Below are 72,089 nucleotides of genomic sequence, written 5' to 3' on the forward strand. Positions count from 1 at the left end.
TGAACGAAATTTCGCCTGTACTTTCCCTTGTGATGTTTTCCACGTTGTCACCCTGGTTGTTGTGTTTTTAACAGTGCAGCCTAACTTCCACTTTACAATAAATCTGCTGCTTTTTAGTTTATCTACATCATTTTTACAAGTTCATAACACTGTTGTAATATTTTACAGTGCATCCCCTGGTTGTAAGTTAGTCCAGAGCTCATCTATGACCATCATTTTATTGGATATATCCTGTGTCACCTTTGTTGCCATTTTACACAGTGCGCAGCCTCCATTAAATTCTTTTACAGCGTATTTCCTGATAATCAATGTTAGAATTTTTTACAGTGCATCTCCTATTTATCATTTTACAGTGATCCTTTTAGTTGTCACATTTTTTACAGTGTATCTGCTTGTACTGAAAACATGGATGGAATAATACATGGAACATTATTCAAATTATGACCAGTCCTCATCTTCCTGCTGATGTCATCAATACTGATTGGTACATATTGATCCTAATAATCAGTGTGAGTCCTGTTGGACACTTGTCAGTGTGACCACTGGAGGGCAGTAAACTCTCTGATTATTTGTCAGTCAGACATCAGTATTTATAGCAGTGTAATAATATGTGTGTTCACATACAGAGAGTCATTATCAGACTGATGAACATTAGAGCTAAAATAAATCAGTAAATGTGGAATAATGTCAGTGTGAACATCAGTATCATTGTCAGTACTGTGTGCAGAGTTGTAGTTACTGACAGTGACCACTGGAGGACAGAAGACTCCTGTTCAGTCAACACTAAAGACTGAGAAGCAACAATAAATAAACAAAACTAATCAGATCAGACAATCAGTCAATAAACATGTTTTATGTGTTGATGGAAAAATGTGGAGGGTTGAAGAACTGCATGAGGAGAAGGAGACTCAGGGGAACTGATGTGACTCTGGAGGATTCTCACTATTTCATTTGTGTTTAGGTGAATTGGATGAATAATGTAAAGAGATCAGTGGGGTGTGTTGCATTGTAGACTCTGAGCTGGACCACAGAGGAGCATCTGAATTTCATCTGTGAATCCAAACATTGTGGTTGAAGAGGTTATAAAGTCACTTTGAGAGAGCCTGTCACAAAGTGGGGGCATTGGAGCATTGTGTGCCCCCATTACACCCCTACACCTCCCAAAATGACTTTTCAAGTAAAAGAAGAAAATGAGATACATTAACAGTCTGTGTGTTCACTGCAGAATGTGAAAAACCTTCAGGAGCACTGAGGAAAGTTTTCACTGTTTGTTGATGCACGTCAGACACAGCTGCTCCTCAGCCTGAGCAGAGGCCAAAAGTAGAGGTGGTGAGGCTGCAACTACCCCCCCTCCAGGTGGCTGAGGTGTATTATATTCACACAAATGTGGGATTTCTTTTTGGCTTAGGAAAAATGATGGCTGGAGTCCAAATAGCATTTTAGCGGTGCATTTATTTACAGGCAAAAAAAAAATTCTACCAGAAAGCAAAGCAAAATTAATGGAAATCAAATCCACAATTTACTGGGTGTTACATCCCTCACTCGCTCCTCAAGCGCTTTGTTGGCCGGAGCATTATAAACCCTAAGCTCCTCCCAAGACCAACTAATTTACAATCAATGCATTAAATGAGATCTCTGGTCACCACATCTTCATAATCAGGTCCCACATTAAACCCACAACAAAACACAAATCATCATTTCAATAATTAACACATACATGAACCTGCTTCATCATATCATCCATTATATTAATGCCAAACCAAAATCCCACCTCCCACTCAGTGGGACCTGGTATGGCAATGAAGCAGCTGTACAGGTTCCTCCTACCACTATATAAGGCAGCCTTCTTCAGCTGCTCTGGTTCAGCCCCCAGGCACAGAGAAAGAGAGGACCAAGATGGCAGCAGCTCTGGTAAAAGCATATGAGTGAATAAACCATCTTGAAATAACAGAGCTGGTGTGTAGTGTGTTTCTTATGTTTTACTGTGAGGGTTGGGTATATGGTGTATGAACCTGTGTCCAATGTGGTGCGTGCACTCACCAGGAAAACAGTGGGGAATTATTTGTTATGAACCATGAATGGGTACAGGGCTGAGTGTCTGTCCTACCATGTGCTACCAGTGAGCAGTGACGCGGTCTTCATCACAGAGGGAAAAAGGAAAAAGACAAGAAGTAGACAGAGGACAGATACACAAGGGCTAGGGCAGGAAAAAACAGGAATCCTCCAGAGTCCAAAAGGCGATAGAATTTTGATATAAACTCTTCTCCAGTGTTGACACCTCACACTCAAAATGTCTTTTATTTACACTTTTTAGAGTTAAAATTTATTATTATTTAGTTTTATGGGAAAATGACGACCAAACACCATCCTGTTGATTTTCTTTGCTTTTATTTGTGCAAATACATTTAAAAATTCAATACATGACACTTTGAATTAATTGCTGCCTTAAAACTGTAAAACTGAACAGCACACAGGCAGCAAATAATGCCAATGAAATACACTGTAAACAACACATTACTGCATAATAAAATGTCTGCAAATGTATAAAAAACTGACACATTTCTCTGTGGTGCATTGTGTAACTTGAGGTAGACTACTACTCACTTTACAGTTCAAGTATAAAACAGTAAGAGAACTCATTAAATTGAGATTAGAAATCAGATTATGCAACTGTCTGATACAACATAACATTATGAATCACAACCATATGACATCTGAGCATCAAACCATTAGAAATATCTTAATCTCTCCCTTTCTAGAATCAGTTCACTCTGTGTAGTGTCACTCACTTGGAAAGCATGGAAGTGATCATGGAAACAAGTTTCATGCTCAATCAAAACAAAAAACACTTTGTGCAAAATGATTGATGTTATTTTGCTGAACAGTGGCATGTTTTCATCAGTACCAGTGCACACAAAGAGTCCAACACGATACTCAGCTCCACAGCATTTCACCCACTGTGTGACACAGACGATGGCATCACAATCAAGGTGAAGAGATTAAATTTCTACAATTTTCAATTGTATCTATTTTGGCTAAATAAGCTACTTATGGTTTGTTTAACAGCTTTGCTCTGAGCTCTTTTACTCTGGGAGATTCTTCAGTTGTATCAATATTGTACAGAGCTGTCTGCAAAAATGTGTACAGGCTGGAGAGAGCGTCATCATACTTCACACCGAAAACAAAATGTAACTTGAACAGCTCATCAAAAGCACCAAAGGATGTACATGACTGACATGACAGAAGCTTTTTGTCCAAGACAATATAAAAAGTGAAAACCTGGGTCTTTGAAGTTTCTGTGGCAAGAAGATATGGCTGATGGGTTACTTCAGTGGTCAGGAGATGATCCTCAAGGCTTTGGGATGACTGAAACAAGAGAAATATGTTTACAAAAATGTGTTTATAAAACTCAGCAACATCTACAGTATTTGGAAGTTTTGACAAACCTTCTGAAATTTTACCAGATGATCCGTTGCCTCTCTGACGCTGATCTTTGTGGGACGCTTTCTTCCAGCTGGTTGTGGAGTGAGAAGATGAAGCAGCACCAGAAGAGAAGCCATGTTGCTGTCCCACTCTGGGGACAGAGTGAAAAGTACCTTTACACTCATTATATATATTAAGTAGTGTGTTTATGATATTGCTCTGTGCATTGTTCTAATGGTTTTACTATGATCTTAAACATATACACATATAACAACTATTAATGGCCCAGTCATTATAAATCTGTGCTGGAGAGCAAAGCAATGTTCAGCCCTCACACTGTATCTTAACTGCAGACTTAAGTGGCCTATTTAGACTCAGAGATGCTTTTGTAAAATAAATCAATAAAAACACAATAAACTGATGACTGTTGGACGACTCACATAACTGCATTACTGTTCTGATGATAACTGTACCTGCTTCATCAGCAGTGTCAGATCCTTCATTCAGAGCAGCTTTCAGTTGTTGTTTTAAGAGAGACGTCTCTTTCAGGTTCCTGCCTCCTTGATAACTTTATCTTTAAAACTGCTGTTCCATTTTTCAAGGAACCTTGAAGCAACCTCTGCTCCAAACATCAGTGAGACGTCTTGCAAAATCTAAATAAAAAGAGAAAAACAACATTTTCAAATGTTTAAAATGAACCAATATTTTTACTTAAAAATATATTTAATACTAACCAGTCACTTGACATCCAAGAAACGTGGAAACGTGTGTAATACATCAGCTGACCACTGTGGGTCATGAAGAATCTGCTGATGGTAGTAGAAGGTTTCTCTCATCCTCTGGGACACTAAATCAGGATCAGCTGTGTGATGAAGGAGAGATATGGCTTCCATGCATTCATCTCTCTGATTGGCTGATCATCATATGTTCTGGATGATGTGGGACCTCCTTTTAGCTCCACTCTACTCTGGGATGAAGAGGTGGTTCTGGATTTGTCTTCATGTGCCACTCAAGAAAGGGTTAGGGCCTTTGTTGCTTTGAATATCATAGAAGTGTTGCTGAAAGAAAAAAAGCTGTCTCAAGAACAAATACTGTATGTTGCTTATATGCGAACAAGGGAGTTAAACTTACATATCATTTTTGGAGTATGGGTCTTTCAAAGATGGGAAAAGTGAAACAATCTCGAGGGCAAGGAACTCTTTTGTTGCTTTACTAACAGCTCTCCTGCAAGTGAGAAAAACAATCTCTTACCATTTTTGTCTGTTTTTATAAAAGGATACAGGATTAAGTTGAAGCCTCGTACCCTTCTTTTCCATGCATGTGAGCGACAATAATATTAACCAGTAACCGTGTGGTGGAAAATTTCAAACTTCCAGTCTCTTCATACTCTTTTATCACAGTCATCACTGCTGGTTTTGAAGTAAGAATTTGCTCCACATTCAAAAAAAGAAAACATTATAAACATATTTACAACTACACTTAGATCTATGTTGTAAGCAAATACATTCATCTAATACCTGTACATATTACTTGTATTTTTTAGGAATTATGCCTAATAAATAATGATTAAAATCTAGTTGTATACAAGCTGCAAGCACACTGTCCATCAAAGGCTGGCATCCAGAATCACTTGTGTCTCTGCTTAAAGTGCTTGAGACTGACAGTGTATCTGTCAGACTTGGAGAGGAGGAGCCTTCACACCCTTGCTGCAGGACACTTAGATCTGAAGATCACACACACACAAGTATAAGGCAAATAAAATCTAAAGTCCAGCACATTAAAACTATATCACATACCTGGCTGGATATTACCTGTCTCAAGACAAAACATTACCATTACCTATAACTCTGCTTACCACAAGTAGTGAGGGTCACATATTCTGTCAGGTCTGAACGATCAGCCAGGTTCATAGATGCTTCAGTAGATGGGAGGTCTGAAATGCAGACAACACATACAGCTTAATATGAGCTGATAAAATACTGTACTTTGGAATTCTTATCATCCACTTCTCACAATCACATATTTTTGTCTGTGTCAAGATACAAATCTCTCAAAATATAAGTGCAGCAAAATATGAATTTTTAAATGTCCTACCATCATCACTGTAGATGAAAAAACACAGATCTTTGAAACATCCTCATCCACCTCTGCTCCCTGTTGATCTGTGACTTTCAGTGTTGTAGTCTCTGAGATAAGACACTTCTGCTGGACTATACCATAACAACTCCACGTTACAACATGTTTACATCTTTATTCATTTAATACTAAACATCTGACTGACCTGCACTGAGAAAATCTGAGAAGCAAGCCTCTTCGAGTTTAATGTACTTCTTCTTCCCTCCATGTTGTACTTTGATCAACATGTTGGTTTGACATAAAGGAAGAAAATGTCATATGTCTGAGAATAACATGTTCAAGTTAAAATTTATCCCAACTACACACTGTTAAAATACACGTTTCTCACCGCTGTTCAAAACAGCAAGGCTACAGTTTATAAGCTCAACTGTTAGCATGCTAGCCAAAACTGACTTTTCAGCTGCGTCTGCGCCGTTGAGCCGGAAATTATACTCTTAAAACACCGACATGCGGTTGCATTGTTGGATGGTTATTTCCAAAACAGTATTAATTACCTTCAAGATGCGCGTCGTCATTAATTTGTGAAGCTTATCAAACAGTTTGTCATTACCGTCATACAGACACATCACACGCCACAGACAGTATGGCCGACATTAACGTTTGAGTGAAAGCTAACAGCTCCACAATGGCAGCTAAGGACAGTTAGCTAACTAATGCTGCGGGAGCTACTTGCTCTAAATAATGGAGTAAAAGCAATGGGGTTACGTTTAACATCAAGTTCGCAGTCATTAGCGGTACTATGTAAGTAGATAAAGTGAGAACAATGACAAAATATCATGCATTTAAAGTACTTTTTGATAAAAACCATGCTCTTACCAGCCTTGTGACGACGTTCCTTGTGCTGCTCATGCCGCGATAAAATGCGTCGTGAACTCCAGGGACAGAGTTAAAACCAGACCCTGAACACCAGGGAATAAACTCCAAAATTCAACTCGGCCTGGGTGTACACCTTAACACAAACTGTAGTCAGAGTTATAAAATAAACTCCAGAAATGTAACTCTTTCACACTTTTTTTTTTTTTGCCTGACTCCAGATTTTAGTACTTTGTGAATTTGCTGTGTGTTAGTACATGTAGTTGTGTACAGTTCAGCTGCTGCTGTCCTTGGTGCTGAATTCACCAACCCAGCTGAATGGTCCTGAGTGCTTATTGTTGTAATTCATTTGGTATTTTTGAGAAGATTGAATATCATTAGTATGGGTTATGTTTTGGTTAGTGTTAGGCTTTCAGTTATGATGTGTCCTCATAACTATATTAAGACAACAATGTGTGTGTGTGTGTGTGTGTGAGAGAGAGAGAGAGAGAGAGAGAGAGAGAGAGTTTGTCCTTTGATGCATTTGATGTATCAACATTCTACAGTCTGATGTCACAGGCTGCAGTATATGGACACACAGCCAGAGACAAGTTCAGAAGTCAAACAGGAGCAGAAACAGTTGGACTGGACAGGACTTGCTCATGATTTAGGAAGAAAGAAGCACTCAGATATTTCTGCACAATTATTGACAAGGAAGGGAGGAGCTACTGCTGTTACAAGGACAAGAGGAAACTACGGGAAAGTCCAGATCAGCTCCAAGGTTTTCAGTAAGTCAAAACCTTTTTTAGTTGATGTCAGTGTTTCAGTTCAGTGGGATGTGTTTGTTAAATTGGCATGATGTCTAATCACACAAGAACTTCAGCCCAAAGGTTTCAGTACATGTTCAATTTATGCTGATTGTATCTGTGAGATTTTTCTATTGTCAACTTAGGTTTCCATTTTTTTGCTTCAAAGCATTATGGTTTGTGTTAAAGGAAAGGTGCCTATTTTTTTTTCAAGTTTGTCTTTTAAACTTCAAATGTTCAAAAACATTCACATGCTTTAATGTAAATTGAAATCATTTGTGGTTGTTGCTTTGGATCCTCCTAAATGATGGAGTATAAAATCCACAGTCCATGTCCTGTGTAAAAGGGACTTCCAAAGTTCACAAGAAGCATGAGGCTTCAGCAGTCTGACTTATATTGTTGAAACAGGCGTCCTCCAAGTCTTTTTTATCATTTATGTTGAAGATCAACCACCAGTGCTTTGCATGTGGAACAGTAGTTTGCCTGCAGCCACAGATCCAGACTCTGCAGTTAGTAACATACATTAATGGGAGATGAATGTGTACAGATGGAGAGGGAGAGGAGGAGAGAGGAAATCAGTGCATCATGTGAAGTCTTCCAGCAGTGTAGACCTATAGCAGCATAACTAGTGGCTCATTCAGGAAAGCCTTACTCAGCCCTGACTATAAGGTTCATCAAAAGGGAAAGTTTTAAGCCTCCTCTTAAACATGGAGAGGGCGTCTGCCTCCAAGACCCAAACTAGTAGATGGTTCCACAGTAGAGGAGCCTGATATCTGAGGACTTTGCCTCCCATTATCTCTATTGGAGACTTTAGGAACCACAAGTAAACCTGCATTTTGGGAACACAATGTTCCAGGGTAGTAGGGGATGGTTGCACTGCTGCTGTGACCCTGCTTGGTAACACAGCCGGCCATTGCCAACTCTTAACATTCTCCTCTCCTTAGCTGTGTCTTCAGTAGCTAAACTTGTGTATCTATGCTGAAGATTAGAGAGAAAGCTCTGTTCTAAAACGTCTCTCTGTTTTCAGCTCTCAGGACTTTTGCAGCTTCTACCTCAGTCTCTACAGTTTGGAGTTTAGTCTCACTCCTGTGCTCTTGTTTGTACTTTGGGATATCAGCCTTATGTCACTGTTTACTGATCAATTACAGCCATATCAGAGCTGTGTTATGTTACTGATAATGCAAACCAAACTTTTCCTGCTTTACTGGGAAAAGTTGTAGGAATATTGATTGTAGTTATCAGTGCTTTAGTAGAAGCTCAGATCAACAACTTCATTTGCTGTGCAGTAAAGTGGAAAAACACTTTTTTCACTGTTCCAGCACAGTTTGAGTGTTAGTGACCATTCATATCATGACTTGATGTGACTACAACCAACACAATGGAAAATCCTGTTTCTATCTCTAACACTGAAATATCACATTCAGTGTGCAGCTCACACTGTTGGTGGTTGGCGTCTTCAGACTCCCTGAAAGCTGACATACAGTATTAGTTGAAGAAGGTAGTATTTTTATTTAGGATGAAACACATCCAGGTGTATCACTGTCCCTGTATAATGTGCTGACTTCAAAAAATTGAATTCCTAAACCATCACTGAAGTTCATTGTGCAGAAGTGACTGTTACATGTCCAGGCTCCACAGTATACCATGGACCTTCTGCACCCCCACACCATGAGCTGATCTCTTAGGTCAGGACTTTCTAAATGTACCTCGGACATGTTTTAAGAATCAGGAAGATTGTGCTTTCCAGTTTGCAGCCTCTAAACTTTGGAATAATCTCCCAGTAAGTCTGAGGTGTGTGGACTCTGTGGACTCTTTCACAAAGCAGATACAAATCCATCTGTTCAGACAGGTTTTTAGGTAACGTAGTATTTTATGTTTACACTTGTGTTCTATATCTGCTCCTCTCTTGTATTTTATCTGCTGTTCTTATTGTTTTATTTATTTGTTTCTCTCTCTTTGACTGTGAAGCAGTGTGTGACTAGATTAGAGCCTTTGTGGAGGCAGAGTGATGAGTCTGTGCTTTAAATGACAACTGGGATTGTGGCCAAAAACTTCTTACCTAAAAATACAAAACGCTGCTTCATCCTGTGCCCTCGACAGACTTGATAATGAGCTCACGATGAAACTAATCTCACTTAAGGTCTCAATCATTGTTCTCCTTCAAATCTTATACCAACAGCCTGTAAAAGAAACAGTGTTCTCCTGTTGGCTTTTTAATTAGCTGTTGAATTGAATGTTTTATCAGTGATATGATTGTCAGTTGTTAATGTGAATCACAGTATGTTGCCTCTTAAATACAGTCACAGCAGTGTTTGTCCTTCAGAGCTGTGCAGAGGCTGAACTGGGCTGTGTCTCTTTTGTCACAGTGAGATGTAAAGGTGCTCTCATGAGTGTTTGTCTGCTGACTGCTGGTAGAAATTAGTGTAAAGTGTCTTTCTGTTTCCTGTCAGTCCATAATAAGTCCTCCTTCAAGGACTCCAGGACTGGTTTCAGAGGGTTCTTCATCTCTCTCTGCTCTCTGTGCTTTGCACCACCTACATTCCAACTTTGAGAAGAGTTTTTGTCCATCAGATCTTTGTTTTTTCATCAATACAGTAATGTGCTCTTTCCTCACACTCTGGTTTTCCTGTGACTTTGCAGTAGACATTATTTTCTGTGTTCACCTCTTTATTGAAAGTGAGGAGTGATATTCACTATCTCTCCATTGCCACAGACAGTTTTAGTTGTTGATTCTACAACAGAGCAGCTGCTGCACAGAGAATCATTTTGACTCATGTTTCTTTTATATCTGCTGATGGTGAAAGTTAAAGCTGACACTATATCATCGTGTTCTGGGAGTAGAAGCTGTAAAATAACCAGGCTGGATGGAAGGAGGAAGCATTTTTTTCATCATTATAATCAGTTACTGGTATTTTCTCAGTCTGGATCCAGAAACAAAACTTTCTTTGTTTACTACAATGACTTTAAGGTGATTCTTCATCTGTTTGTAAGTTTGTGTTTTAATTGTATTTCTTTTATTTCTCTCTCTTCTGTTGTGGGGCTCCTGTCTCCTGATCTCCTTCATCCTGGATCTTCTTCTTCAGATCCTAAAACAATGACTTATTTTTATGCTGGTGTGAGAGTTTACACGCAAGTGTGTTTGTTAACTGTGAATCACATTGTGGTTAAGTTTGTGTTTGGGAGATTTCCTCCATGTGTTTATGGATACAGATGAAGGTATCAGGTCATTCCATTATCTGATGATCTCTACCTGTTAAACCATCCAAAGCAGCTCTGCAGTGTTTCCATCTGTGTTCATGTTGCTGTTTGAGGGTTAAGACTTGGTTTCAGGGTTAGAATTGGGTTTTGGTTAGAGTTAGGGTAAGGGCTAGGGAATGCATTATGTCAGCAAGTGTCCTCACAAAGATATAAGTGCAAGTATGTGTGTGTGAGTGTGTGAGTGTGTGAGTGTGTGTGTTTGTCCTTTGATGCCTTTGATGTATCAACATTCTACAGTCTGATGTCACAGGCTGCAGTAAGTGAACACACAGCCAGAGACAAGTTCAGAAGTCAAACAGGAGCAGAAACAGTTGGACTGGACAGGACTTGCTTATGATTTAGGAAGAAAGAAGCACTCAGATATTTCTGCACAATTATTGACAAGGAAGGGAGGAGCTACTGCTGTTACAAGGACAAGAGGAAACTACAGGAAAGTCCAGATCAGCTCCAAGGTTTTCAGTAAGTCAGTACATGTTAATTGTTTTTAATGCTGATCATGATTGTGAGATATTCTCATGGTTGCTTAACTTCTTAACTTTGTTTTGGTGTGATGCACTGTAGTTTGTGTTAAAGGAAAGGATTTCTAGGAAGTCTGTACTGTCTGCAACAAGATCCTTTCTAAAGAAATTCTAATGGAAATGATGGAGCATAAAACCCACAGTCCCTGTCCTGTGGAAAAGTTGACTTCCAGAGTTGAAAAGAAGCAAACATGAGACTTCAACAGTCTGAGTAGATCAAGTTTCTATCTTCCAGGTATTTTTAGTCCAAAATTCCCCTCTTTGTGTTTCTACACCTAATGTTTCATTGCAAAGCGGTGGTGGAGAGATGGAAACACAGAGAGGAAATTCTGCACTAAAAGACAAACATTTGAAGATACACACTTGATTTTGTTTAACAATGCTGATGAATTTTGGAATTACTATTTGCACAGAAATAGGACTGTGGATTTTGTGGCCTATCATTTCCACAGAACTTGTTTAAAGTAGGGATCTCCTGGCAGCCAGTATGGACAGCAGGAAGAATTAGATCAAACACCAGTGCTTTGAATGTGGAAATGGGAATGTGAGTATATCTTTAAGTGATTTGGGTTTTTTTATGCCTTTATTATGGACAGTAGAGAGATGACAGGAAATCAGGTGGAGGCAGAGGCATCAATGTTTCCAGTGGAAAGTGAATTAGGGATGTTGTGGTAGATGTTCAGAAGCTTAAGGTTGTTACAGAGGTGCCCTGAAAAGTAGCATATTATGGGCTTTTTCCATTAGCACATAAGCTGTGATGGCATGCATTTCCATTACAGCCTCACAGGAGTTAGCAGGGTAGCTGTGCCAAATTGCACTGTGTTGGTCCTGCTTGGTAGCAGAGCTGACCATTGCCAACCTATGACATTCTCCTCCCTTTAGCTGTGTCTGCAGTTGCTACCCTCCTGTGTGTCTGTGCTGTAGACTAGAGAGAAAGCTCTATTCTTAATTCTCTCTGTTTTCAGCTCTCAAGACTTTTGCAGCTTCTACCTGAACCTCTGTGATCTGGGGTTTACTTTCACTCCTCTGTTCCAGTTTGGACTTTCAGATATCAGCCTTATTTCACTGTTTACTGATCATTTTCAGCCACATCACAGCTGTTATGTTACTACTAATGCAGAGCAAACTTTTTGCTGTTTCTTTTAAACTAGGAAAAGGTTGTAAGAAAATGAAATGTGTTTCTCAGTGAGTTAGCATCACTTTATTAGTGGTTCAGATGAACAAATCAGTTTGCTGTGCAGTAAAGTGGAAGAAACACTTGCAGCGTTTCAGCACAGCTTTAGTGATAGTGGCTGTTCACAGCATGGCTTAATGTGAGTACACCTCCACAATGGAAAACATTATTGATGTATATTGATTTTAGACGTCACATTTCCAGCCCACTCACCTTCTGCCATATTTGTTTAGAAAGCTTGCACTATGGTTTTGGAAGCCACGCCTCCTTGTGTCTTGTGGCCCCAGTCAAGTTCACTACATCCCAAACAACATGCTCCCTTTTGAAACCAGATTGAAAGTTTTGTGTTCATGGTGATATATACCTCTGATTCTTGGGAATTTGGATAAAACTGGTTTTAATTCTGAAAATAAAAAGTTACTTGAATATTCACTTTATACAAATTTTTAAACTGTTGTACATATACTCTTCTAAAAGATCTAACATCATACATCATCTACTTTAAGCAAATTAGGAAAAGTAATGTTTTTTTTATTTAACAAACATATTTTTGTATTAAAAGAGACGAGTACTTTAATAATTCAACAGCAATGAAGAAAAATTGTAAGCATATTCATTTAAAACAAATTAAAACTGCCTCTGACGGTGGTGACACTAATCTGACGGTGGTGACAGTGGCCTCATTACAACATACAATTCCAAAATTTATACCACTGCGGTCAATGCCTTCTTGTTTAAGTACTTTATTTAACTATTTACTCCAAAAACAAACAAAAAAAAAACAACAACAACAAAAAAAAAAAAAACGGTGTAAGGTACATTTAGGCAATATATTTTTAACCCCACTCCCATAACATAAAATATCAAATCATCATAATAAAATATAAAGTCATTACATCAGCAGATATATCTGTCACAGTCCCGTCAGGACCACTCTTGGTCAGTGGCTTTTGCACCATTGGCTCTTGCTCACTTTCCTCCCGTTCCATTTTCTCTTTGCTCACTTTCCTCCCATTCCATTTTCTCTTTGCTCACTTTCCTCCCATTCCATTTTCTCTTTGCTCTCTTCCCTCTTGTTCCATTTCCTCCATCAACATTGCCAAAGGACCTTTCCTCTTTTGCATCGGTATAGGACCATCATCCTCAACCTGTATCCTGGGTGTGTTGGCAGTCAACTGGAATATGGTTGGGCTGAAACACTCACACGTCTGTGGCTCACTGCAGAAACAGGACAGTGACCTGCAATGGATCTCAAAGTCGTTTTGGTGTGTCGGTATGACCTGATGGAGTTTCCTTGTTGCAGGTACAGATTTTAGTGGTAGAGAAAGGAGTGCATCATATGGCTGCATGTCAGCTTCAGTAATGATATAGAGCTTAGTGCTGGAGAGGCTTCTGCCAACCATCTCATGGAAAATATTCCCATTCACAATGTCATTCCCCCGCAGTATAAGGATGTCTGCAGTCCTTTTCACAGTACCTCCTATGCCATCTGGTGCTCCCTTCCCATGTGGGGTGGGAGGAAGTTTCAGGTTGTTCTCTTGAAACCTAGAGTTGGAGGGACACTGCAGAGGAGAGAGAAGTTATTCTTGTTTTTGTATTGCTTGCTGGGGCCATCTGACTAAAAGTGAATTGTATCAACTTTTGGAAACTTTCAACAAATATCTTTCAGGACTGGTTCCATGCGAGTCCAAATGACAGATGCATCTTGTCACTTGGATTCTGATACTGTGCAAAAGCCTGTCTTCTGTTCTTTTGTATAGTACATGCCAGTGTGCAGGTTGAGCTGTGGGAGGTTCTGACCAAAGTGGCATGACTGCACCTCAGAACTATACTTGCATCTTCACGCCTCAGAAAAGTCCACATGCACAATTACTGTGCTATCATTGCACTCCTCGATCATGCTCCTATACTCTCTGGTCTGGTTCTGAACTAAGCACACGTGTGTTGTTGTTTCTGTCTTTAGTTTATCTTCATATTGTTTTAGAAGCTCTCCCAGCATGCCACTTTGTATCACAAGTCTTGTGTTGAAGTGCATGGTTCACCTCTGTGATAGAACATGGATCAGGAGGAAACCTCAGACCACACAAGGACTGAACGACAGTGAGCTTCTCATTCAGTGGAGTCAAGTTAATTCATTATTTCTAAACAGCAGAAATTCACCTGCCCTTTGATTTATAACAGGTTAAATAGATTTGTATCAGGGAAACTAATGGACGGCATCATTATCTCTGAGAGGACACAATGTGGTGGGATAGAACAGGACTAAGTAAATAGAATAGAATAGAATAGAAATACTTAATTCATCCCAAGTTGGGAAATTTCGCTATCACAGCAGCAATACACAGGCACTCAGCCTCCAAATATAAACCTCTAATGGTAAAAATAAACAATATAGACATTATTTACAGAAATAGGAATTTAAAATAAGAGTACAAAAGGAAGTGTGCCATTTGAATAGAAATATAAAATCAAAAACAAGTACCAGTACAAAAACAAATTGTGCAGTTGAAGCTGAACCTTGTGTCAGATCTGTCGTATACAGCAGTGTTATCTGTGACACAGTGATGAGGTGTTAAACAGTCTTATGGCATGAGGCAGGAAAGATTTCCTGTAACGGTCCTTTTGACAACGAAGCTGTCTGAGCCTTTTGGAAAAGGCGCTCCGTTGTCTGTCCAGTACAGGGTGGAGAGGGTGATCAGGGTTATCCATGATGGATAACAGTTTGTTCAGTGTCCTCCTCTCCACCACTGCTTCAATGCCAATGACAGAGCCAGCCTTCCTGATCAGTTTGTTCAGTCTGTTGGCGTCACTGGCTGCAATGCTGCCCCCCCAGCAGACCACAGAGGAGAACAGAGTGCTGGCTACCACAGACTGGTAAAAGATCTCCAGCATCTTACTGCACACATTGAAGGACCTCAGCTTCCTCAGGAAGTAGAGTCTGCTGCAGGCCTTCTTGTACACAGCTGTGCTGTTGGTCTTCCAGCTCAGTCTGCTGTCGATGGTCACTCCCAGGTACTTGTACTCCTCAACCACCTCCACATCCTTACCCAGGATGCAAAGGGGCTGTGAGGCTGTCCCCTTCCTCCTGAAGTCAATCACCAACTCTCTGGTCTTGTCCACATTAAGCAGCAGGTGATTTCCTCCAGCCCACTCCACAAATCTGTCCACCAGCCCCCTGTACTCCTCCTCCCGTCCCCCGCTTATACACCCCACAACTGCAGAGTCATCAGAAAATTTCTGTAAGTGACATGACTCTGAGTTGTACTGAAAGTCAGAGGTGTATAAGGTGAACAGGAACGGAGAGAGCACAGTGCCCTGTGGGGCTCCTACACCACTCATCACCACATCAGACAGGACACTACCCAGCCGGACGAACTGTGGCTGTCAGGTAATCAGTGATCCAGGAGACAGTGGACCCACCAGCACCCATCAGCCGCAGCTTATCACCCAGTAATGGAGGCTGGATGGTGTTGAAGGCACTGGAGAAATCAAAGAATGTGATTCTCACCGTGCCTCCACCACCATCCAGGTGTGAGTGAGCTCGCTGCAGCAGATAGATGACGGCATCATCCACCCCCAGACATGGCTGGTAGGCAAACTGCAGAGGGTCCAGAGAAGACCTCACCTGTGGCCTCAGGTGAGCCAACACCAACCTCTCCAGCACCTTCATCACATGGGATGTGAGGACAACTGGACGGTAATCACTGAGGCCAGATGGAGATGACTTCTTGGGTACAGGAACCAGGCAGGAGGTCTTCCAGAGAAGCGGTACCCTCTCCAGGCTGAGGCTCAGGTTGAAGAGATGCTGGAGAACAGCAGACAGCTGGCTGGCACAGGTCCTAAGAGTCCTGGGGCTGATGCCATCAGGGCCTGCAGCCTTGTGTTGTTTGAGCTTCTCCAGCTCTCTCCTCACCTGGCAGGTCGTCACAGTCAGACAAAGGGGGAGGGGGGAGGGGGGACACCAAATATAGTTTGGTGTCAGAGAAGTACGGAGCCCCTAAAGGGACATGGGAAAAAAAGAAAATGAAATGTTTCACACCAGAAAGTATTGCATGTGCGCATGGTCTCTGGGAGATCATCCACTGCATTTTGGTTTGTGCTTCTGTGTGAAAATGACAGTACAAGAGTTATTTCAGCTATATTTTAACCTGGGACTTCATTATAAGGACATTGCCGCTTTACTTGCAAGTCGTCACAGTCATATTGTGTCTGAAATTTATTTAAAACGAATTTTGAAGTCTTGTAGTCTGTTTCAGCACAAGGGATACATCACTTTGGATCGCATGATTAATTTCATTCATGAAAAGTTACAAACATCTGGCCAACTCTGTGGGTAGAGGTGGATGTACACAAAATGCAAGAATAATGGATTACATGTCAAGAAAGAAGAGGTACACTTCATTCTAAAAGAGTTGAACTTATTTTTATTTTAAAATCTGAAATACATGTTAGTCCCAATCCCACTTGACACCCACCCCCCCGGCCCCCCCCAGACTTCATCCTTCATCAATCATATTCAGTATGTACAGAATATGAATGTATTGATAACAGAAATATGGCAGAAGATAAGTTGTCTTCATTGGCCTCTCATCTGTGGGTTCAAAGTCCAATGATGCATCAGAGAGAAGGATTACGTCTTTAGCCTTGTAGGGTGGGCTGGCTCACTGTGACTTCAGGGGATATTGCATTGTGACTGTAATCACGAATATTAAACTCGAAGTCTTCCACTGGCCTTTTGGATGAATATCCATTTAGAAAAAACAAGCCCTTGCCCGTCTTCAGCAGTTCACCCATAGTTACTGATTTCTGGACTGACAGGTGCCGTGTTCCACCTCCATTTCTTCTTTTGATCTGGTGATAAGTGCCGTTATCAAAGTGGAGCCATCCCATTTCAACCCGCCGGGTGGCTTTGACTGCATGTTTATTGCCAACAATACCAGAGCCCTGTGCGTCTCTGTTGGCAGGAGTTTTCCATTGTTCCCTGAGCCTGTCTCTAACTCTCTGCATGAGAGCAGACTTCACTGTCTCCACTCCTCCTGACTTTTCATTTGTCACAGTTCTTTAAGGACAAAATGCTCTAACTGCAAGTCTGTCCCCATATCGTTTGATGTACTGTCCTAACTCCTCATCTGTCATAACACCTATGATGTTGATATCGATCTGTAATAAGCAAGACACGTCAAAAATGTTTGGAAAATTACATTAACATAGCAGGTAGAGAAAGCCAGCATCATTAGGCTAGACATGTATTGCTTACCTTATGTCACTAAAGTTAACATTTATCTTTACCTTATCATCTTTTAGTTGGTTGATGACACTATCAGGTATATTTGGCGTTTTCAGTAAAGAGTATAAGTCCACTTCTGCAGCCATTCTTTGTGGTTAATGATCTTAATGAGCCTAGAGGCAGACGCACAGGAAGCACAACTGCCTGTGCTTAACCTAAGGTTTCTTGTATGCACAAGATACTTTGTCGTGTGCACCAGAAAGTATTTCATGCTCACTAGAAACGTTTCATTTTTTCCCCCATGTCACTCTAGGGGCTCTGTAGAGAAGTGAGACAGCTGATTCTCAGAGACAAGTCAGGTCTGTTTCATGTTGGTCAAACTGGTCAGGTGGAGGAAATGGAAATGATTTCTGCACTCACACTGAAAGCTTTCATACATTATTACTGTCCACATGATACCAGATGTGTGTGTGTGTGTTGTGACACAATTATTGTTATATTATTTGGTTTCTTCAAAGTCTAAAAACAGACTTTAACCTGAGAAACCTCCTCTGTCAGAACATGTCCTCCACATTGCATTTTCTCATTAGAAAGAAAAAATTCAGATTCATTTTACAGAGTTCAGTCCACTCATGTCTGCTGCTGAGTTCAAAGCTCCTGACCTCTAAGAGCCTATTTTCATAATTCATTTCCAGCCCACAGTGTTTCTGTCCTCCAGCAAACCTTTGGATGTCAGTGTGTCAAGCTAATGTTGGTGAATCTGAGGCTGTGTTGACTGAGAGAAGAAGCTGTGAGATCTTTTAGACCGTGAGGACTCACTCTGGACTGATTTGATAGATGCTCCACAAATAAAAGTGCTTCTCCACTCAACTAACTACTACTCCTCATAGGGACTGTCTGCAGGAACTGAAGCTGCTTTTGGTCAAAGAGATATTCATGTGTTCACTGTTCACTCAGGACCATTCAGCTGGGTTGGTGAATTCAGCACCAAGGACAGCAGCAGCTGTTACAGTGTGAAGTGCAGCAGCTTCAGAGTCCTTCTCACCTCACTATGGCAGCAGAGAAGCAGCTAAAGGAGACGCAGCAGCCACAGATTTGTTCCATGCTGCTTACACACTAATTGTTCTCACACTTGTATGAACTAATTACTTCACTTTTTTTCCTTGTAATTAATGTGACTGACTCTCAGAGACTAATCCTCCATCAGTATAGAGTCTCATTATTCAGTCTTGTAACAGGACTGATTCAGACACACTCAGCAGCAGAGGACAGTGGAATCATCTTCCCTGATCCATCCTGTCTGTCTCATCCACATCCTGTAAGACTTTCTGCTTGTCAATAATCCAACCATCGTAAATGATTGTCCCTCAGTGCTTTCACTGTAAAAACAGCCTGTGTGACACCATGAACCTCAGTGAGATCTGGACATAATGTCAAGTTGTTGCTGTTTAATGTGATAACAAGTTGTTCTGATGGTGAAAGTGGATTAAATAATATAACAGCAATAAGAGACAGAGGACCACCTGACAGCATTAATGGACATGGACAGATATGTGCTCACACACTGACGAGCTGCACACACTGTTAAACACTGTCACAGCTCATTAGCATCACATTCTACCAGCAATTCAAGATCCACGAGTTGGTTCAGGATGGTGCAAAACACGAGACAACAAACAATCAGACACCAGACATGAACTGCATCATGTTAAAATCAGAGCAAAGCAGCAACAATTACAAAAAGACAGAAAGTCAAACATGTGAGAGCACAATTGAATGTGGAGGAAGAGACAGAGATGATGGTTCTACTTCAGTCCAGCTGCTGAAAACTGTTTCCACTGCAGTTCTACTCCAAGGTGAAAAAATACAGAATATTACCTGACACTTCTAACAGACAGGAGCTGAAAACTTCACACAGAAAATACAAGTGTCCCTGAATAACAAAGAGAGGAACGAGAGGAAGAGAAAGTGGGTGGACAAAGAGAAAAGAAGGAGCTGAGAGAGAGCAATGGAGGAGAGAAACTTTAAAGTCCAACAGTGATTCATCATAGTTTGTGAAAACTACCTGATTCTTGTCCTGAGTGTTCAGTCAGTGAAAGAAACCATGAAAACAAAGCTGATTCTTCATTTTACATTTATCATGAATGACTAAGGGACTTTTTGTTGGATCACTTGATTATTCATCTGAGAAAAGCAGTAAGTTCTTTGAGTTACTGAGTCACTGCAGTGTGTTCAAAACAACTATACTTATAGAAATGAAGGCACTGATCACAAAGTCTAAAACATAAGCTTCAGAAAAAAATGAATACATTTCATGTGCTGAAGGAAATGTTAGATTTGTGTCATGTCCGACAGTCGACAATCAACCAAATACCCAACAAATCTAAGTCATTTAGCTTTGTAGCTCTGCACACATCCTTCTTCAAACACTGTGGTTTATGACACAGCCAGTTAAGTCTGGACTTCAAACCAGTTCAAACACAGTCATGCAGCATGTAGATGCAGAATGTAAATCATTTTCTCAAACAGCTGCACCAGCACTGAGGAATAAACATCAATGATAATTCATCATGATTTATGTAATAAAATCACCACGTCAGCACGATCCTTTGACGTGCTGACGTGGTGGTAACGTATTGTGTCACTTCCTGTTTGCTGCTTCTGCACTGTGGTGTTACGAGTGTTATCCTAGCTTATTAATCAACTCTTACTTTGCCGTGTTCTGTGGTCAATCTCTGAATTCCTGTACACGTATATTGCTTTAGTTAAACAACTGTGGTGCACGTGTCCCTCGGAATCTAACACTACACTCTAATCACTCTAACTCTGGTCCGCTAGCTTAGCTGTTAGCAATGGCTTCTCTCTCTCCTGCTGTCCCTCCTCTCTCTTGCACGGTGTGTGAGATGTTTAGTTACTCCTCTGCCTCCTTTAGCGATAATGGTATGTGTAATAAATGTAGCATTTTTGTAGCATTGGAGGCGAGACTTAGGGAAGTAGAGGCTCGGCTCCGCACCATAGATAATCGCCCCGCAGCAGCGCTAGCTAGTCAGTCCCCTGTAGCTGATGCGGACCAGCCTAAATTAGCTACAGCTAGCCGTCCTACGTTAGCTCCTGTCAGCCGTTCCCCGGCAGCTCCCGAGCAGCCGGGAAGCCAGGGCGGCTGGGTGGCAGTCCGAAGGAAACATAGCATGAAACAACGGCCCGTGGTTCACCATCAACCGCTTCATGTTTCAAACAGATTTTCCCCAATCAGCGACACACCCGCTGAGGAAAAAACTCTGGTTATTGGCAGCTCCATTTTGCGAAATGTGAAGTTAGAGACTCCAGCGACCATAGTTAAATGCATCCCTGGGGCCAGAGCGGGCGACGTTGAATCGTATTTAAAACTGCTGGCTAAGGATAAACGTAGATTTGGTAAGATCGTTATTCACGTCGGCGGTAATGACACCCGATTACGCCAATCGGAGGTCACTAAAATTAATGTGGAGTCGGTGTGTAACTTTGCCAAAACAATGTCGGACTCTGTAGTGTTCTCTGGACCCCTGCCCGATTTGACCAGTGATGACATGTTTAGCCGTATGTCTTCATTCCGTCGCTGGCTGTCTAGGTGGTGTCCAGCAAACGACGTGGCCTTCATTGATAACTGGAAAACATTTTGGGGAAAACCTGGTCTGATTAGGAGAGACGGCATCCATCCAACTTTGGATGGTGCAGCTCTCATATCTAGAAATATGACAGATTTCATTAGAAAACCAAAGTCATGACAACCCAGAGTTGAGACCAGGATGCAGAGTTGCAGTCCTACACGCTTCTCTGCAGTTTCTCTAGAGCTGTCACCCACCCATGATTCTCATGATTCTTATTATTCCTACCATTCTAACGATTCCCTTTATCCTATAGAGACTGTGTCTGCTCCCCGTCAACAAAAAGTGCATAAATTAAAAAATGCAAGAGGTGTTACTCATAAAAACCTCAAAAAAATTTATACTACAAAAGCATCTGAACCTAAAAACACCACAATCAGATGTGGGCTATTAAACATTAGATCTCTCTTGTCTAAATCTCTGTTAGTGAATGATTTGATAATGGATCAGCAGATTGATTTATTCTGTCTGACTGAGACCTGGCTGCAGGAGGAAGAGTATGTCAGTCTAAATGAGTCAACCCCTGCTAGTCATATTAATTATCACATTCCTCGAGGCACAGGCCGAGGAGGAGGAGTGGCAGCAATCTACCACTCAAGTTTATTAATTAATCCTAGACCTAAGCCGAAATATAGTACATTTGAAAGCCTTATCCTCAGCCTCTCACATCCAAATTGGAAGACAGAAAAACCAGTACTATTTGCTGTGGTGTATCGTCCACCTGCTGCTTACTCAGAGTTTTTGTCTGAATTCACTGAATTTTTATCTGATTTAGTGCTTAGTGCGGATAGAGTAATTATAGTGGGCGACTTTAATATTCATGTCGATACCCACAATGACAGCCTTAAGACTGCTTTCTATTCAGTATTAGACTCAATTGGCTTTTTACAAAATGTTAACAAACCAACTCACTGTTTTAATCACACCCTTGATCTTGTACTAACCTATGGCATAGAAGCTGAATATTTGACAGTATTCCCTCAGAACCCTGTTTTATCTGATCATTCTTTAGTAACATTTGAATTTACAATAATGAACTGCACAGCATCTGAGAAAAAAATTAACTACTGTAGATTTCTGTCTGATAATGCTGTTATCAAATATAAGGAAGCTATTCCATCTTTATTATCTCCGCTGCCATGTGCCAGTCTTACAGAGGGCAATGGCCTAAACGTTACTCCAGCAGATATAGACTATCTAGTTGATAATACTGCTGCTTCATTGCGTTCAACCCTTGACTCTGTTGCCCCTTTGAAAAAGAAGGTCAGTAATCAGAGGAAGCTAGCTCCATGGTACAATTCACAAATACGTACTTTAAAGCAGATATCACGAAAGCTGGAAAGGAAATGGTTATCCACTAATTTAGAGGAATTCCGCCTAGCCTGGAAAGACAGCTTTATAACGTATAAAAAAGCCCTTCGTAAGGCAAGAACTGCCTATTACTCATCATTAATAGAGGAAAACAAGAACAACCCTAGGTTTCTTTTCAGCACTGTAGCCAGGCTGACAAAGAGCCATAGCTCTGTTGTACCATCCATCCCTCTAGCTCTCACTAGTAATGACTTTATGAGCTTCTTTAGCAACAAAATAGTAGACATTAGAGACAGAATCCATCTCATACTGCCTACAACTGTTAATGATGTAGGTATGTCTAGAACAGCATCTTTAGAAATGTCTGCCAGTCCTGATTTGTCGTTAGACTGTTTCTCTCCCATAGATCTAGCTGAATTGACTTCAATAGTTTCTAAATCTAAATCATCAACATGTCTTTTGGATCCTATCCCGACCAGACTTCTTAAAGATGTGTTGCCTTTGATTGGCACTCACATATTAGATCAGATAAATCTCTCGTTGGTTACAGGATATGTCCCACAGGCTTTTAAGGTTGCAGTTATCAAACCTTTACTTAAAAAGCCTTCTCTGGACTCTGACATTTTGGCAAACTATAGACCTATATCCAATCTCCCCTTTAATTCTAAAATTCTTGAAAAGGCTGTTGCAACTCAGTTGTGCGACCATCTACATAGGAACTGTTTGAAGTTTTTCAGTCAGGATTTAGAGTTCATCATAGCACAGAGACAGCACTGGTGAAAGTTACCAACGACCTTCTTATAGCATCAGATAATGGACTCGTCTCTATACTTGTCCTGCTAGATCTTAGTGCTGCATTTGACACCATTGATCATAATATCCTATTGGATAGATTGGAACATGTTATTGGGATTAAAGGAACAGCACTAGGCTGGTTTAAATCATATCTATCAGATAGATACCAGTTTGTCCATGTTAATGATGATCCCTCCATATATACCAGAGTAAGTCATGGAGTTCCACAGGGTTCTGTGCTTGGACCGATACTGTTCACCTTATACATGCTTCCCCTAGGCAATATTATCAGGAAGCATGGAATAAATTTCCATTGCTATGCGGATGATACCCAGCTATATTTATCTATGAAACCAGACGAAACAGATCAGTTAACCATACTTCAGGCATGTCTTAAAGACATAAAGGCCTGGATGACCTGTAACTTTCTTCTTCTGAATTCAGACAAAACTGAGGTTATTTTGTTTGGTCCCAAACACCTCAGAAACAGTTTATCTAATCATATAGTTACTCTGGATGGCATTAATTTAGCCTCCAGTACGACTGTGAGGAACCTTGGAGTTATTTTTGATCAGGATCTGTCCTTTAATTCACATATAAAACAAGTCTCTAGGACCGCCTTCTTTCACCTGCGCAATATCAGTAAGATTAGGAACATTCTGTCGCAGAGTGATGCTGAAAAATTAGTCCATGCTTTTGTTACTTCTAGGCTGGACTACTGTAATTCCCTATTATCAGGATGTCCAGTTAACTATCTAAAAAGCATCCAGCTGATCCAAAATGCTGCAGCGAGAGTACTGACTGGAATTAGCAAGAGAGATCACATTACTCCTGTACTAACTTCTCTTCATTGGCTTCCTGTAAAATCCAGAATTGATTTTAAAATCCTTCTCCTTACATATAAGGCCCTCAATGGCCAGGCTCCTTCATATCTCAAAGAGCTGATAGTACCATATCATCCTAACAGATTGCTTCGTTCCCAGAATGCAGGTTTGCTTATGGTTCCCAAAATCTCTAAAAGTAGAATGGGAGGCCGAGCCTTTAGCTATCAGGCCCCTCTCCTATGGAACCAACTGCCAGTTTGGGTTCGGGAAGCAGACACCCTCTCTAATTTTAAAACGAAGCTTAAAACCTTCTTGTTTGATAAAGCTTATAATTAGTTGTAGTTACAGTCCTAGTTATTTATTAAACTTATAGTTAGTCACAATTATCTCTATAGACACTGTTACAGTTAAGGATATAGCCCTTAGTAGGGCTGGCTCAGGCAACTGAATCATCCCCTAGTTATGCTGCTATAGGCCTAGGCTGCTGGGGGACATCCCATGATTTACTGCGCACTTCTTCTTCTTTCTCTTTCTCTCCTCAGACCCACTCTCAAATTTATTAGCCTTTATTACATGTCATTAACTCTGTGTCCTCTCTGTCCCGTAGTCCTGTGTTTGTTTCTCTCTGGTCTCTCTTTCTCTGTACCTTACTGCAGGTACCTCTGGCTCCGGAGCTGCATGTCCTATGGTCCTGGCTCCACCCACCTGCTGCTGTTTATTGTTTACAATGATCTATTTCTAACATGTTTAATGTTCCGTTCTGCTACAGATAAATATTTGATTAATATTCTTTGCAAACTGTAATGTAAATAATTACCAGTCATGACAGCTTTTTGCCTCCGTGCTCTGTTTCATAATTCTAATCTGCTGAGCACACATTATCCAATAACTGTTCACTAACTGTAATGTAAATACTGACCCACATTGTCTGTATTATGCTGCATGTCTTTCTCCCCCTCTCCTCCATTCCTAGCTGTCCTATCTTCCTCCTTTTCCTCCTTTCACCCAGCCCGGCCATCGGCAGGATGGTCCCCCATCTGAGCCAGGTTCTGCTCAAGGTTTCTTCCTGTTAAAAGGGAGTTTTCCTTGCCACTGTCGCCTTAAGTGCTTGCTCTGGGGTCAGGCTCTGGGTCTCTGTAAAGCGCTTTGAGACAATTTTGATTGTGGAAGGCGCTATATAAATAAAATTGAATTGAATTGAATTGAATTGAAAAAGAGAAGTTTAATGTTTCTGTTGTTTTACTGTTTGAAAGAGGAGAAACAATGTTTGTACATTTGAAGACTAAAATCAGCTGTGAAGAACATTTTCCTTTGTTTTCTTCTTTTCAGAGGTTTTTGAAAAACAGATAAAATGAATCAGTGGATGTATCAGAATATGGAGAGAATCTTCATCCACTACAAACTTGTGACTTTTGGAAATTTCCCAAAGCAAAACTCTGTTCATGTGAATCAAACCAGTAAATGTCTGGTTTCAGCTAATTTAACCTTTGGGCTGATGAATGAACGACTACCTGCTGCATAATCAGACTCATCACTACATTATTCACTGCACAAGCAGCTGCACACTGGTTCACACCTGAGAGAATAACGTCTGTCACTGTTCAGTTAGAAGAGCAAAGAAGAAGCAGGTGGTAGAAGAAAAACTGATGAGAGGAGGAAACGGAGGAGGGTGAGAAAAAGATGAATAATTACTGAACCTGCAACATCAACAGACGCCTGTCAGTGCCAAAGAAATGATTCTTATCAAGAAAGGCAGAGATTAAAGCAACTAGCCTCATCTTCATGTTCCAGATGCTCACACAGTTTTTGAAAAGCAAAGTAAACCAGAAGAAAATAAATCATTCATGATTTGACTCAAGATGAAGAAAACATATCTCTTTACCTGGATGCATGAAATAAATGTAATAAATCAGTGAAGGTTCAGAATGGTTTCAGTAAAATATCACAGATCTTATTTAAAGCTCTGTTACTCTGTCACAGCAGACAGCAGGACAATGACAGTGAGAAGACTAAAGGAGACATGGAGCTTTGTCCTGGTTTGAAGGACAGAAGACAGAGGACACAAGAGAGCAGCTCCAGCCCTCTGACAGAAGACAGGCTGGGAGGGAGGACAGCTGTCCAGCTGTGGATCAGCTACTGGACACTGACGGGACACACACCATCCCTCTGGCTGTCCCATAGAACAAACTCTGACTTCATATCAGGTGAGGATGTGTCCTTCATTTAAACTGAGGACTACAGGAAAAGTATAAGCTTCATTTGTTCAGAAGCTGTTTACAATTACTGGAATTTTAAAATAAATAAAATCTCAGTTTGATCACAAACAAAACTGATTCTATAAATTCCCTTGACAGAAGTAAAAACCAATCTCATTTCTATTATCAGCTGATTAAATGTTCATTTTCTCCATCATGAAGGATCATCAGCTTTCCATCTGCTGGGATACAGAGCTGTGTTGTGTTGTGATCTAATAGGGTCAGCCAGGTGGAGACATGAAGGATGAAAACAGCTCTGCTCCAATGAAGGAAGCAGAACTAGAAACAGGCAGAGACACCTGCTGTACTGATTTCATCAACACTAACAGAGAAACACAGAGGTGGAGTGAAGTTTCATTCATGCATCTTAGTTTAATCTTTAAAGTTTATTCTGGACCATGGAAAATAAAAGCCCCAGAAAAAGCTAGTACTCCTGACATCAGGAATGAATTTTAAAATGACTCATGAGCTGATTTAAAAATCTCAAATGTTTTGATGTGCATTTAAAAATATTAATTATGAGGGAAAGTTGTGTTTTTATTAAGTGTATTGAAAACTCACCACTTCAAACGTCTCCTTCCTCCACCTGTTTCTCTCCCTCCTTTCATCTGTCTCTATGTAGACTCACTCCTTCCTGTACTGTCTCTCTGCATCTCCTTCATTTCACCTTCAGCTTTACTTTTCATGTCAGTATCATCCACATACAGAGACGATAGAAGCAAATGGGTCATTTAGCAAAGACGAACACATCAAAGATAAAACACAAACTTTCTACATGCTCCTAAAGTCAGAAACACACTCAAACAGCAAAATTCTCTTGTTGTTTCTCAGGCAAACACATGCACACCCTCCTACAGACTGTCCACACTGCTGCTCTCTGTGTCTGTGAGATCACTCGTTACCACTTTGTTCCTCCAAATATAACAGTAATAATATTTGTGTCTGTGAAAGGACACATATACACACACTGTTACACATTCTCCACCTGCTTTGTAGTTGTGTGAGGAGTGTGTGAAGTGTGGAGGCGAACGTCACAATGACTGACTTCTCCTCTCTGCTTGGTTCCACTCAGCTGCCTGTCACTGACTCTTCAGAGCAAAGTGTTGGAGGTTAAAGATCTATTTACTGAAGCTGGAGCTTTTAACAGGTCACATTCACATTCAAATTCGCAGGGGTCAGCACAGCAACACAGCCAGGTAAGTATGAGCTGCAGTTGTATATGTCAGCTTTTGCAGTCTGTCCACAAAGCCACTAGTCAAGCTGTCTCTTGGGAAAGAAAGCAAAGGCCCACGTGCTACACTTTTCTTGTCTCAAAGACGCCAGCATCCCCACCAAAGCCTAAAAATAAAGTATATACCAGCGAAATGACAACATCTAGCACGCATTTCTTCCGCAAGGAAAGAGCAAAGTCGGACAGGGGAGCTCACACTTGTGGCGCTCTATAAAGATGTTTGACTTTTCACCAACTCAAAAGGCTCAGCCATAAGGCCAAGCCAGCCAAAAATAACTTCAACTCATTGGTGTTCCTCTCCACGGAAGTCTTTAGTAAAAGGCGAAAGACTTGTGTGTTATGAAAAGAAACAAGAGTCAGAACAGGCCTGTCTCAGAGAGCAGCTGAGGACCCTAGTCGTCCCAGCTACCACCGTCGCGGTGCGCCTCCCTTGGCTTGCCGCGTGCTAAATCCCAGCCTCCCCACCACCTCCAGCCTGAAAAATCCAGGCCTGGCTTTTACATGGAGACTACAAAGTCTGGGAAACGATCAGGCGTCTTCAGGGAGTCTGCGACCAATCATCGTAGCTGAGGTGCACTATGTTGTTGAGCGGGGTTCCCTGGGTGATATCAGTAAATCAGCTGACTGGTTGTGCACAATTCACTTAGCCGCATTTTCCTTCAGCCACTGTAAAAGTTTGACTCCTAACTAAACATGTGTGTCAGAACTTGATTTTCTACAAAGCAAGAGAAAGGTGCACCGTTCCCAGCGGCACTGCAATACCAGGTCCATGCGTGGAGTGAGCAGAGCAAGCTCCCTTTTTATCTCTCTCTCCTAAAAATGGGTTCAATACGTTATCCCCATATAGGGGACATATCAGATATTAAACTGATAAGAACAGATACTACACTTGATCTTAGCCAAAAGGCCGAGAAGTGATGAGGCCCAAGCCTTTGACGTCCAAATCAAGCTCTTGGTACAACCGTCACTTGTCGCGGTGTCCCGTTTGTAAGCCAACTTATCAATTGCCGCCACTTAGCAACTCCGCCCATCTGTCTGCTGTGTACTTTTCCCTGCCGCTATACAAAGATGTTTGACTTTTCACCAACTCAAAAGGCTCAGCCATACGGCAAAGCCGGCCAAAAATAGCTTCAACTCATTGCTGTTCCCCACCAAAGCCTAGAAATAAAGCATACTAGAACAACATCTAGCACACATTTCTTCCACAAACAAGCAGCAAAGTCGGACAGGAGAGCTCACACTTCATTTTGTAATGGAAAGGCCACGCCCACTTCCCCAATTCCAATGGGAACACGGGGAATTGTCATGACTAAACACGCCACTCTGTAGCGCACGCCAGAGAGCTTCTGCAGAGCAACACTGCCGCTTTGTGGACAGACTGCAAAAGCTGACATGTAACTCCAAATCAACAAAGCCACTTCACAAAACGGAGAGTCTTCAACAGGTTAGCACAAGGGCATTCCTGACACACTGTGTTTTCTTCTACACGCACGCAACAGGGGAGAGCGCGAACGCAGTTCCCCACTACCAGAAATTACACAGTCGAGATTCCCACATTTGGGGAATTCCCAGGGGTCAGCACAGCCGGAGTGCAATGGCTGAGCCTCACCCTGGGTGAACCACCTTGTTGATCATGGTATCTCCCCTGCCAGGTAAGTATGAGCTGCAGTTGGAAGAGAGCGAGTGGTGGTCACCAGGCACAGCACTCTGGCTGACGGTGCCTACAAAGCATAATCCCACATTTCAGTGCCTTGAGCATCAGCTCCCCTTTGTCTGTTACGTTTATGGCTAAAAAGACACAAACACTGCTGCAAATAGGCTGTGGCATGCGGCAAACGCGCTTTGTTGGATCTACCCATCATGCACTGCTCTGCCAAAAACAAAGGAACACTGTGTGAAAAGCCACTAGTCAAGCTGTCTCTTGGGAAAGAAAGCAAAGGCCCACGTGGGACACTTTTCAAAACATTTCACTAAATGAACTAAACACTGACATCAACTACTAACATGTATTGACTTACTGAAAACCTTGGAGCTGATCTGGACTTTCCTGTGGTTTCCTCTTGTCCTTGTAACAGCAGTAGCTCCTCCCTTCCTTGTCAATAATTGTGCAGAAATATCTGAGTGCTTCTTTCTTCCTAAATCATGAGCAAGTCCTGTCCAGTCCAACTGTTTCTGCTCCTGTTTGACTTCTGAACTTGTCTCTGGCTGTGTGTCCACTTACTGCAGCCTGTGACATCAGACTGTAGAATGTTGATACATCAAAGGCATCAAAGGACAAACACACACACACTCACACATACTGGTACTTATATCTTGGTGAGGACACTCTCTGGCATAATGCATTCCCTCGCCCTAACCTCTCTCTCTCTTAGCATCTCAGACCTATGTCAGTACCTGTGCCTCTGTCAAAGACCTGTACACACATAAAGTCATGTATTCATCTGTGAATGTGTGTTTGATGAGTGCAAAGTGAACATGCTGCATGAACCTTGTTTTTGTAAAAGCCACCTTGTTGATCGTGGTATCTCCCCTGCCAGGTAAGTATGAGCTGCAGTTGGAAGAGAGCGGGTGGTGGTCACCAGGCACAGCACTCTGGCTGACGGTGCCCACAATGCATAATCCCACATTTCAGTGCCTTGAGCATCAGCTCCCCTTTCAGCCACTGTAAAAGTCTGACTCCTAACTAAACATGTGTGTCAGAGCTTGATTTTCTACAAAGCAAGAAAAAAGGTGCACGGCGGCACTGCAATGCCAGGTCGATGTGTGGAGTGAGTGGAGCAAGCTCCCTTTTCAGCTCCCTCTCCTAAAAATGGGTTTAATAAGTTGACATATAACTCTAAATCAACAAAGCCACGTCACAAGATGGAGATGAACCACACTAGTTTAGGGATGATATTTTTTTGTTTATTGTGAATCAAAACTGGAGATAAAAGGCTTATAGCACCTAGTATTCCCAGGTGGTGTCCCATCCAAGTTCTAACCAGGCCCTACTCTACTTATCTTTTGAGATCAGGCGAGATCGGGCGTGCCAAGGGTGGTATAGCCGTGAGCAACACCAACCCATATAAAAAGTCTCTTTATACATGCTAAAACGCCACTAACAAATCCAATGTTTAATAGAGACAATAATCATCTGGATTTCTCTACAAATCCAAGCACAAGAAGCAATCAAAAATCACCTTATCCACCTGACGAGAATTCTCTGACTATCCATCATCTGATAAAGGCTGTTACTGAGTCTGATCACTTATAGATCCATTCCTGTCCAACATTGAGTAAGATGTAAGATGTAAGATGGAAATATTTAAAACAGCTACTTTTTGTGTGTGTGCCCAAACACTTTTTGGCTGAACATCATGTTCTTGTGTGCTTAAATATCACATCAAGTTAACAAACAAATCATCTGAACAAAACATTTCACTAAATGAACTAAACACTAACATGAACTACTAACATGTACTGACTTACTGAAAACCTTGGAGCTGATCTGGACTTTCCTGTAGTTTCCTCTTGTCCTTGTAACAGCAGTAGCTCCTCCCTTCCTTGTCAATAATTGTGCAGAAATATCTGAGTGCTTCTTTCTTCCTAAATCATGAGCAAGTCCTGTCCAGTCCAACTGTTTCTGCTCCTGTTTGACTTCTGAACTTGTCTCTGTCTGTGTCCACTTACTGCAGCCTGTGACATCAGACTGTAGAATGTTGATACATCAAAGGCATCAAAGGACAAACACACACACACTCTCTCTCTCTCTCTCTCTCTCTCTCTCTCTCTCTCTCTCTCTCTCTCTCTCTCTCTCTCACACACACACACACACACACACACATTGTTGTCTTAATATAGTTATGAGGACACATCATAACTGAAAGCCTAACATTAACCAAAACATAACCCATACTAATGATATTGAACCTCCTCAAAAATACCAAATGAATTACAACAATAAGCACTCAGGACCATTCAGCTGGGTTGGTGAATTCAGCACCAAGGACAGCAGCAGCTGAACTGTACACAACTAACATGTACTAACACACAGCAAATTCACAAAGTACTAAAATCTGGAGTCAGGCAAAATAAAAGTGTGAAAGAGTTACATTTCTGGAGTTTATTTTATAATAAATTAAGGTGTACACCCTGGTGTTCAGGATCTGGTTTTAACTCTGCCCCTGGAATTCACGACACATTTTATCGCGGCATGAGCAGCACAAGGAACGTCGTCACAAGGCTGGTAAGAGCATGATTTTTATCAAAAAGTACTTTAAATGCGTGATTTTTTGTCATTGTTCTCACTTTATCTACTGACATTTAAAAATTCATATTTTGCTGCACTTATATTTTGAGAGATTTGTATCTTGACACAGACAAAAATATGTGATTGTGAGAAGTGGATGATAAGAATTCCAAAGTACAGTATTTAATCAGTTCATATTAAGCTGTATGTGTTGTCTGCATTTCAGACCTCCCATCTACTGAAGCATCTATGAACCTGGCTGATCGTTCAGACCTGACAGAATATGTGACCCTCACTACTTGTGGTAAGCAGAGTTATAGGTAATGGTAATGTTTTGTCTTGAGACAGGTAATATCCAGCCAGGTATGTGATATAGTTTTAATGTGCTGGACTTTAGATTATTATTTGCCTTATACTTGTGTGTGTGTGTGATCTTCAGATCTAAGTGTCCTGCAGCAAGGGTGTGAAGGCTCCTCCTCTCCAAGTCTGACAGATACACTGTCAGTCTCAAGCACTTTAAGCAGAGACACAAGTGATTCTGGATGCCAGTCTTTGATGGACAGTGTCCTTGCAAAAAAATGTAATTGTTTTCCAACTTGTATACAACTAGATTTTAATCCTTATTTGACGTAATTCCTAAAAAATGCAAGTAATATGTACATGTATGAGATGAATGTATTTGCTTACAACATAGATCTAAGTGTAGTTGTAAATAGTTTATAATGTTTTCTTTTTTAGGAATTGGAGAAAATTCTTACTTCAAAACCAGCAGAGATGACTGTGATTAAAGAGTATGAAGAGACGTTGAAAGATTCCACCACACGGTTACTCTTTCAGGAACACTGAAACATGATATTCAAAGCAACAAAGACTTTCTTGAGTGGCGCATGAAGACAAATCCAAAAGCACCTCTTCATCCCAGAGTAGAGTGGAACTAAAAGCAGGTCCCACATCATCCAGAACATATGATGATCAGCCAATCAGAGATGAATGCATGGAAGCCATATCTCTCCTTCACCACACAGCTGATCCTGACTTAGAGTCCCAGAAGATGAGAGAAACCTTCTACTACCGTCAGCAGATTCTTCATGACCCACAGCGGTCAGCTGATGTACTATTTTTTAGTAAAAATATTGGTTTATTTTAAACATTTGAAAATGTTGCTTTTCTCTTTTTATTTAGATTTTGCAAGACTTCTCACTGATGTTTGGAGCAGAGGTTGCTTCAAGGTTCCTTGAAAAATGGAACAGCAGTTTTAAAGATAAAGTTATCAAGGAGGCAGGAACCTGAAAGAGACGTCTCTCTTAAAACAACAACTGAAAGCTGCTCTGAATGAAGGATCTGACACTGCTGATGAAGCAGGTACAGTTATCATCAGAATAGTAATGCAGTTATGTGAGTCGTCCAACAGTCATCAGTTTATTGTGTTTTTATTGATTTATTTTACAAAAGCATCTCTGAGTCTAAATAGGCCACTTAAGTCTGCAGTTAAGATACAGTGTGAGGGCTGAACATTGCTTTGCTCTCCAGCACAGATTTATAATGACTGGGCCATTAATAGTTGTTATATGTGTATATGTTTAAGATCATAGTAAAACCATTAGAACAATGCACAGAGCAATATCATAAACACACTACTTAATATATATAATGAGTGTAAAGGTACTTTTCACTCTGTCCCCAGACTGGGACAGCAACATGGCTTCTCTTCTGCTGCTGCTTCATCTTCTCACTCCACAACCAGCTGGAAGAAAGCGTCCCACAAAGATCAGTGTCGGAGAGACAACGGATCATCTGGTAAAATTTCAGAAGGTTTGTCAAAACTTCCAAATACTGTAGATGTTGCTGAGTTTTATAAACACATTTTTGTAAACATATTTCTCCTGTTTCAGTCATCCCAAAGCCTTGAGGATCATCTCCTGACCACTGAAGGAACCCATCAGCCATATCTTCTTACCACAGGGACTTCAAAGACCCAGGTTTTCACCTTTTATATTGTCTTGGACAAAAAGCTTCTGTCATGTCAGTCATGTACATCCTTTGGTGCTTTTGATGAGCTGTTCAATTCACATTTTGTTTTCGGTGTGAAGTATGATGACGCTCTCTCCAGCCTGTACACATTTTTGCAGACAGCTCTGTACAATATTGATACAACTGAAGAATCTCCCAGAGTAAAAGAGCTCAGAGCAAAGCTGTTAAACAAACCATAAGTAGCTTATTTAGCCAAAATGTTGAGATGTTTCCTCTGTAATTCATCCTTTGGTTCAGTGTTGCTTTTGTTCAGGAACCTCAAATGAATTCATGCCATGTATCCAGGTAAAAGTCTCTCTAGTTATTGTGGATTCAGGAGACATCTCATTAAGATCCACAGCTCCATTGATAACACAAGTGTGTCTAACCAGATCCCTTTTAACAACGACACAGAGACAGTAAACAATTCTCAGTCTGTAACTGATGAAATACTTCATCTCATTTCCAAAATACGGAAGCAGCTCCTTCAGGTTCTACTCACAACAAAGACATGTGTGCTTCAGTTATAGCCAAGCTTTTGGGGAGTGGTGAACCAAATACTGTAGTTCTTTATACAACTGAAAATTTAGAGCAATCTGTCAAGCAGGTTATCAAGCAGCTATCACTGGGAATGCCTGTCCTTAAAAACAGTTGAGTCTGGTCCAGTTAAAATGTGTTCAGTTGAAACACTGGATTTCTCTGAAGATATAGCAGCATCTCTTCACCTTGATTGTGAAGCCATCGTCTGTCACACAGTGGGTGAAATGCTGTGGAGCTGAGTATCGTGTTGGACTCTTTGTGTGCACTGGTACTGATGAAAACATGAACCATTGTTCAGCAAAATAACATCAATCATTTTGCACAAAGTGTTTTTTGTTTTGATTGAGCATGAAACTTCTTTCCATGATCACTTCCATGCTTTCCAAGTGAGTGACACTACACAGAGTGAACTGATTCTAAAAAGGGAGAGATTAAGATATTTCAAATGGTTTGATGCTCAGATGTCATATGGTTGTGATTCATAATGTTATGTTGTATCAGACAGTTGCATAAAATTATTTCTAATCTCAATTTAATGAGTTCTCTTACTGTTTTATACTTGAACTGTAAAGTGAGTAGTAGTCTACCTCAAGTTACACAATGCACCACAGAGAAATGTGTCAGTTTTTTATACATTTGCAGACATTTTATTATGCAGTAATGTGTGGTTTACAGTGTTTTGTACAACTTCACAGATGTTTTTCATTGACATTATTTGCTGCCTGTGTGCTGTTAAATTTTACAGTTTTAAGACAGCAATTAATTCAAAGTGTCATATTTTGAATTTTTAAATGCATTTGCACAAATAAAAGCAAAAAAAACCCAGCAGGATGGTGTTTTGGTGGTCATTTTCCCATAAAACTAAATGATATAATAAATGAATACATTTTAATTCTAAAAAGTGTAAATAAAACACATTTTGAGTGTTTGGTGTCACTGGAGAAGAGTTTATGTCGAAATTAACTAAATTTTAGAGTCACACTCAGTGAGGGATGAGTATTTTAACACCAATAGGAGCTGTTTTAGGGTACTGAGTAAAGTTGATCATTTTGAATGTGATTTCCAGAAATGTCATCTCTATATTGTTTCCAAACCTCTTTGCACTCACCCCACCAGGGATGGCAGCTGAGATGTTCAGATAAACAGAAGTGAACCATGAAGCACGTGCTGGGTTAAACATCATCACTGGCTGACAGATGAAGTCCAGGGTAAGAAAGCTGAGAGCAGAAGAGGAACACATTCACAAAGTGTGATATTAAAGAGAGTCAACAATGAAATCTGCTCTTCACCTGAGCTTCTTTCCACTAACTGACTCTAGAAGGTGCCAAAGCTCCTGAAGTGTTGATTTGGAAATGTGTCATATTATCTCAGGAATAATATGATGGAAACTTGAAATGATTGTGATGATTGTTTACTGTATAAGTCCATGTAAGAGCTCCTTATTTGTTATTATTTACTAGAGGAAGTCAGGCTGCTTCCTGAACGGAGACAACTATTCACAAATGTACTCAGTGGTTTCACTGTGTTAGGTAATAACTAAGATTTCATGTTTCATTCTAAACTCCAGTGCCAGCCAGTGGAGACAGGCCAATACTGAGTGAATACAATACTGAATACATATGGAAAACTGCAGGATCTGTGCATGAGGATATTTTCAACTCTTTTTGGACTTTTGTTAAACTCTGTATAGCACCTTTTTGACTCTTGAGGACTCTTGGGCTTTGTTAGTAGTTTCCTGTTTTTGTTAAAACATGTTTTTCTTGTTTTGGTCTCTTGAGTTTTGGTTTTGCTTTTCCCGTTTTATTTTGAAGCCCTAGCCCTTGTGTATGTGTCCTCTGTCTACTTCTTGTCTTTTTCCTGTTTCTCTCCTTTACTGATTGTCTGTCCCGCCCTAATGTGTGTCACCTGTTGTCAATTAGCCCTAGTGTATAAGTCTCATTCTTCCCTTGTCTCCTTGTCAGTGTGTCTGAGTCCTAGTCTGTGTTCACGAGTGTTTTGTCCAAGTCTGTCCCTGCTGTGTTCTTGCTGTGCTTGTTCCTGCTTTTCTCATCCTGGACTCTGTGTTCACCTGCTGTCCTGCCCTTAGTGTTGCCTGTTTCCCTGTCTTTGTCACCTCCAGGATTTGTCCTCTGTTCCCTTTGGATTCACTTTCATTTGTTCACCTCAAGTAAGGACTTCAAAGTTTGAAGTTTTGAACTTGAGCTTCTGAAGTTTTTCTCCTTCTTGGACGATTTACTTTTTTTTCCTGGACTTGGACTTTGATCCAGTGATTTTGAGTTTAATAAAGAGGACTTTAACTGATTCATCTGTCCATCTTGGGGTTTCTACACCTGTCCCCCTTAGTGTTCTCGACGCCATGTGGACACAATATCATCTGAAAGGATTTTAAACCTCAGGATGAGGCCACTTGAAAGCTTACTGATCCCTGGAACAACATCTGATGCTGTAGCTGATTTTCTCACCTGATCATCTGCATCTCCAGAGCACATGTCCATCTGACCACTGCTCTCAGCATCTCTCTCCCTCTTCCTGTCTCTCAGTACTTCCTGCATTATGACCAGGCCCTTTGAAACCCTAGCCCTTGTGTATCTGTCGTCTGTCTACTTCTTGTCTTTTTCCTGTTTTCCTCTGAGATGAAGACCGCGTCACTGCTCACTGGTAGCACATGGTAGGACAGACACTCAGCCCTGTTCCCATTCATGGTTCATAACAAATAATTCCCCACTGTTTTCCTGGTAAGTGAACGCACCACAATGGACAAATGCTCATTCACCATATATCCAACCCTCACAGTAAAACATAAGAAACACACTACACACCAGCTCTGTTATTTCAAGTTTATTCACTCATATGCTTTTACCAGAGCTGCTGCCATCTTGGTCCTCTCCTTCTCTGTGCCTGGGGGCTGAACCAGAGCAGCTGAAGATGGCTGCCTTATATAGTGGTAGGAGGAACCTGTACAGCTGCTTCATTGCCATACCAGGTCCCACTGAGTGGGAGGGGGGATTTTGGTTTGGCATTAATATAATGGATGATATGATGAAGCAGATTCATGTATGTGTGAATTATTGAAATGATTTGTGTTTTGTTGTGAGTTTAATGTGGGACCTGATTATGAAGATGTGGTGACCAGAGATCTCATTTAATGCACTGATTGTAAATTGGTTGGTCTTGGGAGGAGCTTAGGGTTTATAATGCTCCGGCCAACAAAGCACTCGAGGAGAGAGTGAGGGATGTAATACCCAGTAAATTATGGATTTAATGTTTGTTAATTTTGCCTTGCTTTTTGATAGCACTTTTTTTGGCTGTAAATAAACGCACCGCTCAAATGCTATTTGTGAATCCGGCCATCATTTTTTAAATTTTCCTAAACTAAAAAGTAGTGGTGGGCAAGTGAAGCCTCATGAGGCACTGAAGCTTTCCTAACAATTGTGCCGAAAAAGATTCAAAGCTTCAAGACTTCAGTCACGGTGACATCTGGTGGACAACTGAAGCCATAGCACCTTCTAAAGAGAACGACTGAAGCACTGGCACTGTTTCAATCCCATGACAGCAATAAAAGTTCAGAAAATTCTGTGTGGTCATTCAAGTGTTTTGTTCATTCATACCAAATAATGATTATATCGTCATTACAATAAAATATGCAGATGCTCTCCCCCATACTCTAAAACACATTCCAGATTGACCCAAAGAATAAATGCAAATTATATTAAGGGTTAAATGTTGGTTAAGGGTTTATTTAAAGCTTTGAGCTTTATTTCTTTATGTCAAAAAAAGTTCCTAACAGGATTAGAGATCCTTCTTACTTTGAAAATGATCATTGTGTTTGTCTTTGTCTTCACAGGTTTTTATTGAGAAATATATTTTAATAATAAATAAATAGAAATGATAATTTTTTCTACTGTCACAGGCTTCAGTCAGCTCCTCTTCTGGCTGACGAGCTCCCCAGCTTTGGAAAATATCCTTTCAAAGAGAACAGATGATGCTGGGTTGCACAGATACTTCCATGCAAGTTTCCACAGCGTAGGATATAAAGTCTTTCGTGCCACTCAGTACTTCAGGGGATCTTCTGCTCTTGTCAGAATCTGTTCTTTCAAATATCTATGACACAGGCAGTAAGACAATGATTGACTGAATAAAACATCTGATGTTTCAACAGTAATCAACATGCATACCTCTGGATCTCCACTGCAGCGCTGACAGATGCACTGCTGGTGCTGAGACTCTACATAGTTGTCCAGTAAAGCCCACAAGTTGTAATTTTCTTCACCAGCACTGGCAGATGTTGTTGCAGTCACCAGTGGCACATCTTCTGCCGACCCATCAATAAGACTGGCACACTCTGGTGTCAGCCTTTCTACAGCAGCCTGAGCATTGCTTTGATTAGTAAAGCCAGCCTGTTTAAACCGTGGATCCAAGATGGTGGCCACAGACAGGGAGTTCACCTTTTCCAAGCCACTGAATTTTTCATTCAAATTAGTTTTCAAATGGTTGGCAAGCGTAGCGCCAATACAAGGAGCCATTTGGGCACATTCGGCAGAAATGACATGTCTCAGCATTTTGGCTATAGCAATTGCCTTTGACCCCGACACTCTCCTTTCCTCAGAAAGCTCAACAGTTGCCTGAGAGAATGGCCTTAAAACTGTCAGGCACTGGTTGATTGCTGCATAGTCATCAGCAGTGAAAGGCACTATGTCAGTGCTAAGTGATGCCAGGGCTGCCCCTAAAGGTTCTCTCTGCTCATAAAGCCTATGGAGCCTATGGAGCATGGCATAAGTGCTGTTCCATCTGGTTTCAACCTCTTGAACAAGCTTTTTTGGGGGCATGCCCATATTAGCTTGAATAGAGCACAACTTTTCCTTTGCTTTTGAACTGGACTTGAAGTGTGCCACTATTTTTCAGGCCCTACTGTGCATGTTTTCCAGCTCAGAAGTCTGACAGAGTGATTTTTTGACAGTGAGATTCAGCATGTGGGCAAAGCAATAAATATGTCTAACGTTTAACTGAGTAACACTTGCCACAATATTGTGAGCTCCATCAGTAACCATCCCACAGACCAAGGCCTTCTCTTTGGTTACAGTGTACCTTGCTTCCACCATTGCCTTTACAGTTTTGCGGCTTGGAATGGAGCATGATGGGTCCAGGATTTTAATGAAATTTTGGAACCCTTCATCCTCAACGACAGAAAAAGGCTGACCATCTTTAACTATCATGTCCTCCAAGGCCTCATCCAGCTGCTGTTTTCTGGACACTGTGTTGGAGAAAGTTTGCTATAGGAATATGATACACATCAACTACGATAAATACACACACACATACATACATACATACATACATACATATACACACTACATATATGTATATATTTAGCTTACTGTCAGGATTTATTTGGTGGTATGAGATCAAAATGATCCCAAACTTTAGAACATCGCTTTTTGGTGGTACTCACCATGAAACTTGCCAATATACTCTCACTCTCACTCTCCGAATCTCTATCTCCTCACAACCCCATTTTGAAGCATAATGATGCATCTTATATAGCTGGTATGGCACCAAACCATTCAAATCTGTCAAACCTGTCAAACTGTCATTGGCTCAGGATGCATTGAAATACCATGAGCCAATGACATACATGGAAAGACTATGAGCCACTGAAAAGCTTCATTTTGAACATTTTGAAGCAATGAAGCGTGAAGCGAAACATCGGTCATGTGACACTGGTGTTTTGATACAAGCTCCGACACAGCGTTTCGAATCACTCTGCTTCAGGAAGAGTGACACAAGCTCTAAAGCCTCGGTATCATTTGCCCATCACCAGGTACTGTGCAAAACCTGTCGCGCTAAAGTTGCTTACCACAAGTAGTGAGGGTCACATATTCTGTCAGGTCTGAACGATCATCCAGGTTCATAGATGCTTCAGTAGATGGGAGGTCTGAAATGCACACAACACATACAGCTTAATATGAGCTGATTAAATACTGTACTTTGGAATTCTTATCATCCACTTCTCACAATCACATATTTTTGTCTGTGTCAAGATACAAATCTCTCAAAATATAAGTGCAGCAAAATATGAATTTTTAAATGTCCTACCATCATCACTGTAGATGAAAACACACAGATCTTTGAAACATCCTCATCCACCTCTGCTCCCTGTTGATCTGTGACTTTCAGTGTTGTAGTGTCTGGGATAAGAAACTTCTGCTGGACTATACCATAACAACTCCACGTTACAACATGTTTACATCTTTATTAATTTAATACTAAACATCTGACTGACCTGCACTGAGAAAATCTGAGAAGCAAGCCTCTTCCAGTTTAATGTCCTTCTTCTTCCCTCCATGTTGTACTTTGATCAACATGTTGGTTTGACATAAAGGAAGAAAATGTCATATGTCTGAGAATAACATGTTCAAGTTAAAGTTTATCCCAACTACACACTGTTAAAATACACGTTTCTCACCGCTGTTCAAAACAGCAAGGCTACAGTTTATAAGCTCAACTGTTAGCATGCTAGCCAAAACTGACTTTTCAGCTGCGTCTGCGCCGTTGAGCCGGAAATTATTCTCTTAAAACACCGACATGCGGTTGCATTGTTGGATGGTTATTTCCAAAACAGTATTAATTACCTTCAAGATGCGCGTCGTCATTAATTTGTGAAGCTTATCAAACAGTTTGTCATTACCGTCATACAGACACATCACACGCCACAGACAGTATGGCCGACATTAACGTTTGAGTGAAAGCTAACAGCTCCACAATGGCAGCTAAGGACAGTTAGCTAACTAATGCTGCGGGAGCTACTTGCTCTAAATAATGGAGTAAAAGCAATGGGGTTACGTTCAACATCAAGTTCGCAGTCATTAGCGGTACTATGTAAGTAGATAAAGTGAGAACAATGACAAAATATCACACATTTAAAGTACTTTCTGATAAAAATCATGCTCTTACCAGCCTTGTGACGACGTTCCTTGTGCTGCTCATGCCGCGATAAAATGTGTCGTGAACTCCAGGGACAGAGTTAAAACCAGATCCTGAACACCAGGGAATAAACTCCAAAATTCAACTCGGCCTGGGTGTACACCTTAACACAAACTGTAGTCAGAGTTATAAAATAAACTCCAGAAATGTAACTCTTTCACACTTTTTTGCCTGACTCCAGATTTTAGTACTTTGTGAATTTGCTGTGTGTTAGTACATGTAGTTGTGTACAGTTCAGCTGCTGCTGTCCTTGGTGCTGAATTCACCAACCCAGCTGAATGGTCCTGAGTGCTTATTGTTGTAATTCATTTGGTATTTTTGAGAAGATTGAATATCATTAGTATGGGTTATGTTTTAGTTAATGTTAGGCTTTCAGTTATGATGTGTTCTCATAACTATATTAAGAGTGTGTGTGTGTGTGTCTGTGTGTGTGTGTGAGAGAGAGAGAGAGAGTGTTTGTCCTTTGATGCCTTTGATGTATCAACATTCTACAGTCTGATGTCACAGGCTGCAGTAAGTGGACACACAGCCAGAGACAAGTTCAGAAGTCAAACAGGAGCAGAAACAGTTGGACTGGACAGGACTTGCTCATGATTTAGGAAGAAAGAAGCACTCAGATATTTCTGCACAATTATTGACAAGGAAGGGAGGAGCTACTGCTGTTACAAGGACAAGAGGAAACTACAGGAAAGTCCACATCACCTCCAAGGTTTTCAGTAAGTCAGTTGTTGTCAGTTATTCAGTTCAGTGGGATGTTTGTTAAACTGACATGATGTCTAATCACACAAGAACTTCAGCCCAAAGGTTTCAGTACATGTTCAGTTTATTTATGCTAAACATGAGGCTTCAGCATTCTGACTTATATAGTTGAAACAGGCGTCCTCCAGGTCTTTTTTATCATTTATGTTGAAGATCAACCAGCAGTGCTTTGCATGTGTAACTGTCAGTTTCTGAAACACAACATCCAGAGACACACACCAGCACAGCTACACACACTTACACAGGCAGAGACAGAGAGAGGGCCAAGGAGAAGCAGGGACAGATGTGCAGGTGATGTGTTTTCTTCAGCTCTTTGCAGTGATCTTACAGATAACCCTCCACTGTGCTGTGATCTCTGTCATCCATGTTGCTGTACTGGTCTGACTTCCTCACTCAGTTTGTGTAGTTGCCCCAGTGACCTGCTGTAACTCAGCCTCCGCACATTTTTCTTTGACTCAATGCATCAAACATCACTTCTTGTCATACATACATAAGTATCTCCTCTCAGTAAGTACAGACGTTTCCTCTTCAAAGCTTTCAGGAGCTTCACTCTGATTCAGTGGCTCCACTCTGACTAATTTCATGCTGCATCTTTATTTGGGACCAAATACAGAGAGAAGATGTGTGAACAGCTGATAATCAGCAGACAGTCTGTGAGTGTTTGGGTGGTACAAAGTGGGAGTAGGAGGAAAGCAGCAACACATCCTCTCCACTCATTAACATAGTGACAGCACTGACTGAAGCTCTGCACTGTGTTTTCAGCCTCATATGATTAATAGAATTATTCAGTCCATTCAGACTGAACATAAACAAACCAGTTATCAAATAACCACAGTCCATTTGATTCTAATGTTAAATTCAGGTCTCATAACCCACAGCCTCTCTCTCTCTCAGGAACATCAATCAGAGATGTTTAAGATACAAATAGTGTGAATGTAGATGTGGTGATGTTGCTCAGTCTGTCTGTGCTGTGATCCAATACTTGGATGGATTTTACTGTCACTCCTTCCTGTGCAGGCTGCACAAACACAATAGTTCATCATGGAGAAAAAGCTGTTTGTAATTTATCAGTGAAGTTCTCTCATTGCTTCAGGATTATAAACCATTTTTAACTAAGAAGATGGACAAAGGGGCTCAAAAGGTTTTTGCCTGTAGACGTGTGATGGTTTTAATATTCAAATATATTATGCCTTTAACTCTGTGACAGTGGGATTAGTCAGGATCAGGGTCTGTTCATGGTCCAAGAAGAAGAAATGCAGTCCTTTAGCTGTGATAATGTTTCCACACGTTCATGATTTGCTTGACTCTGTCATTTCTCTTCCTCCATTGTGTCTCATCCTAAAGGTGTAACTGTTTTTCTGGCCCAGCAGGAAGTCATTTTTAAGTAACCAGTACTAACCACTGACCCTCCTCCTCCACTGTTGATTGAATGAAACTCAGTGAGAGTGGGTGGTGTTGTACAGGAGTTTAACTCAGTGAACCATGAAGTGAGGAAATGGACAAAAACTTTAAATCCTGTTTATCTTTCTGCTTCATATCACTGGAGACATTTTGGTTTGGACTGGTGTTATGGCTGAGGGGTTCTTGATGAGGGCAGTTGTACAGTTTTGCCACTGAGCCACTGTCAGGCCGTTTACTTAGAGATACAATGAAATGTAATGTTAAAGGCATAGAGTGATGTAGAAAGACTGTGTATGTACAGACAGACTGCAGCACTCAGGCCATGTTAAAGACCTTGTTACCAAAGAGTCTTCTGCTTTAGTTTGATCCTCCACTGAGCTCTCACCTTGGAAAACTGCCAACTATTCAGTGTGATGAGAAATTCTCTAAACATGTTCAGGAAACATGCTGCTTTTTCTCTGGATGCTTTTCTCTTATTTTATAGTCTAATATAATCTGCATCATATGAAACCTGCTGTAAAACAAAAGTCTGTGTGCTTTTCTCTTTTTCAGTACATTAGTTCCATAATTAACTTCAACATACACAGATCACATGAAATCATTTTCTCTGTGTCTGTGCATTGTACAGTGAACTTCTGCTCCATCAGGACAAGCCAGGGACACATATGTCCACAGTCACCTCTCATCCATCAATAGATCATGCTAATGTTTGTGTAGCTTTTTTAGCTGGACTGACAGAAGACACTGCTGTGGAGAAAGAGTTTGAAGAAAGTATTTGCTCAGGGTTTTGGTTTCATGGACACTGTGAATTTGAATTCATTTCTCAGTTTGGTGCTCATGCTGATTCCCTGAAGGTTTGGCTGCCATTTGTTCTGCAGGCCTGGTACAGTTTGTATTTATACATATGCAATTTCTGTGCTATAGAAAACATTTTGATTTGTTGTCTTATTATGGCAAAAGAGAAGTTTCATTATTTTAATCAGATTTGTTGCCATAATTTATTGGTGTTGTTTTAAAGCTGCTGTATATTATATATTATTTTCTTGAAGTGTGTGTGAGGTGAAGCTGATTCATCCATGTTGAGTCTGTGGAAAAAAAAACTGGAGCGGAAAGTTTACAGAGTCTGATGCAAATAACTCAATCAAATGTTTCAGTGTAGGAGATGAAGACGTCGTCTTGCTGTTAAAATAGTAAAAACAAAAACAAAATAGTGATAAATTTCACAATGAACAAAGGTGAATTGTGTGAGAGCTGATAAGAAATGTTTTGATGATGCAGTAAATCACAAGTCAATGAAACATTTGATTTCTTTTCTGTTTTCTTTCAGGTACTGGATGCTCATATTTTACTGACAAACCTTCAGGCTGAAACACTGGAGCAGGTTTCACTTTGAAGAGAGATACATGTGTCAGAGCCAGAGGAAATGTTTCAAAGAGAGGAGCTGTTCTGTTAGAGAGAGAGAGAGAGTCTGTGTGTGTGTGTGTGTGTGTGTGTGTGTGTGTGTGTGTGTGTGTGTGTGCATGGAGTTTAGGCAGAGTTTTTTTCTTTTTTCCTGTGCACATCCAGCACAGTTCTCTCTTCTTTGTGGAGCTGCTGGCGGTGGTGTCAGTGTCAGGGCCCACTGTGGGAGCAGCTGAAGAGGCCTGTGAATCCTGCACCACAGTAGCAGCAGGCAGTGTACGGGGGAGGCGACCTCTCCTCATCATTTCTGCAGACACCAGGTTTTTCCGCAGCTCCTCCAAGAAAAGCCTCCTCCTGTGTGTCTTTGGATGGTTCCAGGTGGGATCCACAGCAGTAAATAGCACAAAGGAGTTGAAGACAGAGACATCGGTCATGTCAAAGAAAAGAACCTGTGGCCACCGACAGGTCTTTCTTCTGCAGCTGTAGGTGCAGATAACCTACAAAAGACCAAAATAAAAAATAAGTCTACTGAATACTAAAAATAAAAATAAAGTCACCAAATACAGTACATCTCAGACAAGCCCATTATTTTAGTAAGAATAAGGAGGCTAAGTTTGGAATAGATGCATGCAGTAATAAATATGTAAAGGCTCATACCTTGTCCAAGTTGTCAACACCTCCCCTGCAGCGGTTATAATCTGTGATGATTGCAGGTTTCCTTTTCTGATCCTCATTGACAGCTGCTTCTTGATGTTTGCTGCTTAGAAGGATCACATTTTTCCCCCGTCTGGGAATGTAGCTCACCACTGTGGTTGTCTTTGTGAAGGCAAAAACAGAAGACAGGATAGCTCTCCCTCTCAGCTGCAGGAGTTTGGGTGGAAGCTCATGCTTATTTTTTCTAATTCTCCCAACCAAGGTCACTTTCTTCTTCAGAAGTTCCTGCACAAGTGAATATGTTGAAAAAAAATGTGACAATGAAGCCTTGGAGCTCCTCTGTCATCTCCAGGACGACACGTTTTCCCTGGCCGACCTCCACAGCACTGCCAGCAGCCTTTCCTGTGTAAATCTGGCACTTCCAGGCATAGGAAGTGGCAACATCAGCAGTGACCCAGATTTTACTTTGCTGGCTTGTTTGGCATATACTGGTGAAAGTTGCACCAGCCTTTGAAAGGGACACGCTGCTCATCAACGCACACACCTCTCCCAGGGTTGAAAAGCATGGAGAGGCGATGTATCCACATTTCCCAGATTGAGCGGATGGGTGTAAGCTTGTCCTCTCCGAGACAAGAAGGGTTGTTCAGCTTGTCATCAAATGGGAGGGTGGAGTTGATTACCCTGAATTCGGTGTGATTCATGGTGGTCATCCCAGAGACTGGAGGTGGATTCCCCCTTGGATCGGTACACTCCAGCCAAAATCAGGAGTCCAATGTAGGCTTTCACCTCAGTGTGATCGATATCACTCCAGTTTCACACTGTGCGTCCTCCATTCAGGTTTGTCATGTTAAATCAAATCAAAAGAGGATTCCACATCACAAGTCCTGGTGATGGTGTACCGTGTCAGCCCCGGAGTCACACCTGTGGCAACAGGAACATAGTGAGCAGTCTCTGCATGTTGGAAAACTGAACCATCCCTTAGATGTGCTTCTATGGGCCTAGGCTGCTGGGGGACCTCCCATGATCCTCTGCACACCTCTTCTCTTCTCTCTTTCTCTCCTCAGACCCACTCTCTCATGTATTAACCTTTATTCCATGTCATTAACTCTGTCTCCTCTCTGTCCCGTAGTCCTGTGCTTGTTTCTCTCTGGTCTCTCTTTCTCTGTACCTTTCTGGAGGTATCTCTGGCTCCGGAGCTGCATGTTCTCTGTCTGTGGTCCTGGCTCCACCCACCTGCTGCTGTTTACTGTCTACAATGATCCATTTCTAACACATTACTATGTTTAATATTCTGTCCTGGCTGACAGATAGCTAACAAATAAATAAAAAGACCCAGTAGACTTTCCTTATTGCTTTACTGACTCTTCTTATGTCTTTTGTAAAACTGAAACACAAATAGATACACAACATGTTACAAAATAATTATTATTACATACTACAGTTCACATCAGAACACACAATGAGGCTAAACAATAAAGTAAATTAGCCATAATGGCTTAACTAGCTTCTTGCTAGCGCTTAGCACGTTTTCTTAAACTTAAAATAAACATATTAAACACTACCTCAAATAAGACCTCAGTGCCACAAACAAACAAACAAACAAACAAACGAAATGCATCCACTCATACCGTCGGTTCCATTTCAAGGCTCGACAATCAACTTTGTGGTGGAGCACTCGAACATCGCTACACACACCAGAGTCCGGCAGAAAAACTGCAGTACCCAGAAAACGTCACTAGGTGGAGCACAACCCCACACAACACAACACAACATAACTTTATTGAAACACTGACAAAGTCAGAACATTTAACGTTCCATTCTGCTACAGATACATGTTGGATTAATATTCTATGCAGACTGTAATGTAAATAATTACCAATCATGACAGCTTTTTGCTTCTGTGCTCTGTTTCCTATCATAACTGTAATCTGCTGAGCACGCAGTATCCACTAACTGTTCTGTAATCTGAATGCTGGCCCTCTAACATTGTTCACTTCCAACCCTGTTTGTATCATGTTTTATATGCTGCATGTCCTTCTCCTCCTCTCCTCCATTCCCAGCTGTCCTATCTTCCTCCTTTTCCTCCTTTCACCCAGCCCGGGCATCGGCAGGAGGGTCCCTCATATGAGCCACGTCTGGGTCTCTGTAAGGCGCTTTGAGACAATTTTGATTGTTTCTACTGTCAATCATCTTCCCTGATCCATCCTGTCTGTCTCATCCACATCCTGTAAGACTTTCTGCTTGTCAATAATCCAACCATCATGAATGATTGTCCCTCAGTGCTTTCACTGTAAAAACAGCCTGTGTGACACCATGAACCTCAGTGAGATCTGGACATAATGTCAAGTTGTTGCTGTTTAATGTGATAACATGTTGTTGTTGTTGTTGTTCTGATGGTGAAAGTGGATTAAATAATATAACAGCAATAAGAGACAGAGGACCACCTGACAGCATTAATGGACATGGACAGATATGCACCATTAGTGTTCCGTGTTCCGTCGGTTGTGTGTTGTTGTTGTTGTTGTTGTTTTTGTTGTTGTACCGCAAGAGAGGAAGAAAAACCGGAGTCAAATTCCTTGTTTGTATGTACAAACTTGTATGTACAAACTTGGCCAATAAATCTGATTCTGATTCTGATTCTGATTCTGATGTGCTCACACATTGCCGAGCTGCACACACTATTGAACACTGTCACAGCTCATTAGTATAATGTTCTACCAGCAATTCAAGATCAACGAGTTGGTTCAGGATGGAGCTGAGAGAGAGCAATGGAGGAGAGAAGCTTTAAAGTCCAACAGTGATTCATCATAGTTTGTGAAAACTACCTGATACTTGTCCTGAGTGTTCAGTCAGTGAAAGAAACCATGAAAACAAAGCTGATTCTTCATTTTACATTTATCATGAATGACTAAGGGACTTTTTTTTGGATCACTTGATTATTCATCTGAGAAAAGCAGTAAGTTCTTTGAGTTACTGAGTCACTGCAGTGTGTTCAAAACAACTATACTTATAGAAATGAAGGCACTGATCACACAGTCTAAAACATAAGCTTCAGAATAAAATGAATACATTTCATATGCTGAAGGAAATGTTAGGTTTGTGTCATGTCCGACAGTCGACAATCAACCAAATACCCAACAAATCTAAGTCATTTAGCTTTGTAGCTCTGCACACATCCTTCTTCAAACACTGTGGTTTATGACACAGCCAGTTAAGTCTGGACTTCAAACCAGTTCAAACACAGTCATGCAGCATGTAGATGCAGAATGTAAATCATTTTCTCGAACATCTGCACCAGCACTGAGGAATAAACATCAATGATAATTCATCATGATTTATGTAATAAAAAAAAGAGAAGTTTAATGTTTCTGTTGTTTTACTATTTGAAAGAGGAGAAACAATGTTTGTACATTTGAGGACTAAAATCAGCTGTGAAGAACATTTTCCTTTGTTTTCTTCTTTTCAGAGGTTTTTGAAAAACAGATAAAATGAATCAGTGGATGTATCAGTATGTGGAGAGAATCTTCATCCACTACAAACTTGTGACTTTTGGAAATTTCCCAAAGCAAAACTCTGTTCATGTGAATCAAACCAGTAAATGTCTGGTTTCAGCTAATTTAACCTTTGGGCTGATGACTACCTGCTGCATAATCAGACTCATCACTACATTATTCACTGCACAAGCAGCTGCACACTGGTTCACACCTGAGAGAATAACGTCTGTCACTGTTCAGTTAGAAGAGCAAAGAAGAAGCAGGTGGTAGAAGAAAAACTGATGAGAGGAGGAAACGGAGGAGGGTGAGAAAAAGATGAATAATTACTGAACCTTCAGCATCAACAGACGCCTGTCAGTGCCAAAGAAATGACTCTTATCAAGAAAGGCAGAGATTAAAGCAACTAGCCTCATCTTCATGTTCCAGATGCTCACACAGTTTTTGAAAACTAAAGTAAACCAGATGAAAATAAATCATTCATGATTTGACTCAAGATGAAGAAAACATATCTCTTTACCTGGATGCATTAAATAAAAGTAATAAATCAGTGAAGGTTCAGAATGGTTTCAGTAAAATATCACAGATCTTATTTAAAGCTCTGTTACTCTGTCACAGCAGACAGCAGGACAATGACAGTGAGAAGACTAAAGGAGACATGGAGCTTTGTCCTGGTTTGAAGGACAGAAGACAGAGGACACAAGAGAGCAGCTCCAGCCCTCTGACAGAAGACAGGCTGGGAGGGAGGACAGCTGTCCAGCTGTGGATCAGCTACTGGACACTGACGGGACACACACCATCCCTCTGGCTGTCCCATAGAACAAACTCTGACTTCATATCAGGTGAGGATGTGTCCTTCATTTAAACTGAGGACTACAGGAAAAGTATAAGCTTCATTTGTTCAGAAGCTGTTTACAGTTACTGGAATTTTAAAATAAATAAAATCTCAGTTTGATCACAAACAAAACAGATTCTATAAATTCCCTTGACAGAAGTAAAAACCAATCTCATTTCTATTATCAGCTGAATAAATGTTCATTTTCTCCATCATGAAGGATCATCAGCTCACCATCTGCTGGGCTACAGAGTTGATCAGCTCAGCAGACGTGTTGTGATCTAATAGGATCAGACAGGTGGAGACATGAAGGATGAAAACAGCTCTGCTCCAATGAAGGAAGCAGAACTAGAAACAGGCAGAGACACCTGCTGTACTGATTTCATCAACACTAACAGAGAAACACAGAGATGGAGTGAACTTTCATTCATGTATCTTAGTTTAATCTTTAAAGTTTATTCCGGACCATGGAAAATAAAAGCCCCAGAAAAAGCTAGTACTCCTGACATCGGGAATGAATTTTAAAATGACTCATGAGCTGATTTAAAAATCTCAAATGTTTTCATGTGCATTTAAAAATATAAAGTATGAGGGAAAGCTGTGTTTTTATTCAGTGTATTGAAAACTCACCACTTCAAGCTTCTCCTTCCTCCACCTGTTTCTCTCCCTCCTTTCATCTGTCTCTATGTAGACTCACTCCTTCCTGTACTGTCTCTCTGCATCTCCTTCATTTCACCTTCAGCTTTACTTTTCATGTCAGTATCATCCACATACAGAGACGATAGAAGCAAATGGGTCATTTAGCAAAGACGAACACAAACTTTCTACATGCTCCTAAAGTCAGAAACACACTCACCAAAATTCTCTTGTTGTTTCTCGGGCAAACACATGCACACCCTCCTACAGACTGTCCACACTGCTGCTCTCTGTGTCTGTGAGATCACTCGTTACCACTTTGTTCCTCCAAATATAACAGTGATAATATTTGTGTCTGTGAAAGGACACATATACACACACTGTTACACATTCTCCACCTGCTTTGTAGTTGTGTGAGGAGTGTGTGAAGTGTGGACTTCTCCTCTCTGCTTGGTTCCACTCAGCTGCCTGTCACTGACTCTTCAGAGCAAAGTGTTGGAGGTTAAAAATCTATTTACTGAAGCTGGAGCTTTTAACAGGCCACATTCACACTCAAATTCGCAGGGGTCAGCACAGCAACACAGCCAGGTAAGTATGAGCTGCAGTTGTATATGTCAGCTTTTGCAGTCTGTCCACAAAGCCACTAGTCAAGCTGTCTCTTGGGAAAGAAAGCAAAGGCCCACGTGCTATATATTAAACTAATAAGAACAGATACTGTTTTCTTCATTGTGTTTTCTCCTACACGCACGCAACAGGGGAGAGCGCAAACGCAGTCCCCCACTATCAGAAATTATGCAGTCGAGATTCCCACATTTGGGGAATTCGCAGGGGTCAGCACAGCCGGAGTGCAATGGCTGAACCTCACCCTGGGTGAACCACCTTGTTGATCATGGTATCTCCCCTGCCAGGTAAGTATGAGCTGCAGTTGGAAGAGAGCGGGTGGTGGTCACCAGGCACAGCACTCTGGCTGACGGTGCCTACAATGCATAATCCCACATTTCAGTGCCTTGAGCATCAGCTCCCCTTTGTCTGTTACGTTTATGGCTGAAAAGACACAAACACTGCTGCAAATAGGCTGCGGCGTGCGGCAAATGCGCTTTGTTGGATCTACCCATCATGCACTGCTCTGCCAAAAACAAAGGAACACTGTGTGAAATGCCACTAGTCAAGCTGTCTCTTGGGAAAGAAAGCAAAGGCCCACGTGGGACACTTTTCAAAACATTTCACTAAATGAACTAAACACTGACATCAACTACTAACATGTATGGACTTACTGAAAACCTTGGAGCTGATCTGGACTTTCCTGTGGTTTCCTCTTGTCCTTGTAACAGCAGTAGCTCCTCCCTTCCTTGTCAATAATTGTGCAGAAATATCTGAGTGCTTCTTTCTTCCTAAATCATGAGCAAGTCCTGTCCAGTCCAACTGTTTCTGCTCCTGTTTGACTTCTGAACTTGTCTCTGGCTGTGTGTCCACTTACTGCAGCCTGTGACATCAGACTGTAGAATGTTGATACATCAAAGGCATCAAAGGACAAACACACACACACACTCACACACACATACTGGTACTTATATCTTTGTGAGGACACTCTCTGGCATAATGCATTCCCTCGCCCTAACCTCTCTCTCTCTTAGCATCTCAGACCTATGTCAGTACCTGTGCCTCTGTCAAAGACCTGTACACACATAAAGTCATGTATTCATGTAGTCGTCTGTGAATGTGTGTTTGATGAGTGCAAAGTGAAAATGCTGCATGAACCTTGTTTTTGTAAAAGCTTCTCTTGTTTCCTTTGCTTCTTACAACTGTATATTTTACAAGCATCATCTGTCATATTGAAGAAATAAGTTCATTCAGTAGTGTTATTTCTTTTTTTATTGTCATCATGTACAGTGGACTGGTAACCTCGCTCACAGCTGCTTCTTAGTTACACAGTTTACATTTCTTGATTTGAGAGGAATACACTGTGGAGGGTGTGTGGAGGAAAAACAAAGCAGTAGCTCCCTCCCTCCCTCCCAATGAATGAGGCCAACTGATTGTTTGTATAATAACCATCTGTGGTTACACACCTGAGAGCAGAATGATAAATGAATGACATCTACTTTGCACCTATGTTGCTGGGACAAAAGATGATGAAAGAATGATGAAGAATTATTTTCTTTCTGGTGAAGAACAGATTGAATATGGAGGCTCCATTGGACATAATAGCTGTTTATCAAAGGGCTGCTGGTGTCAATATTATGTGTTGATTTTTCTAAACATTGGTTTAATAAGAATCTCTCTGCAATGTGAAACCAATTTTGTGGGAAGGCTGAGTTACCTTGAAGCATTTCACCACCTGACAGCAGCAAAGCTGGAGCCTTTTTTTCATCTGTCTGATGATTTAACAAACTGATATTGAAGGGTCACTGCCCTCCAGAATGACCTTTGACCCCATTATAAACTACTAGTGGAGTCAAAGCATCTTCAGCAAGCAGCTGAACTCCTTCTCTTCTTTCTCCTCAGCAGTCCTGCCTCTCTTTCTTCCCTCTGAGCTCCTCAGGCTGCTGAGCTGTAGGACTCTTCAGACTAACTGCTACAGACGGCTCCACTATGGCTCTGATTTGTCTGCTAAATAAAGCAGTTTGACAGTTGATTTAAACACCATGTACAGTTCAGCAGCTCTGAGGAGAAGAAGTGAATCAGTGTCTCAGTGTCCAGTGTCCTTGTCTCTGTGTCTTCTGTGAGCCAGTGGAGGAGTTTCTGTGGATGAAGATACTGAATGTTAGTTGGAACATCTGCACAGATTATAGTACAATGTGACTCACAGGGAAATACATCAGATCAATGAAGCAGATGCATCATGAAGCAATAAAACAGTCAATTGTATCAATGTCAGTGTTTCAGTATATAGAGTCTTTCTTGTCAGTGAGGTTGTGAATAATTTTCAGTGATGAAAAGTTAAAACGCTTTCAACAATAGTTTTCAACATCAGTTCTAAAATCTGCAGACTAACACCGAGGCCACAGAGTTTTCTCCGAAAATAAAGTTGCTGTGAGCATCTTTTGTATTTTCAGAGAAGCTCACCAGGGAGTCCAGAACTGTACCAAGGCATCTGAAGTTTTCCTCAGCTTCAGCATGTTGGCTATCAAGTGAAACTGGCTCTGTGTTCACATCTTGTTTTGTACTGATAAATAATTGTTTATTGATTTCCAGCTGGCTAATGAAACAGCATGTTTGAAAGTTGACAGTACAGTGATATTAATTTGGTCTTTTCAGATCTCACCAATCACTGTACACATTTGTTTTTATTGTGACATTTATTCCTAATTGCAGCTTTGAACTGATGATCCATCACCTCAGAGGATGTTTTTTTTTCTGATTTGTTGTTGTTGTTCCAGATGGTTGAACACTGACACCAACAGTCCCTACAAAGATCCTATTATTCTGTGTTGACTGGCTGTGGATCATCTTTCTTCCTCCTTTCACTCTTCTATGAACAGACACTGCAGCTGGTGTCTCTGTTCACAGCAGAGTGAACTCCTGTAAAGGAGAATAAGTGAAGTGGACAGAGAAGATGGAGACTCACTTCTCTTTCTGCCAGGATATTTAGGATTGTTTCCATTAATGATGAGATCCAGTTCTCTCTGTGGAGTAAAGGCCCAGTGACAGAGACCAACACACTTTAAACTGGATCTGAACCAGAAAGTGATGCTCTGCTTTACAGTCACTTGGCTCTCAGTCAGAGGCAACGTGTTATTAAAACCAGGTAAATGAGGGAAACTTTCACAGGTTTTACATGATGAAACAATGAAAACCACTGGGATGGAGTCAGCAGAAATAGGCGGAGGAGCTCTTTATTCAGGACAGAGACCAACAGCAGAGGAAAGTAGAGCTCCAAGAGTCATTAGCATCAGAGAACAAGTATCACAGAGTGTCTGCAACTTTACTGTGAATCATCCACTGCTGGAGGTCACAGCTCAGAGTGGAGAGAGAGCTGTGTAATGTGCTGTCAGATTCAGAGCTTAAATCAATACACATCTTTTCTCAACTGTATCCTGATACTGGATGGATGGAAAGTCACGTTGGCACTTTCAGACTTTCTACTTGTTTTGTAACTGACAAGAGTCTGTGGTAAATCATGATGCAAAGAGGAAGAAGCATAATAACTCTACAAACCCTCTGATCATCCCAACAGCAAATTCACTAATGGACCAGGGTTCACACATTTACAGTGTGAACCATGTGTGAATGCATTACACCATCACACTGAAGCTCCACTCTAGCAGGTGAAAAGTAGCAGCTGAACTGCAGCATGTGGACAGAAGGAGGAATATATCTGTCTACACCCTGCAACAGTAGAGTCAGTGGAGACGAGGCTGCAGTGCAGGAGAACTGGACTTGGGATCTGGGAAAAAAAAAGTGTAGGATGGAAATAAGAGATGATAGAGAGATGATTGTACAACTGTGATTTCATCAATTTGAAGTAACACTGAAAAAAATGGAACCATATGAGAAAAATAAAAACAGTAAACAGTGATAATTGTTTTGTACTGTAGAGAGGACAGCAGTCGTCTCTGTCTCTTTCCATGGTGCTGACTGAGAGCTTGTTAATGCTTCACTTCACAGTCCACATTGTTTGGAGTTGAGGAAAATCTACAGCAACAGGATTAAAAATAGCAAAGTAGCAACTCTCATAAACCTTCAAATGATTCTTTTTTAAAATTAATTGTCTTCATCCTGTGTTGCAAATAATAATATGTGTGAACTTCATTATAGAGGCTAATGGGCTCATTATTGGCTAATTGCAGCAGGTTACTGCCATCAGCCTGGAGGACACTTTATGCTACTTCCAACAGGATTTCAGCAGATACATTAACATGAATGTTGTACACACTCCATCTATCTGTTAGTAGCTGTGTACAGTTCAGCTGCTGCTGTCCTTGGTGCGGAATTCACCGACCCAGCTGAATGGTCCTGAGTGAACAGTGAACACATGAATATCTCTTTGACCAAAAGCAGCTTCAGTTCCTGCAGACAGTCCCTATGAGGAGTAGTAGTTAGTTGAGTGGAGAAGCACTTTTATTTGTGGAGCATCTATCAAATCAGTCCAGAGTGAGTCCTCAGGGTCTAAAAGATCTCACAGCTTCTTCTCTCAGTCAACACAGCCTCAGATTCACCAACATTAGCTTGACACACTGACATCCAAAGGTCTGCTGGAGGACAGAAACACTGTGGGCTGGAAATGAATTATGAAACAAGGCTCTTAGTGAAGTTCTTTGTTCTTTCTATCCTGTGACAGTGGAAATAAAAAGTTGTGTTGAGTAAATGTCCATCATTTACACTTTACTGTGTTGGACAGTAAATAATAATAATAATGTTTCTTCTGTAGATGTTCTCACTGCAGCTCGAGGGAAGAATAAAAAGTAAAGAAACAGCTTCAGTGGCTCTGACAGAACTAAGTGGAATAAATCTGCTGTCACGCTTGTTTGAACACAGATAACTGGCTTTATCCAATGAGACCAACTAGACTGTCTTCACTTTGAACTCTGACATATACTGGAACACCACTGTATATATGGGACTAATCAGCTCCTGTAGATACACTAGAAGGATTTTAGACTGAAAAGACATATATATTTTTATAATACCATCATATATCAAAAGTGGAAAATATGCACTAATGATATTCACACAAATAATATATGTTTTCTTAATGTGCCAATTTTCCATATGAGCTGTCGTCGTCACCTTTTGTCCTCAGCCCATGTTTTTAGAATTATAAAGGCAGATACTTGAGTCAGACTCATGTTGTTTCCTGCATTAATCAGCTCATCTTCTGTCTTAAGGAAAATAAACTCGCACGTATGTATTTAAACTACACATGGTCAGCTTTAATATGTGATAAAAGACTTTTTTTTCCTCTGGACATTGGACAGTGTCCACTGTGACTGTCCACCTGAGTATGAATGTTTAACGGTGCAGAGAGAGAATAACACAGAGACAAACTGCTGGCTAAGATCCCATCAGAGACCAGCAAACACTTTGTGTTGCTTCCTCCTCCCATTCCCCTCCTCTTCACTGGCTTCACTTCACTCCATGTGACAAATCATGGTTGTGGAGCTGAATGAAATGAGTTGGACTTGTCCAGATTAGTCCTGCTGTCAGTCCTGAACCATGAAACGCTGCTTTAGTAGCAACATACTGAGCACACACACAGAGACAGAGGACTCACACACACAGACAGTCTCTTCCTGTCTGGATAACAGTTCCGGTAGGGGTCGCTAATGTCCGTGTGAAAGCAGCAGAAGAAGCAGCGACAGAGTCTCCAGCTCTTGTGTTCATCAGCAGCGTTCAGACTGGGATTTCTTCCTCCGCTCGGCTTCATCTGCAGCGCTTTCTCTTCTGGAAATGAACCGCTGGACACGGAGCTTCGTCGGGAAGAGCGCGGAGCTTTTGCAGCTGATTAAAGGACACCATGCTTTACTTCTGGATATACACCGTGTGGATCCCCGCCGTCGCTTTCCTCTTTGGATTTCAAGGCAACGGATCGTTTCACTATTTTTCTTCCTGAAAACACCTGACATGACAGAGAGGTCTGCGCTCCTCACGGCGAAGCCTCTGACTTTCTGCTGCTTCCTGTTACAGCAGAGCTCTGTTTGCTCTAAATGAAGTTAGTGATGAGTGGAGCTGAGCATTTAGTGTATGTGGTGGTAGTGAATAGAATAGAATAGAATAGAATAGAATTTTATTTGCCATTTGCACAGATACACTGCAGTACATGTGCATTGGAATTCTTGTGCATCCCTCCCCAGAGTCAAGCTTAAGGTTAAAATAATACAATAAAATAAGAAATAAAATAAAATAACCAAGAAATAAATAATACAAAAGAAGAGCAAGATAGTGCACTTAGAATACTGGAAGGTTCTTAAGAAAATTAAGAAAATTAGGTGCCTAATATAGGCACACTGTCACTTCCTGTATGTGATGTTTCACATGGTGATCTTAACAGCGAGGGAGTGAGAGAATGAATACAGGAAGACAGATGGATCAACACGGTGAACAAAACATACAGGTGTACAATGACAGTGTTGTGGTAAAGCTGAGTTACATTCCAATATCATAATACAGAGAGGGAATATATACTTCATTAAAATGAGCAGTGACAGAGCACAGACGAGTCACATCAATTCACTGAACTCCTCCTGTCACAGTCACAACATAATGATCACATTACCATAGAAACTTCTGGATAAATGATGGAACAGTTCATCATTTTCTCCGACCACCAAGAAAATGTGTTTTTCTTCGACAGGGAAACAGAAGAAAGGAAACAGAAGAAAGGAAACATTTCAAAAAATGAATGTACCATTTCCTCATATGAAATAGTTTCACTGCTTAATAATTAAGATTCTTCAACAACTAGGACTTAATACAGTCCTGTAGATGAGCTGCATGGAGCAGAAAACAAGAATCAGAGCTGAGAGTCTAAAGTGGCAGAGTATCTTCAAATGTTTGTCTTTTAGTGCAGAATTTCCTCTCTGTGTTGGCATCTCTCCATCATAGCTTTGAAAGGAAACAGGTGTAGAAACACAAAGAGGGGAATTTTGGACTAAAAATACCTGGAAGATAGAAACTTGAAGCCTCAACTCTGGAAGTCAGCTTTTCCACAGGACAGGGACTGTGGATTTTATGCTCCATCGTTTCCATTAGAATTTCTTTAGAAAGGATCTTGTTGCAGACAGTACAGACTTCCTAGAAATCCTTTCCTTTAACACAAACTACAGTGCATCACACCAAAACAAAGTTAAGAAGTTGAGAAACCATGAGAATATCTCACAGTCATGGGCATGGTTACTTGTCCTAATTTCACAAACATATCATTTGGACAAAACATTTCAAAAAATTAACTTCTAGACACTGACATGAACTACTAACATATACTGACTTACTGAAAACCTTGGAGGTGATCTGGACTTTCCTGTAGTTTCCTCTTGTCCTTGTAACAGCAGTAGCTCCTCCCTTCCTTGTCAATAGTTGTGCAGAAATATCTGAGTGCTTCTTTCTTCCTAAATCATGAGCAAGTCCTGTCCAGTCCAACTGTTTCTGCTGCTGTTTGACTTCTGAACTTGTCTCTGGCTGTGTGTCCACTTACTGCAGCCTGTGACATCAGACTGTAGAATGTTGATACGTCAAAGGCATCAAAGGACAAACACGATTTGATTTTAAACATGGAGTGGCTCCTCCCCTTCATGGTGTTTGTTTTTAGTGTGTGAAAATGCAGAGTTTGGTCAGAGTAGGGAATGTGAGAGGAAATGGGTCAGGTCAGGGACTGTTGAGAATGTATTTGAACAAGTGAAAGTTACAGGTTGGTGGTTATCTTGTGTAAAGGTGAAGTGTTTGTGTGAGTGAATTTACATGTAGAGGTGTGTATTTTGTCTGGCAAGTATTCAAACTGCATAGACAATAGGTTGACTGTTAGGAGTGTTAGGAGTGCGTCCACATGTTTGTGGACAGAGCAGACACTCTTTTAATCACATATTTTTATGCACAAAGCATCAGTGTACAATGTGACATTTTTTTTTCTCAGGGCTGCATTGTTAAGGTAGGTTAAAGTTAAGTTAGGCAGTCTTAAGATGGCTAAGATGGCGGCGTGCACGGACGCAGCGGCTCACGGCTCTCCTGTTCGGTGCTCTTTTTTGTTGTTTTTGTATGTTTCTCTTGTTTGTTTGCACACTGCCGGTTCTACGAACACTCGCTACACCCGCCAAGACCTGAAAAAAGGAATTAAAAAAGCTAAGGCAGACCATAAGCGGAGCATAGAGTCCCACCTGTCCAGCCACGACACACGGAGGGTGTGGCAGGGTATACAAGACATCACAAACTACAGAGGATGTCATGTATCAACAGGAGACCTGAGTGCGCCGCTGGCAGAGGAGCTAAATTGCTTCTTTGCTCGCTTCAACTCACCACAACAGCAGCACTCATCTGCTCCAGCCTTGCCTCCAACCCCTCTCCCACCTGCTTCCTGCACCACTCCACTCACTGTAAGGGAGCACGACGTCAGACGGGTGCTCCTGGCAGTGAACCCCAAAAAGGCTGCCGGCCCAGACGGAGTACCTGGTAAGGTGCTCAGAGCGTGTGCCGACCAGCTAGCCCCCATCTGCACCAGAATTTTCAACCTCTCCCTAGCCCAAGCAGTCATTCCGCCCTGCCTAAAATCAGCCACAATCATACCAGTGCCAAAAAAGTCTCCCATCACCAGCCTTAACGACTACCGTCCTGTGGCCCTCACTCCAGTAATCATGAAGTGCTTCGAGAGACTGGTTCTACAACACATCAGGAACTATCTCCCCCCAGACTTCGACCCCTACCAGTTTGCATATCGTGGTAACAGATCCACAGAGGATGCTATCGCCGTAGCTCTCCACTCTGTGCTGAGCCATCTGGAGCAGCAGCAGAGCTACGTTCGGATGCTCTTTGTGGATTACAGTTCCGCCTTCAACACAATCATTCCCGACATTCTCATCACCAAACTGGACACTCTCGGCCTCCCCCTCTCACATGTGCCTGGATAAAGGACTTCCTAACTAACCGACCCCAGACTGTGAGACTCGGCCCCCACCTCTCCTCCATTCGCACGCTGAGCACCGGCTCTCCACAGGGCTGTGTGCTGAGCCCCTCCTGTACTGCCTCTACACCCATGACTGCAGTCCGGCCCACAACAGCAACCTCATTGTTAAGTTTGCTGACGACACTACAGTGGTCGGACTCATCTCAAAGGGAGATGAAGCAGCCTACAGAGAAGAGGTCCTGAAGTTGGCATCCTGGTGTTCAGAGAACAACCTGACTCTGAACACCAAGAGTGCGTGGAGAGAGTCCACACTTTTCGGTTTCTTGGGATCCTCATCTCCGCTGACATCTCCTGGACAGAGAACATCACAGCGGTCATTAAGAAGGCTCAGCAGCGGCTACACTTCCTGAGGGTACTCAGGAAGCACAACCTGGACTCCATCCTGCTGCTGACCTTCTACCGCTCGTCCATTGAGAGCCTGCTGACGTACTGCATCACAGTATGGTACGGCAGCTGCACCATGGCAGACAGGGAGAGGCTTCAGAGGGTAGTTAAGGCGGCACAGAAGATCATCGGCTGCCCCCTCCCCTCCCTGATGGACATTTACACCTCCCGCTGCCTCAGCAGAGCAAAGAACATCACCAAGGACAGCTCCCACCCTGGCTTTGCTCTGTTTGACCTGTTGCCCTCAGGAAGGCGCTACAGGCACATCAGAACAAAGACTAACAGACTCAGAGACAGTTTTTTCCCAAAAGCCATAACCATACTGAACTCACACATGCACTGAACCCCACAGTCTATTCCCCTGAACCCCCGGACTTCCTTCCCTCTATCCACTCACCGTGCAATATCCGTATACTGTGCAATATTCATTAATGTGCAATAACCCATACTTGAACTGTGCACCTTACCCCCCCCTGTATTTTGCTTTTTTCTCTTCATATTGTTGTATAGCATTCCTTTTAAATTTTTGACTTGCACTAAACTTACTTAACTTAATCTTATTTTATTTTTATTCTATTCTATGTTGTATATTCATACATGTTGCACTGGAGAAGGAGATGCTTTCCATCTCGTTGTACATGTAAAAGATGTCCAATGACAATAAAAGGCATTCTATTCTATTCTATTCTATTCTTTGGTATGTGAGAGTATGAGTGAGTTTCACCATATGTGATTTATGAAAGAAATATGTTGTTTCCCATTAATGTTAAGCGGATGAGTATGGCAACTTGTATTACAGAGTATGCATCAATAAAAGTCATATGCTTGGTTGTAGACAGAGAAAATATATACCAAGTGTCCATATACAGTCAAGCCCGAAATTATTCATACCCCTGGAAAATTTTGACTTAAAGTTACTTTTATTCAACCAGCAAGTGTTTTCTTGATTGGAAATGACACAGGCATCTCCCAGAAGATAATAAGACGATGTACAAGAGGCATCATTGTGGAAAAAAATATTTCTCAGCTTTGATTTATATTTAAAAGTAACTTTAAGTCAAAATTTGCCAGGGTTATGAATAATTTCAGGCTTGACTGTAGTACATAAAGCATAAAATTTGTAAAATTAGTAACTAGTGATAACTAGAATGAATAGTAATAATGTATGATAACATGGAGTGCATGGTTATAAAGAACATATGGCATCATCTGGCTTTGAACTCACAGTCTTTGACGTTCTACTCATTTGTGCAACCTGTTGAGCTATTGCCCTTTCAGCTTCACAGGGCAGTTTGTGCTCATATTCTCAATTACTGAAACAGTTGGTTTTTGTGTGTGTAAGAGCTCATTTTCTGTGGTTATGAATGTATGAAAAAAATAAATTAGTAGCTGTGCAGACAGTGTCTTGTGTGTGGGTGTATTGTCATTTGATCAAGAGGTGACATAAATGTGAACTGAGGTAGCTCAGTGATGTCAGCAAGTATGTCTGGAGTTTTGTTATAGCCAGGCACTTTTGATAGGGACAGCTCAGCCAGGTGTGTCTGTTATCTGTCAGGCCTTTTCAGTGTGTAGTTGAGCTGTTGGTCAGGGATGGGCAAAGTTATACAAATGGAAATGAAAGTAATCCAGATGGTTGCTTTGTGTGGATGTACTGAGAGTTGTAAAAGAGGTGATATGCATTTGATTCTGTTTAATTCAGTGATGTGATCCAAAATGTCAGCAATGTTGTTGTAAGGCAGGGAATTTAGATAAAGAGAGTTCATTCATGTTAGTATGAAACATTGCATCATGTTTAAAGTTTGTATTTTCTTTTATTGAGTGTGATATGTGTGGAAACAAAACAAGCTTTTCTTAGCAAGTAAGAAATGTATCATTCTTACCAATTCTACTATAAATATATAGTTTTGCATTAAATCTTAAGAGGATGAGTATGCAACCTGCATACAGAGTATGCATGCATTAGAAGTCATATGTATATGTAGACAGAGAAAAAATAGATCAAGTGTTCACATAGTACATAAAGAAACAAATAGTATTTTTGGAATAACTAGTGATAACTACAATAAAAAGTGATAATATATCATAATTTGGAGCGCATGGTAATAAAGAAAGTTAAGGCATCTGCTGGGACTGAACTCACAGTCTTTGAAGTCCCAGTCACTCTTTCAACCTGTTGAGCTATTGTTCCTCCCGAAATTGCTGTGTAGTTTCAGGCCACTACTTTCTCTTGGTTATGATTCTGGGTTGTTACATGAGATTTGGCAATGTAAAATTGTACATGTTTAATGAATTGGTAATGTAAAAAAGGGTCAGGATTTAGTACAAGTGTATGTGTGAGTGAGAAATCTGATGAACTAATGTGATTTTGTATTGTTGGATGCTGAAATCATTCTCACAATAAGTAAAATAATTCAGGAAATTCAGAGTTCACCCACTGGGAATTTCGGAGAAGGGTCAGAAGAAAGTGAGTTGAATGATGATTGGCTAATGCAGTTTGTGCTCTCACCTGTGGGCGGGGCTTTACGATGGCGTATAAATGCCTTTGAATGGTAGTATGTCGGCAATGCGACATCTGTCTTTGTGTTTCATGGCATGAGTGAGTAAAGTGAAATAAGTATTTTCCTGTTTATTTTCTTATTTTCTGTTGCTGTTTATGAAGCTCGAGAGGATAAATGGTGTAGGCTGCATAGAGCGCTTCTTTTCCATCTTGTCTCGTGTTAAACTCACGCGAGATTTGTTTGTGCGTGCGTGCGTGCGTGCATCTGTGTGCCTCAGTGTCTGTCTGAGCGTGCGTGAGTGAATGGGGTAAAATAAGCACAGCACGTTTTGTAACTTCAAGTAGTGTTTTTTTACTACAAACTCACGAGTGTGCGAGTTTTCACAATGAGTTTTGGCCTGTATGTTGGCGCTGTAAAATTCGCTCGCTGCAAAACTCTACTTCCGCTCCCTCGAGTGTGCGTGTGGACCATTAGTTCCGGCAAGATGGCGATGTTTTACATCAGATGTCTTCAAGATCTGCCCAAGCTAACCATATCAGATGTCCACAGACTCGTCCGAAAGGGATGCACTTCCCCCCGGAGTAAACGGGGAAAGGGGTACAAGATGTACCTTTCAAGTTTTAGTGATAACTATGAAGGTAAGTTTGAAATTAGCAGCAAAATACCACTGTGTCACACTGTGGTATCGCTAAGTAGCTAGCAGTAACTTACAATTTTTTTTGTTTTTTTCCGACGTTTGACGCTTTTTAGTTGAGGTGCATACGAACAAAAAAACACAGCACCTTGAAAAAAGCGCTAAATTTTCTCGACCAGAAGAAACGATTCACCCTGATGCAGAGAAAGCATAACCTATCGCTATGGGACACTACGTGTAAGATAAGATAAGATAGACTTTATTCATCCCACAACGGGGAAATTCAATTGTTACAGCAGCATATAGAAAAAGGTAGAAAACGGCAGTAAAAGAAAATATAAAAATAACAATATACAATCCAAAAACACAATGGAGAAAAACAAAGGCAAAAGTACTCAGGTTATAAATATTATATACTATATACAAAAGGTGCTTGAGTCTTTGTAGAGAAAGTGACTGGTGATGTATGTAAACATAAAAACAGAATTATGGCAGTGCAGAGCAGTAGGAATATGTAACATGGTTTCATTATGTGTTGTCATTGTACAACCTCACAACTGTTGGGATGAAGGACCTGCGGTACCTCTCCTTCTTACACCGCGGGTGTAGGAGTCTGGAGCTGAAGGAGCTGCTGAGGGACCCCACAGTGTCATGTAGGGGGTGGGAGGTGTTGTCCATGATGGATGTCAGCTTAGCCAACATCCTTCTCTCCCCTACTTCCTCCACAGAGTCCAGAGGACAGTCCAGGACAGAGCTTGCTCTCCGTATCAGTCTGTTGAGCTTTCCCCTGTCCCTGTCTGTACTGCCCCCTCTCCAGCAGACAACAGCATAAAAAATGGCTGAGGCCATCACAGAGTCATAAAAAGTCCTGAGCAGAGGCCTGCACACTCCGAAGGACCTCAACCTCCTCAGCAGGTGGAGTCGACTCTGTCCCTTCTTGTAGAGGGCATGGGTGTGGTCAGTCCAGTCCAGTTTATTGTTTAGGTGAACACCCAGGAATTTGTAGCTGTCCACCAGCTCGATGTCCAATCCCTGGATGTTCACCGAAGTGAGGTGATGTCCTTTCCTCTGGAAGTTGATGATCATCTCCTTTGTCTTGCTCGTGTTGAGCTGCAGCTGGTTGAGCTCACTCCAGCAGGCAAAGTCCTTGATGACCTTCCTGTATTCCAGGTCATTTCCCTCAGAAACACAGCCAACGACAGCTGTGTCATCCGAGAACTTCTGGATGTGGCAGTGGGTGGTGTTGTAGGTGAAGTCCGAGGTGTACAGTGTGAAGAGGAAGGGGGAGAGCACGGTACCCTGAGGGGCTCCTGTACTGCACAGCACCACATCAGACACACAGTGATGCAGCCTCACATACTGTGGTCTGTCTGTGAGATAGTCTTTTGTCCATGCAGCCAGGCGTTGGTCCACTCCCATGTTCTCCATCTTCACACTGAGCAGTGACGGCTGGATTGTGTTAAAAGCACTGGAGAAGTCAAAGAACATGACCCTCACAGCACTCCCGCTGTCCTCCAGGTGTAGCAGTGATCTGTGCAGCAGGTAGGTCACTGCGTCGTCCACCCCTATCCCCGTCTGATAAGCAAACTGCAGAGGATCTAGTTGTGAGCCCACAATCTCTCGCAGCTGCCTCAGGATGATCCTCTCCATAGTCTTCATTAGATGAGACGTCAGAGCAACAGGCCTGAAGTGGTTTGGCTCCTTTGGACGCGATGTCTTCGGGACCGGAACCACACAGGAGGTTTTCCACAAGGCCGGGACCTTCTCCAGTCTCAGGCTCAAGTTGAACATGTGACTGAACACGCCGCAGAGCTGATCAGCACAGTCCTTCAGGAGTCGAGGGCTGATCCCGTCCGGGCCTGGGGCCTTCCTTGCCTTGATCTTCTTAAGCTGACTCCTCACCTGATTGTCAGTTATGGAGAGGGGGGGTGGGGGGGTGGCCGTAGGAGAATCTCTCAGTGGGGCTGGTGTTCTGATGAGGGGGCAGTCATCAGGTGTTGAGGGTGGCAGGCTGAGGAATGGGGGGGGGGGGGGGGGGGAGAGGAGGTGGCAGGGGAGGTGAAGGAGGAGGAGGGAGAGGGAGAGGAGGAGGAGGAGGGGAGGGAGGAAGAGGAGGAGGAAGAGGAGGAGGAAAGGGGGGGGAGGGGAGGAGGAGGAGGACGAAGGGGAGGAGGGGGGGAGGAGGAGGAAGAGGAAGGGGAGGAGGAGGGGGGAGAGGAAGAAGAGGAGGGGGGAGAGGAGGAGGGGGAAGAGGAAGAGGAGGCCAAATCAAATCTGTTGAAAAACAGATTCAGTTGGTCCGCCCAGTCCTTGTCCCCGCCAGCCTGTTCTCTCCCCACTCCCTTCCCATGGCCTGTGATGGTCTGCAGTCCTCTCCAGACCTCTCTGGCGTTGTTCTGCTCCAGGCTCTTCTCCAGTTTCCTCCTGTACTGTTCCTTCCCTTGCCTGATCTTCACCCGAAGATCCTTCTGGACTCTCCTCAGTTCCTCCTTGCCCCCTGAGCTGAAGACCCTCTTCTTCTCATTCAGAAGAGCCTTAATCTCAGGGGTCACCCAGGGTTTGTTGTTGGCAAAACACCGTACCATCTTGGAGGGCACAGTGTTTTCCACACAGAAGTTGATATAGTCCGTGATGCAGTGGGTCATGCTGTTGATGTCATCGCCATGGGGGCTGCAGAGTGCATCCCAGTCTGTTGTCTGGAAGCAGTCTCTGAGTCTAGCACTGCTCTCCTCAGTCCATTGTTTCACAGGCCTCTTCACAGGTCGTTGTTTGATCAACGCAGGGGTGTAGTCTGTGACCAAATGGACAAGGTTGTGGTCAGAACGACCCAGCGGGGGGAGGGGGGAAGCTGTGTATGCATCCTTGATGTTTGCATACAGTAGGTCCAAAGTTTTATTGTCTCTGGTGCAGCATTTCACATACTGGGTGAAGGTAGGGAGAGCAGATGAAAGGGAAGCATGATTAAAGTCACCGGATATGAGGATGAGGGCTTGAGGGTGCTGGTTCTGGAGATCAGAGATGATGGTGTGGATCTGATCTGTAGCTGCAGCAGCGACAGCCGAGGGATGAATGTAAACAGTCACAGCAATCACGTGTGAAATCTCCCTCGGCAGATAGAATGGGCGCATGCTAACCGCTAACAGCTCCAAGTCTCTGGTGCAGACCTGCTCCTTCACAGTAATATGTCCCGGGTGGCACCATCTCTCATTTACAAACATCGCTATCCCCCCTCCTCCTTTCTTCTTACCGCTCTCAGCTGAGCTCCTGTCGGCTCGAAGAAGTTGGAAACCGTCCAGAGTGACGTGTGAGTCCGGAGAAAGTTCGTTCAGCCACGTCTCAGTGAAACACATGAGGCTGCATTCTCTGTACTCCCTCTGCAGTCGGGTCAGCGCCGTAAGCTCTTCCATCTTGTTGGGGAGAGATCTTACGTTCCCCATGATGATAGACGGTAAACATGGTTTATACCGTCTTTTCCGCTCCCTGCGCTTAACTCCCGATCTGCATCCACGTTTCCTCCTTCGTAGCTCCTGGGGGATCTCCGGTCTCACAGTGCAGAGAAGAGGTGTGTGACGCAGGGCCAACAGTTGCTCCCGGGTGTAAACAATGGAGCCGTGGTTGAATGGGGTCCCGTGGCTGTGTGTGTTCCCCACAGCCACACCAAAAACAGCAAAGCGCAAGCTACAAGAATCACAAAAAGACCATCCATAGCTGCACCTTTGCTTAAAGTGTTGGTGTGATAAAAAACTGGTAACAAAAGTACGCTAAAAATTATAAAAAAACACTAAAAAGAGGTAGAAAGGTACAGAGCTGCTGTAACTGGACGCCACTCACGCGGCGCCATCTCTCTCATTTGAGATCTGTGTAGATAGCTGTCAAGTTAGGAGTAGTATGAGATTGTCAGAGGGCCTACCGAATAGTAGTTTGAGTATTTCTTTTGGTTTGCGTTGTAATGTATTGGTTCAGAAAATTGGAGACGAGTAGCGCAACCGCCGCGATCAAGATTATTTACCACCGTTGTCCGTGCATCAGGTTGTTTAATCGACTGTACCGTGTTGAAAAGTCCAGTGTGTTTTGATTAACATTGCATGAATGATGCTGAATTCCCACAGTGTCAAACAAAGACCCTGCAGGGAGGGTGACAGTCAGGGCTGTATGTTATAGGTCCATGAGAAGCTTCACGACCACAGGGTAGGGGAGAAAACGTGTTTAATCAGTTCGAGTCTGATTCTGGGTGGTTTTTGTGGCTATAGTTGGTGATGTGCAGTTGAATTATATCCAGTGGGTAGAATTAGTGTTCATGGACAGGGCTGAGTGATGGTCACAATTCATATGTGTGTCATTTGGTTTATTATTAGAAACAGTAGGCAGGTGACCTCCTGATGTTTTTTTTTTTTTTTTTTTTTAAATCTATGGACACACTGCAGGACTCCAGTGGGGCATAGCTGGCCCTCACTGAAAATTTTAGCGGTGCAAAAAATTGATTCTCTCCCTCTCCAATGCTGCTGCTGCTGAATCTCTCTGTCTGTCTGTCTGTCACACAGACACACACACAGGCCAGAACAACAAAACACAAACGCCACTTTCACGCAAGCAAATTTTCCCTACACATGGTGTGTCCTCCTGTTGTCTCAATGTTTCTATTTTGCTATTTCACTCTTAATCCACATTTTTATGGCTTTTCCCCTTTGGCATTGTCTGTGTGTTCAGTGCGTTGTCCCTCACCAGTGTGTCTGTGGTTTGTGTGTCCGTGTGTCTGTGTCTGTGTTTGTTTGTGAGTAAGCTGGGGAAATAATATTGCAGTGAAGCAAATAGTATTTGACGCCTTTTAGAAGTTGCATCCTGAAATAATACTATTAACTGTAATAACTATAAACATTTAAGATTTGAAATGAGAGCATAACATAATTGTCTTGCTGTTGGAAAGTTGTGGTTTTTGTTTCCACATTGTATCCTTTTTTGTTTTTTGGTCAGGCATTTTATTTCAAAACAGAGTAGTGGCAGTGATGGCTATGTGTGTTCTGCACTTGTTTCCTGGCATTGACAATGTGAATGTGATGGGTTTTTTTTTGTGGTTTTAATGTTTTTGAAACATTTTTGTCCATTTTCTCTTAGATGCCTCGTAGTAAAAGTTTTCGACGCTCTGTGGCAGCGAGGAGAAGGATGATGGAAAACCTGGATTATTCATTCCATGTGGAGGGCTACGTTGCAGGTATGTTTTCAGGTATTTCTTGTTTCAAATTATGTTCACTTTGCAGTTGAATTATTTGTTTTAATGTTCATCTCATTGTTTGTTAAGCCACTGGGCTGGGGCACTTTTGATGTCCTAATTCTGCTTTATGCGGTGTTAGCACAGGTCGGGGTACGGGTCGCCGTCACCATGTGCAGAAGTGGCCGGTCTCATCACTGACTGGGCGTCAGCACAAGTTGGTGATTCCAGATGAGTCTCCTGATAAGCAGGTATCAGAGTTGAAAATGTGGCTGTATTTCAATGTTAGTTTGTGTTATGTGTGATAATGTAGTCTGACATCAAAATGTCTAATTTTTTATTGCAGTTTGTTCTGCTTGTCGGGGACTCGCATCTTCGAGCTATTGCAGACGGCTTTGTGGAGATGCCTGGCACCAGACACTGTTTTGGTGTCATGTCGACTCCGGGTGCTACAGCTGCTGATTTGAGGATTGAGGTGATGAATGCTGTTCTGGTGCGATCACCTGATGCAGTGTGTTTGTTGGCACCAAGCAACAACCTCACAGCCCGTACAACTGTAGATGAGTCCTCTGCAGACTTTGCCAGACTTTTGTACACTGTGTGCAGCCGATGGGAAAAGGTATAAAAAGGCTTCTATGAATTAAAGCTGTAGGTAGGACAGAGAGTCTTTCTTATTTCTTTCTTAATAATTTTACTTTTGCAGGTGTGTGTGATAGATTTCCCACCTCGATTGAATGTTCCCATGGATCTGCAAGAGCTGCTGCGGAAGGAATATCACCGTGTGGCAGTGTCCATGGGTATGTTTTCGATTTTGTGAAATGTACAAATGTATCTGTTAAACATTATTAACTGTTTTAATAAAGATGCAACTTATTTTTTTCTGCAATTTTTTTACATAGGTGTGTCGTATTGGTCACTTGATCAGGACTTTTTTGAGGGGAACAGTAAGTTGTGGTGTCGAGACGGGGTATGTACATGATTGTTACAATGATTGGAATCAACATGTAACATATATATAATTTGACAGATGCTAAAATATGTATTTTTATTAATTACAGGTACATTTAAGTGATGATCATGGGATGGCAGTCTTGGTGGATAATATCTTTCAGGCTACTTCAGTATATGAAATGACACGAGGACTTCAGAAATCTAAATGCAGAGTTTGTCGTTTCATATACTTTCATTCATATACAATGTTGTATTTAATATTGTTTATTTCTTTGATCTTATCAGCTACTGGAACCAGCAGCACCTAAACCTGAGGTGTCCCCACCAAAGAGATCACCCCTCAAACTGCGTTCACGTGTGTGTGTTTTCAGGGATCAGTGCAGCAAACTTGCCAAAGAAACTCCCAGTCCTTTTAGGTGGAGACAGGTTGTTGGAGGCAGCAAGGTAAAACATTTTCAAAATGATTTTTTTTCAACAGTTTGATTCTGTTTGTTTGGTTAAAGTGTTTAAACGTTTAAAAATAACTATTAATGCCATATATGCAATACAATTTAATGTAAGTGATATTATTAGAATACTATAAATATTAGAAATAATGTGATATTTTTACAGTATGTGGCAAACTTTAGAATAATAATTGTTTACATAAAATAAATTGTTATTTTTTTTAAATAATACAGGTTAATTCAAGGCCTGTGGTGTTGAAAGACTGCTACATTCCTTTGATTCCTATTCGCTTCAGCACCTCATCTTTGGAATCTGTGGACAAGGTTGTGCCATCTGACATAGATACTGAAGAGTCGTGGGCATTTGTTCCAAAGGTAAAATTGTAAATTTGATGTGGTGGCAAGACATTTTTTATATTTTGTGCTTACTAAAAACACGCACTAAAACGTGTGTTTGTGAAATTCTTCCATTGACGTGTTTTTCTGTGTTATTAGAAATGCCAAGTGGAGCCCAAGCGAAAAACCTCTTCCATCAAGAAAGGAAGGGCAGTAGGCAAGGTATGGTAACATAACGTACCATACCTATAAACATAACAGTTTTTTTGGATGCCTTTGAAATTTTGTTAGCTATTTAGCCAACAAAATTTCAAACTAGCCTCAGTGCTTACATGACATAATTAATTTATGTAGTTTGTGTTTACATACTGGTCCTCTGTTCCTGCAGCAGAAGACATGGAGATCACATCAGATCCAGTTTTGACTGTGAGTCCTGTCATCGCACACACTACAGAACCGGTAAGTGCAATTTCAGTCACTAATAAGGACAGCATAGGCATTCAGGCTGATATTGGTAGTTGTTCTAGGGTAGGGTCCATCAAGGGAACATTTCCTCAGGGACATTCTCGCTTTGTGTATGGAGGAGGTCAGTGTATGGCAACTGCTTATATGGGACATGGGGTTCTGGTGATTTGGACAATGTTCTTGTTGATGGTGACAGTATGTACACAGTCTTGCGTGATGAATGATAAGTCAAAGAGCAGATTGGCTCTCTGTCCCAGATTTGCCTAAAGAGTGGTATGTTGATGGAGTGTTGTTTAGAGTGAAACATGGTGATGTTGCCTGTGGAGAGGTTGGTGTGACTGATGGACCTTTCATTGAACAAGGAATATATTGCAGTTTAGAGGATGGTTTGAGGAACGTGTGTTCAACATATGAAACATGTTTGCTCGCTATGCTCAGTCGCACGTGCGGTTATTGCAACACAGGGACAGTATGTTGTGTTTGATTCTCATGCATGCAGTGACATGGGAATGTCTGATGCAGATGGTACCAGTGTCGTAATGTATTTCGCACATCTTGCACAGTTGATAGTAGGGGTGTGCGATGTGACGATATTAGATCATGAAAGATTAGAAAGTGTTGACAATCTGCCAGAGGAGAGAGATCGTATTATGGTCTATAGGGCACATTCTATTAATTGCAGCTCTATGCCTGTGCACAGACGGGCGAGTTTTTTCGAAGTTTTTTTTTTTTTACCTTGGGCAACTAACAGACTGCTTCACGTGAACATGACCAACCAATCATGGCGAAGTACGAGCAGTGCTGATTGATTTTTTTTCTTTTTTTTTTTTTTTTTAACTAGCCTCGCTGTTTTAGTCAGGGTGTAGCGGGTAGCTCTGGCCGACAACGAAAGTGAAAGCTTGGAGTTGGTCCACAGAAAGAACTCCACTTCAGTCGTATGGACAGTGTTGGGGAGTAACGGAATACATATAACGGCGTTACTTACTCAGAATACGTAACGCCGTTTCTGTCTTGGCCAACGCATTCCTGCCCCGGCTCTGTTTAGCCGGCTGCGGCTCAAGTTCTCGCTCCTGCTGCTCCTCGTCCGACTCCATTCTGACCAACTGATCAGGCTAATAGCTCGTTTATTTACGTTTGTTTTTGTGGAGCTGGGGCTTCTGGGAAACGCATCGGGTTGCCTTCGTTCATTTAGAGAATAAATATAAAGTCGTGAAACAGAGAAGTATCGT

General features: G+C 41.7%; 1 protein-coding gene, 4 non-coding genes and 1 pseudogene across 5 annotated transcripts; 1 reads left to right on the plus strand and 5 right to left on the minus strand.

The window, feature by feature from the left end:
- Positions 1-27,638: 27,638 nt before the first annotated feature.
- On the minus strand, positions 27,639-27,753 carry LOC121190153. The gene has a single exon (XR_005894947.1). It is a non-coding gene; the product is annotated as a U5 spliceosomal RNA (small nuclear RNA).
- A 369-nt stretch (positions 27,754-28,122) lies between these two features.
- On the minus strand, positions 28,123-28,313 carry LOC121190145. The gene has a single exon (XR_005894941.1). It is a non-coding gene; the product is annotated as a U2 spliceosomal RNA (small nuclear RNA).
- A 577-nt stretch (positions 28,314-28,890) lies between these two features.
- On the minus strand, positions 28,891-29,054 carry LOC121190132. Its single transcript, XR_005894930.1, has one exon. It is a non-coding gene; the product is annotated as a U1 spliceosomal RNA (small nuclear RNA).
- A 1,272-nt stretch (positions 29,055-30,326) lies between these two features.
- Positions 30,327-30,445, minus strand: LOC121190149 (annotated as a pseudogene).
- Positions 30,446-51,082: 20,637 nt separating this feature from the next.
- On the minus strand, positions 51,083-51,246 carry LOC121190159. Its single transcript, XR_005894954.1, has one exon. It is a non-coding gene; the product is annotated as a U1 spliceosomal RNA (small nuclear RNA).
- Positions 51,247-68,619: 17,373 nt separating this feature from the next.
- LOC121189298 lies at positions 68,620-70,819 on the plus strand. Its single transcript, XM_041049251.1, has 8 exons — positions 68,620-68,665; positions 68,810-68,913; positions 69,009-69,281; positions 69,366-69,459; positions 69,985-70,057; positions 70,356-70,434; positions 70,555-70,617; positions 70,784-70,819. The coding sequence occupies exons 1-8, from the start codon at positions 68,620-68,622 to the stop codon at positions 70,817-70,819; spliced, it is 768 nt and encodes a 255-aa protein (XP_040905185.1).
- Positions 70,820-72,089: the final 1,270 nt, after the last annotated feature.

This window comes from Toxotes jaculatrix, chromosome 11 (genome assembly GCF_017976425.1).
Source record: "Toxotes jaculatrix isolate fToxJac2 chromosome 11, fToxJac2.pri, whole genome shotgun sequence".
In the NCBI taxonomy this organism is placed as follows: domain Eukaryota; kingdom Metazoa; phylum Chordata; class Actinopteri; family Toxotidae; genus Toxotes; species Toxotes jaculatrix.

Bases quoted from the DNA above. Each gene is read 5' to 3' on its own strand.
- LOC121189298 (XM_041049251.1), top strand. From the start codon at position 68,620: ATGGAAAACCTGGATTATTCATTCCATGTGGAGGGCTACGTTGCAG. The intron at 69,282-69,365 runs GTATAAAAAGGC...TTACTTTTGCAG, and splicing joins TGTGCAGCCGATGGGAAAAG to GTGTGTGTGATAGATTTCCC. The intron at 70,058-70,355 runs GTAAAACATTTT...TATTCGCTTCAG, and splicing joins AGGTTGTTGGAGGCAGCAAG to CACCTCATCTTTGGAATCTG.